We start from the raw sequence: 67,558 nt of genomic DNA on the forward strand, positions 1-67,558 counted from the left end.
TTATTTAAAGTATTTATTAACTTTTATTGTGTCAGTTTTGATTTCAGTAGATATTCATGATCTCGGATTTTCCTAAATAATCATATTTATTTGAATTTTTTTTATTTTTTTTTATTTGAATGAAGCTTTAATGTTTCCACCTTTTATTCTCCTCAGTTACATGATAAGTAAATATGTGGTTTAAAATTGATTAGTAAAGACATTTCTAACTATTCATCATTTCTATTAACTAAGGCCCAAATCCTGCAGTCCTTATTCAGTCAAAAATCTCATGGACTTCAATGGGAGTTTTTCTTAAGTAAGAACTTCAGGATTTAGTCCTTACTGGCTATCAGCCACTTGCCTCTTTCCGTTTTTTGGCTCCAAAAGGTTACATGTTCCCGTGTATTACGGTTTTCACTCTCACTTTTGATTGTTTCATTGTACCTTTCCTTTTGCAATAGTCTCTGAAGTTTTGTTCTTTAGGTGAAAGATATGTGTATTTATTTTGACAGATGTATTAATATCTATCTCATCATGTTAATGCACACCCAGCTGTTTTTGCATGTACTGTAACTGCTCTTTTGCCACCTGGTTATTGCTTTGAATTGTTAGTAAGGCATAGCAGGCAGGGCATTGTGCACATATGCAAATTAAACATTTTCTTTTTCTGAATTCCAAACATTCTTGTTTGCTGCTGTTTTATTTTTATCTCAGAATTGTGGGAAAGTGGAATATAACTCACTTCCCCCCTCTTGCTATGGCGTCATTTTTACAAACTCGGGGGAGGTAGGGATAGAACATAAAAATCCAGGGCACAATCAGGCAAAGTTCCTTCCACTTTTATTGCTGGAGAGCACTATGACTTATTGCACCTCATCTTTTGCTTATTTATGCTGGTTTGAAACTTATATTGACTTCATTGGAGTTAAAATTGATTTAGACTGGAATCAGTGCAGAGGATTGAACCTGTTTCCTAGATAACTAGAGGAGCTAAGATAGCATGGTGAAGCATCTGATGTAAATACCTAGATAAGAGAGATGACATGGATTAGCTAGAACTAGCTGTTCAAGTCATTCTTCTCTCTACCTGGAAGAAGTTTCACAGGTTTGAGCTGCACAATTTCAAATGTGAAAGTACACCCTTCCCCTTGCGCATCATAAACAATGTAATGCCCATGTGCAAAGCTACCAAAAATTGAATTTCTCCTCTCCACGTTACCAGTTCCAAAACTGGTAAGATTCCCTTCTCAAAGCAAACCATATTAACATGAGATATTAGTTCAGCCTAATAACATCCTCATATAATTACTATCCTCAAGTCCATACTTTAAACAAGAATGAAAATCTTGTTTTAATCCTGTTAAAAGAAATTCACGTGTTATTCACAGCGACACATTTAAATACAGACTCTGCCTCAAACCTGGACATTATGGACATTCTAGGCATAGGTAGATCATAAGTATATGTCAGCGTTTCCAACTCTCATGATTTTAATCACAAGCATCACTCGATTGGGTGTTTTTCTTAGAGCTTGAGCTCCTGGAGTTCAGGTAATGCTGTGAGAATCTCCATTGGGTTTTTGTTTTTGTTTTTTGTTTTTTTTTTAAAAAGTTTCCAGCCTTCAGAATTGCGGAGGAAAAACTTGAAACTATGACCCATAAAGGCTCAAAACCCAGACAGCAAATAATATAATCCCCAAATTCATTATTCTTTCCAATCGCATGATTTTTTTGGAGCCCCACTTATGATTTTTGAATGTTTGGTGTTATATTGATGTCATAAAGGAGAGTAAAATGCTTCCAATTCTGAACATACTGGGATGGTTTACCAAGCACAGGTACGAGGAACTTCTCGGGCAAAGTGATCCCGTCCTGCAGAAGAATCAGGAGGGAGAAAAATACATCACACAAAACTCTGCCCTGTCACTTTCAGCCTTACAGAGTGGGGAGTGCAGTGGCCTTGTAAGCCCCCTACAGCTCACTGCTGAGTCTCCTGGTTGTGGAGCACAGAAGTCACAGAAGGGTATTATGTAAGGATAAGGCCTTTGTCTGCAGCCATATTGTAAGGCCTAAAGCCGAAGGCTTTCGTCTGCAGCCAGATTAAAAGAGCAGCCGAGCAGCAGCCATTAGCTGAGAGCAGGAAGTCACATCCTCACATTCCATCTAAATTACATTAAAACAATGTAATATCAGGCTGTTAGGAAGGAGACCCCTTCCTAATGGCTCCCACTATCACCAGATAAAGAAACAGATCTTAAGATGTGTCATAAATATAAAGGGAAGGGTAAACACCTTTAAATCCCTCCTGGCCAGAGGAAAAACCCTTTCACCTGTAAAGGGTTAAGAAGCTAGGATAACCTCGCTGGCACCTGACCAAAATGACCAATGAGGAGACAAGATACTTTCAAAGCTGGAGGGGGGAGAAACAAAGGTTCTCTCAGTCTGTGTGTTGCTTTTGCTGAGACCAGAGCAGGAATGCAGGTCAGAACTCCTGTAAAGGGCTAATAAGCAATCTAGTTAGATATGTGTTAGATTCTGTTTTGTTTAAATGGCTGATAAAATGAGCTGTGCTGAATGGAATGTATATTCCTGTTTTTGTGTCTTTTTGTAAGTTAAGGTTTTGCCTAGAGGGATTCTCTATGTTTTGAATCTGATTACCCTGTAAGGTATTTACCATCCTGATTTTACAGAGATGATTCTTTTACTTCAATTGAAATTCTTCTTTTAAGAACCTGATTGCTTTTTCATTGTTCTTAAGATCTAAGGCTTTGGGTCTGTGTTCACCTATGCAAATTGGTGAGGATTTTTATCAAGCCTTCCCCAGGAAAGGGGGTGTAGGGTTTGGGAGGATTTTGGGGAGAAAGACGTTTCCAAGTGCGCTCTTGCCCTGTTATATATTTTTAGACGCTTGGTGGTGGCAGCAATAAAGTCCAAGGGCAAAAGGTAAAATAGTTTGTACCTTGGGGAAGTTTTAACCTAAGCTGGTAAAAATAAGCTTAGGGGGTTTTTCATGCAGGTCCCCACATCTGTACCCTCGAGTTCAGAGTGGAGAAGGAACTTTGACAAGATGGTTGAAGAAAACTTAGTTTGATAGCATTCTGTCTGGCAAGAAATCACTTATCAATAGTTGTGATTGTGAAATCCTCATTTCTTTATTGTTTTGTCATTATGATCCCCACTTCCCTATTGTTTGTCCGTATGGTCTCTGTCTGGTTCTTTAATTGTTTCTGTCTGTTACCTAATTAATTTTGCTAGGTGTAAATTAATTAAGGTGGTGGGCTAGGATTGGTTAGAGAATTGTTACATTGTGTTAGGATTGGTTAGTAAAATTTTAGTATAATGAGTGGTTAAGGTACAGCCAAAAAGGATTCAATTTTCACTATATCAACTGGGGTCCAAAAGGAAGTTCTTTGGGACCCAACTCCAGGACATAGCCCCAAAGATCAGAGCTGCCAGACCTCAACACTCTGCCAATGATACTGTGCAGAAACTGGGGTCCCCCGGGCCCAGATGGACCTGATCCTGACTGGCCATCAAGAAAAGTTCATCTGTCTTATTGGGAGTGGTGAGCACTGTATGTGTAGCGTGTGGAGTCTGGTTTTGGTGATTGTTAATAACTAGAGGTTATGTAGTATATTACTGTGTAAAGCTCTTTCACTGGTAAAAGGTCCTGCACACCTGCAGAAGTAGTATACACCCGGAGCCCTACATATTGGGAAAGGGTGTGGGTACTTAAATTGACCAGGTTAGTTACACCCTGAGCCCTAAGAATTGTGTATGGGTGGCCCTGAGTCCTACGAATTGGGTAAGGGTAGGTGCTTTTCGCCTGGAGCCCTACGATTTAGGAAAATGTGGGGGTGCCCTATTTTGTGAAGGTAACAATTACAGCTGCTTGATGCAGTATTTCTGCTAACAGAGATTACTTAGTGGAAACTCAGTGGATCACAGGGCAACATGCTGAGGAGAGGGGCTTCTCTCCAGCGCCCTTCATTCTTGCTCCTTCTATGCCCCTCTTCCTGTTGTGGAGAGCCAGACAGGCAGAGGTAAAACACTACTTCCAAAGATGTTTGGTGGCCTCCTGTGACAATAGTAAAGAGTCACAGAAAGAGTCTTTCTTTACCACTGAACAATTAATTTTATTAGAGTAAGGAAAATAGTATTATAAATCAATCTCACACACACACACGCACACACAGAGAGCTTCACTGAGAGGCTTCTGTCTTGTCTCTTCCCAACCTCCTCCAGCCTGGCTTTAAAGACTTAAAGGAAAAATACATATACAACTCTCTCCCTTGCGCTGCCTTTCCTGTATAATCATTATTCAGAATTAACAGTTAATAACAAATTATAGCTCCATGAACACACCATCATCTTTATTCCTCCAGGTCTGGATATCCTCTGTCCTTGAGGAGACTTTTGTGCCATAGATTTTCTTGAATTGTCATCTCCAAAAGACAGTTTAGAGTCCGCCTCAACAGGATTCTTTCTCATCACTGAAGTTGTGATGTGAGTGCCATGGCTACTAGTGTCATGGCTACACAGTGCTGGCCGTGTGAGGATCTGGTGGTTGGCAAGTATTGTATCATCTCAGTTTTACAGATGGGAAAACTGAGGCACAGAGAAGAAAAGTGACCTGACCACAGACACACAATAAATCAGTGGCTGAGCCAGGATTTGAACCCAGAGCTCCTGACTCAGTTATGTGAGCTAACTACAAATCCATCCAGCTTCCCTTCACTATATTAGATTAATTTCTTTAGCAGGTTATAAAGGTTTCTACTATCTGCATTTGAAAAGTCAGCATGTTCACAGATTGACAGATTCCGAATCCAGAAGGGACCAATGTGATTATCTGTTTTGCCCTCCTGTACAACACATGCTATAACAGGGGTGCTCAAACTTCAGCGTGACCCCCCTTTTGACAATAAAACTACTTCACGACCTCAGGAAGGGGGACAGATGCCTGAGCCCGCCCAAGCCCCGCTGCCCTGGGTGGCCAAAGCCCAAGCCTCACCGTTCTGGGCATGGGGGGCCAAAGCTGAAGCTCAAGGGCTTCAGCCCCGGGCAGGGGGCCTGCAACCTGAGCCCTGCCGCCCAGGACTGAAGCTCTCGGGCTTTGGCTTTGGCCCTGGGCAGCGTAGCTCGGGCTTCGGCCCTGGGCCCCAGCAAGTCTAAGCCAGCCCTGGTGACCCCATTCAAAGGGGATCGCAACCCACACAGTTTGAGAACCACTGTGCTATAGATTTCAGAGTAACAGCCGTGTTAGTCTGTATTTGTAAAAAGAAAAGGAGTACTTGTGGCACCTTAGAGACTAACCAGTTTATTTGAGCATGAGCTTTCGTGAGCTACAGCTCACTTCATCGGATGCATAGCATATCGTGGAAACTGCAGAAGACATTATATACACACAGAGACCATGAAACAAAACTTCCTCCCACCCCACTCTCCTGCTGGTAACAGCTTATCTAAAGTGATCATCAAGTAGAGCCATTTCCAGCACAAATCCAGGTTTTCTCACCCTTCCCCCCCCTCCCCCCCCCACACATACAAACTCACTCTCCTGCTGGTAATAGCCCATCCCTCTTTGAAACCTCTCTTTATAATGCGCATGATAATCAAGGTGGGTCATTTCCAGCACTAATCCAGGTTTTCTCACCCCCCACCCACCACCCCCACACCCCCCCTTCCAAAAACCACTATAGAATTATGTGCTATATATGTGCTATAGAATTTCCCCAAAATAATTCCTATAGCAGATCTTATAGAAAAACATCCTAACTTGACTTAAATATTGTCAGTGATGAAGACGCCACCATGATCCTTGCTAAATTGTCCCCGTGGTTACTTATCCTCACAGTTGAAAATGTGCACCAGTTTTTTTCCAGTCTGAATTTGTCTAGCTTCAGCTTCCAGGCACTGGATCATATTATATCTTTCTCTGCTAGATATTTGTTCCCCATGTAGGTACTTAAAAACTGCAATCAAATCACCCCTTAACTTCTTTGTTACACTAAACAGATTGAGCTCCTTGAGTCTATCATTAGAAGGCATGTTTTCTAATCCTTCAATAATTCTCAGTGTTTCTTCTATGAACCCTCTCCAATTTATCAACATCCTTCTTGAATTGTGGGCACCAGAACTCGCCACAGTTCTCCAGCAGCAGCCAGACCTGTGCCAAATACAGAGGTAAAATAACTTACTTACTTCTACTCAAGATGCCCGTTTGTGCATCCAAGGATTGCACTGGCCCTTTTGGCCACAGCACTGTTCATGTTCATGTTCAGATGATTATCCATCACAATCCCTTATTCTTCTTTAGAGTCTCTCCTTCCCAGGATAGAGTCCCCCATCATGTAAGTATGGCCTATAGTCTTTGTTCTTAGATTTATACTTTTACATTTAGCCATATTAAAACACCTATTATTTGCTCACATCCAGCTTACCGAGAGCTCCAGCTGACACTGTATCAGTCATCTGTCCTCTTCATTATTTACCACTCCCCTAAATTTTGTGTTACCTACAAACTTTATCAGTGATTATTTGATGTTTTCTTAGAGCTCATTAATAAAAATGTTAAATAGTGTACAGCCAAGAACCGCTTCTTGCAGGACCCCACTAGAAACACATCTCCTTGATGACAATTCCTGATTTACAGTTACATTTTGAAACCTACCAGTGAGCCAGTTTTTAATCCATGTAATGTGTGCCATATTAATCTTATATTGTTCTAGTTTTTTTAATCCAAATGCATGCAGTATCAAGTCAAATGACTTACAGAAGTCTATTTCAACAACCCTATTACATTTATCAACCAAACTTGTACTTTCATCTATTTTCCATAAACTCACGTTGATTGTCATTAATTGTATTACCCTCCTTTAAATCTTTATTTATCAAGTCCTATATCATCCAACCCCTTATCTTGCCCAGAATTGATGTCAGGATGAAAGGCTATAATTATCCAGGTCATCCCATTTACCATTTTAAAATACTGGCATGACATTAGCTTTCTTCCAGTCTTCTGGAATTTTGCCAGTTTCTAAGACTTATTGATATTCATCATTAACGGTCCAGTGAGCTCCTCCTCCAGCTCTTTTAAAACTCTGAGGTAAATAGCTTTAAGCAATAAACAGTGAGAGAACGTCAGACCTGTGTGAGATGGAGGTAAATTTGGCTCCTAAAATGAATGACACGCCACAAAATCAGGAGCTATTATTTGGTTTGCTTTGCAATAATATTTTCTACAATCTTTTTCACTTTCCAGAATGTCACATATAAACCAAAATCGGTTGAGAAAGCAACTAAGCCTAGATGTTTGTCAAATCTTTACAGTGTAGAAAAAAAATTGAAAGATGTGCCAGATTGTTTTGTTTAAAAGTACTTGGGTGTTAAAAAACGATTTGATTTTCAAGCTTTTTTCCCCCTTTTAACCATTAATTGAATCCACTGCTGAGGAGCTGAATTGTTTTAAGTATCTTTCTCACTCTCTCTCCCTCTCTTTGTTTAAAGTGTCCATTATTTATTTAACACACATATTCTATATTTTTACTTTGTTGCAAGAAAATGACTACTAAATGCACTGTAAACTTATATAGACTTGCCAGTACCATGAAATCTCCCTCTAAGTTATCTGCAAGCCTACATTTTAAATCCTACTTTGTGAGAAGGCAGAAAGATTTAGTTGACATAAACTGTGTGAAATACTCAACTTGAGACAAAAAAGTAGTTGAAATCAGTCTTTATTTGAGTCTGAGGTGCTTGTGCAAACATGATGAGCTTTGTTAGAACTCAGGGTACATCCCCTAGAGGCTGGACCTGAAACTTTTGGCACTAGCTGGATACCTAGGCGGGGGGGGGGGGGGAATACAAAGGTAGGGAGTTGTATATGGGATTTCCAGTGTAGAACTAGACTAGCTGGGAATGGTCACATGGAATTTATTCTGGTTGCCTGACTGGCTGAGCCTATCCTGTGTGCACAGGAGGGGCAGCAGAAGTCATTTTTAATGTCTGTTCCTAGAGGAAGAGGCTGCATTTTGTGTGCTTTCTCTAAGTCAGGCACTTAAAGTTCAGATCCACAAAGCTATTTAGGTACTTAACTCCCAGAGATAGGCGGAGCTGGGGAGGTGGCATGGGAGGGCAGCCCTGTTGGCCTGACTGGAGCTGTCCTCCCAAATATAGAAGTCAAACTATGTCTATGCCCCCACATTTAGATGCCTACGTCCCACTTTTAGACTCCACTGAGATGCACAAAACTCCCACTCAACTACAGGCACCCAAACTCACTTGGCACCTAAGTTTTTGCAGTAAAAGTTCCCTTCACGCCTAAGTTTCTGCCTCTGGGCATGCACTCTGCTGCCTTACTCTAGGTGTCCAAACACCTATCTCCTGCCTAAGCCCAAGAGCAATCCACACACTAGAGGAAGACAGATGTTCATCTGCCTAACTCACATATCGGTCTCTGAGCCAGCCCAGGGCCCATTCAAAATCTGGCTGGAGGAATAAGTAGGTCTCACCTTATAATTTTTAACTCCGTGGTTAATGTCCTCACCTGCACTGTGGGAGACCCAGGTTCAATGCCCCCTCTGCCTGATGGGGAGAAAGGATTTGAGCAGAAGTCTCCCCCGTCTCAGGAGAGTATTCTAATCACTGAGCTATGGGATAGTCTGATGTGGATAGCTCCCTCAGTCTCTATTGCCAAAGTTGTTCCAATTTGGCTCAATAACTAAAGTGTCCCTAGAGCAGAGGAACTGGATCCTGGGCCACCCATTTAGGAACCCTACTAACCAGGCTACAGTGTCATTCTCCTCCTTCTTCTGCCCAATGACTCGTTATTTATCCAAAATGGAACAGCTTCAACAGGAGAGATTGAGGGAGGCCCACATCAGAACATCTTATAACTCAGTGGTTACAGCACTTTCCTGAGAGGTGGGGGAGACACATGTTCAAATCTTTTCTCTGCAGGCAGAGGGGGTAATTGACTCTGGATCTCCCATATCCCAGATGAGTACCCTAACCACTGGGCTAAAAGTTATCATGTGGGTGTGTGATGGAGTGTGCACAGGACTAGACGGGGTTAAAGTGGTCATGTCGGCCTATTAGCTCCACAGGCTGCAGCTGGTGGAAGGGGTGGGGACAGGGAATTGATTGCAAACAGGTTCAGCTGTGCAGGAACAGGCAGGGCCTATAAAGCCAGGAAGCTGGCACTATACGGCAGCTACTGCTAGGAAAGGGCAGTTAATCCCTAGGAAGAGGAAGGAGTGTTTGGAGGCTGCAGGTACAGGCACAAACTTTTGTCAACACTGGTGGGTGCTCGCACCCCCCGGCCCCTATTGGATCCCTTTCCAAGTCCCTGCCCCAGCCCTGCCTCCTCCCCCAAGCGTGCAACATTCCCCCTCCTCCCCAGGCTTGCAGCATGAAACAGCTATTTCGCGGAGCAAGTGCTGGGAGGGAGGGGGAAGAAGCAGGACCCAGCGGCACGCTCAGGGGAGGAGGCGGAGGTGAGCTGGGGTGGGGAGCTGCCGGTGGGTGCAGAGCACCCACCAATTTTTCCCCGTGGGTGCTCCAGCCCTGGAGCACCTATGGCTGCAGGGATGTGGAGGCTGTAGTCACTCTGTGGGAGGAGGGTATAGAGATGGTACACCCAGAGCAAGGAGGGGAACCAGGATTTGTAGGAAGCAGTTCAGGGAAGGAGCAGTGCGGGTTGGGAGAAGAAAGCCCAGAACTGCTGGGTGGAGTGTCCCTGGACTGGAACCCTGAGTAGTGAACAGGTCTGGGTTCCCCTACCAGCTACCGAGAGTGTGGCATAGACCAGACATGGGGCAGTGAATTGGAAGACAGCCTGGGTCACTGTGGGAACGACAGAGAATTTGGAGAACTGTACCCGGAAGAGGGAAAACACTGATTGACCTAGGCAGTGGGCTGAATCACGAAGAGGACACTGTGGTCCCTGGGACAAGAGAGGAGCTGCAGACCTGAGAGAGACATTGTGACTGTGTGCAACTATGAGAAGGGGTGTTGACCTTGAGAGCTAATCCCCAGAGTGACCAGGAGGAGACACCAGACAAGCGGTGAGTGGAGCTTCCCCATGACAGTTTTATGTGGAATGAGGCAGACACCGAACTTATTCTCCCAAGAAATGACACAGCCACCTAACTCCAGAAGAGGGGTTCCTGGTTGTGGATGGCTAAGCAGAGGTGCATTCTTCATAAGAGGGGAGGGGCTTAAGACACTCCTCTCCATTGTCTCTCCCCATGCATTGTATAGCGAGCTTAGGCACCTAACTCAAGTTTTCTGGATTGCAGTGTTGTTCCTTTGATTTCCTAGGCAAGTAAAAGTTAGGAGTGTTGCAACACTCATGTCCCTTTGTGGATCTGGGCCTCAGACACCAAGGTGATCGAGCATGGTCTAATGCGTATATAGTCAGAGGCAAAGTATTTTCTCTGCTTGCTCATGGAGGCTTGTAGTCCCCTGAGCTACTCTCCTTTGGAGTTCCTTCAGTTATATAGCCTGGAAACTGGTTTGTTTTTCTATTCCAGGCCCCACATAAGCCTCACAATAATACTACTACTTATTCCATTCCCGTTCTTAAATAAGCTGCATATTTTTACTATTTCCAAGGGAGCAGCTCTCTGAGAAAGATCTTTGATCTCTTCTGTTCTTGCCTCAGAGGCCTACTCTGATCATACAAGCTGGTTCTCAGTGTTTGTGTAGAGCTCCTTTCACTGCAGCAAAGAGCACAGGTGTAGAGTTCCACCTGCATGGATCAGCTTGCAGAATCTGGGCCTTGGTGTCTGTGAAACGTGCACTTGTGTAGGCCACTACCCTTTTATGTACCCTCATGTTTGCAGCCTGAGAGCTGATTTTATTGTAATGTTTATCATTCTAAATCAGCCTCACGTTATCGTTGTTCTGTTCTACAGGGGAAACAGTCACCCCTGAGAAACATCAAATATTGGAGAAATAAAACTGTTCTTAGGGTGAATAGTTAAGAGAAGAGCAGTGGCCTGGTAGAATGCTGGCCTCCCACAGAAATGCTAAGCCTTTATGCATAAAGAACAGCACTGTAATCCTTCTCAGGATGGGGATATTGCTTTTTTCTAGCAAAGCCGTGATCTTCATTTGGAAAGATCCACTCTCAGTACACCCCTTCTTCAGAGAAGATGGCCAATGACCTGAAACATTAACAACATTCACATTTTCTATCTAAGTTTTAATCTGACAATTTTACTAAAGCTTCAAGAGCAAAACTTTAGGGGTATGAAGTGAAATGACAAAATTGTCACCCCTTTCAAGGACTTGAGTTGACACCAGCCTACTTCCACCTCTGTACCTTGCTTCCCTTATTAAAACAATGATACTGTAATACTCCAGTGCTAATGGTTTATAACATAACTTACAGTAGCATGGCTGGCTTTTTAGACAATCACTATAACGTGTACAGTATTTTTAGTTAGAAGGGTTTGGATGCTCCTGATTCGCCACAGGGAGTACAGGTCAACTCCATTTTTAGGAAAAGCCATTCTCCACCCGTTTTTTATTGTTTGTCTAATGTATAACTAATGGAATTGAGGTCTCCAGTCACTACAGCAATATATCTAATAATGTGATGATTACTGGTCTCTCAATACTGTCATAATTCCTTTGGTTACTAATAAATTCTCTCTTGTGAAGGTTTGACTTTATAGAGCTTTACTTTTAAGCAAACAAGCCAATTAGAAAGGCCTTCCCATAAAAAATGAACAACCTGATTCACTAGCCATACTGGTACCTTTTCTGTTCCGCAGGGCAAATGGCAATGTTTTCATGGTGCACACACTATGGCTAAATGGTGATTGAACTCCCTGTACAGGCACAGATGGCATTTAGTCTCCAATTTAACAAAGGACTTAAGCATGTGCTTAACTAAGGGCTAGTCTACACTGGCAGTGCTTTAACATGGCTTGTGTGGTTGCGTCAGAGCGCTGGGAGAGAGCTCCCACCTCCATGAGGAGCGCAGCTGGGAGCGCTGTCTAAGCTGGTGCTTTACAGCGCTGAAACTTGTAGCGCTCGGTGGGGGGTGAGGAGGGGGGTGTGGCTTTTTTGTTTTCTTTTTTTCCCCACACCTCCTGAGCAAGAAAGTTCCAGCACTGTAAATTGCCAATGTAGACAAGCCCCAAGTATGTGCTTAAGGCCATTCCTATTCAGTGTTCAGCAAAGCTCTTAAGCACATGCTTAAGTCCTGTTGACTTAACGTTAAGGTTCATCATGTGCTTAAGTGCTTTGCTGAATAGAGATGGACTTAGTCACACGTTTAAGTCCTTTGCTTAATCAGGGTCTTACTATGTGGTGCTTGCATTATGAGCCCAAACGTGACCGAATGAGTACAGCCGCAGCAAAAGGGCTGAGACCACCTGAAACACTAAAATTGAAGAATCGAGTTCTCGGGGCCAAAGATAAAGTAAAGGCCCAAGACTTCTGCACAATAGTAATCTAGCTCTTGCTGGATATGGAAGAGAGGAGTGTTGTAGTAATTATGGTGTGTTTGCCATCTAAATTAATGCAACAGGAGCCTGCTGTTCCTCTCCTTTGCTGGTTTCTGTCAAAGCAGATATGGGCTCAGTGGCCATCCTTTACAGGTCCAGTGACCCCACTCCATGTGGCCAGATAGCTTATCTGGGGTGTGCACAAGGGAATAGCGGGTCTCTGCATCCAGCACATGAACATTTTTCAAAATTTCCTATGAAAAATTAAAGGTGTTTTTGACCAGCTCCATAATTAATACAAGCTGCTATAAAAATTAGTACAAACATTGAAAGTTGCTAGCGAGTTTATGCTAATTCCAAGGGAAGTATCTGGAGTTCCTTACTTTCCTGACACTGTGGCAGATGGTGCTAATTAACCTCTTATTCATTTCCAATAGTCATAGGTAAATCACAGGCTGGAGATATGTCCTTCACCAGTGGTTACTAACAGTGCCTCATCTTTTATATGCCATATGTCGCTGGACTCCTCTGCCTAAGGAAGAGATAATTCAAGGAAAGGGGGGGGGGTGACTGCAAACAAGGAACAGGCACAGAAGACCTCTGTAGATTCTTTCCTTTCTTCTTAAGGTTACCTGGGCCCATTTCTCTGCGCTGGCCAAGTTCCACTCACAGCAGGACTAAGGTTGGGTGGAGGTGGCTTATGCTATCCCTGTGCTTTCTCTAGGCAATGCCAGGTTGCCTGTAGCCCTAAGGGACTGTTCTGGCAATTAGAAACATTCAGAGCCCAGCAGGGGTCCAGTCGTGCCCCCCTGTTCTTTGGCCATAACCCTACTTCTAGAGCTGTAAGGAAGGGGTGACAGAGTTGCTACACTGGTTCCATTTCACCAATGATCTTCACTGGAGTTGGGGATTCCCCGGTGGTTGGATATACGCTAGTGGAGCAGCACAAAGGACCCTTATCACAATTAAGAATCAGGCCTCTTATTTTCTTACAATATTGTAATCTCTGGTGGCTCAGCCAATTAAAGAAAATGTTGATTTCATAAATGTAAGAAGGGAGCAGCATTGCCTCATTCTTGTTATACCTTCAAGGGCACAGTTGTGTGAACAAATGTTTCAGTATCACTAAATGAAATAGGATTGGCCAGTGGAGTAATTATGTTCCCCTTCCCCCACCATCCCTTCCTCCTCATATGACCTGGAATCCTGGCAGTTACTTACTTTCTGCTTCTGGGCTCACTGGCCAGCAAGAGGTGTCTAACTTCAGCTTCAAGGTCAGTTTAACTAACTCTTCTTGCGTTTTTGTTCTCTACAAACAGTGGCATTTAAAATGGGGAGGCTTATTAAAAATGAATTCAAAGCACCATGCATGATGGTGTAATTTGAATATAATTTACTAATTTGCATAACTACTCAGACAGCAATGACAGCAAACTGTGTCAGCCCACTATGCAGCTGCTTCAAATGGTGACACTTAAGTAGCACTTTAAATAAACAAAAATAAAATCTGGCAGAATCATGATAACATTTCTACAGTCACCCTGCAGAGAAACCACCTTAAATTGTCTGTAAATGTCTGGAGTTAGCTAGAAATGTTGTCTTTATTTACACATTAGATACAAGTTTTCTTGCTATATGGTGCAGCAGACCAGCTTCTTAGAGGTGATCAATATCCACAACTCACTGGCTTGCGTGGAAGTGTATGGGACTCAACACCTCTCCAGAAAAGACCCCATGGGCCTGATCTTCTGTTGGTCACCCTCAGTGGAACTATGCCAGTTTATACCAATGAGCATCTATCACAGAATGGTGTGGGGTTTTTTTGGACTGTTCAACATTCTTTACCATCTTTCCCCTTCTCCTTCTTTCAGTGTAAGCTGATTTTTGAATTCCTTTAAAAAGATTAGATTTTATACAGGTTCATGGATCAATGGAGTTATGGAGAGAGAGAAATGCAATCCTGGCCTCTTCATTCATGATGATGCATATTAAAGTTAAAAGCAAAATTATAAATACGGTTATTGATTTCTGGAGACTTGTTTTAAACCAACTCTGTCTGAAAGGTTAACCAGCCCATTAATGTGAATGGGAAAAATTCCCAATAACTTCAGTTGGCTTTGGATCAGGCTTTGTATGACGCAAGTGAAATGTTATCAGGTAACAGAATTTTGTTCTTTTTGAATCCCATTTTTTTATCACTTATGAGGGTCTATTTACTGCAATAGCATCATTATCAAGAACAGCTGGTTAACAGTTTGAGTTCCATGTATGTAGCTACATCATGATTATATTATCGGAACAAGCATAGCTTGAGTAATGTCACATTTTAGCTTTCTAAAGACTGAAAGGTCACGCATGGCCACATACTGACATTTTATTCAAATCTGCTCTATTGTTTGCTATTTAAAATATGAATATATACATTATCTGTGTGAACTTTTAGCTATGGCTCTGTGATGCCTTTCAAATGTCAGTCAGGATCACATGGTGTGGTAGTTAATACCAGCTGTGACTGGGCTCCAATATTTAATCTAGTTCTATTTCTAGAAACATCACTTTTCCTGTCTGCAGCCCTTCTAGTTTTATCTCCTTTGGAAAAAACACGTGCTTCCTAATATAAACTATAAATATAAGAGAACCAGAAATTTGTCCTCAGCTACATTAATACCTGACTAAGAAAATAGTGCTTATAAATGACTTCTTCTTTAGCAATTAACTCTCTAGCTTCTTTAGTCCTCTAAAGAGAACTCAGTTTATTTTTTTGGGGGGGGGGGTCAATTAGTAGTGACTGCAAGATACTTCCGCTTAAAGGGTAAAGTGGCTTGTACTTTTAGAATCACAATTTGAATCTCCTTTGAAATTTTCAGAGGCATGAATATAATGGTTTCACCCCCCTGCAGATCACAAACTCACTGTCCATAATCTGACACCTTTAGAATAGACTGAAAGAGCCTGCTGCTAAAAAGTCAACTGTCCTGGAAAACCCTGCCAAAAAAGAAGGTGATCGCTATAGGTCAGCTGTGAAACTGCTGATGAAAGTAACATGGGGAATTTTTGCATGTGTGGATTCCTACAGACTTTGAAAACTGTAAATCAGATCTTTTACAAATGTATATAAACATTAATATTAGAGATGGACCCAAACTATAAAACCTAATCTTTGGAGAAGTTCAGATCTTTGAGCTTTAAAAGAGTGTCTCCATATTTATACCTGTGTAAATGAGAGCAGGGTTTGTCTTAAGGCCTTTAAGTAAACATTCTTCTCCTTCATAATAGTCCTAAATGCAGCTAACCATGTCACGTCCTCTCTAAATGTAATGAAGAATCCTTGGAGCTGGTTCCTAATGGGTACTACCAGAACTTCTTCAGTGGCTTCAGTAATTTGTCAAAATGGGATCTGATCATTTAACATTGTATGCAGTACAGCTGATTTTTCTAGTATTCAAATAACATTTTTAAAAAAAATATGGAGTCCAGAAGTTGAGCAAAGCTCCTTCAGGAGAGACTACAGAAAAGCTGTAACCTCAAAGCTCATGGTCTTCTAGGTAGCTGCTGTCAATTCCCTGGGGGTTTCAGGTTATCCCCTGGTTAAGAATCATTGCTCTAGAAAAAGTAGTTCCAAATTGGCTCTGAGGTTTGATTACCCTTGTCTTGTGTGAAGGGATAGTGTAATGGAAGAATAGTGACAACTGCATTTAGTTTTGAAGAAAGCTGTGAAATGTATGTACAGACTCAAAACTCTATGCTATGTTTAAGCAGTATGGCTCCATTGCACTGTTACACTTATTCCCACACAATTAACTACTTTGTGGTGGAAAAAGCTGTTCAATATACGTTTACTCTACAACTCATTGTATATTGTGGATCATTGATCAAAGACTGAAGAACCCTCCTGCAAGAAGTGTACCTAGCAACAGTTGCTCTGCTGGGTGCTCTTCTAATCTACAGCAGAGACTGATACTACTTTTGCCTTCAAGTGTTACCACAAGTGAAAATGACCTTGGGAGTTATGTCTAGTCCTGAAGGTGTTTTTGTGCCAGTGGCAAATCTCACTCTCCAGACTCTTGAGTGTATTCCTGACTGTGCCAGTGGCCCAGGAGCTTGGGTAAGTCTCAGTCTTTCTGAGTCAAGTCCTGTGGTGATATAAAAGGCTTGCTCAAGGGCATCAGCCAATGTAGCCATCTCTGCTACAGATTTTAGAGTTATCCCACAGGCAACTTTTTACATTGATCCCATTGCTCAAGAACATTTCTTGAATATATGCACTGACCATCAATTGATCATAATTTTCAACTCCTTTTCCTTGTACCTATATTCTTATTAGGTCACATCTTATAAACAGTCCCTTTATGACTCATGCCAGCACTCCTTTTAAGATTTCTAAATTTCACCCTACACATTTCAGGAGTAATTTGGAACCTTTGTTAAACAGCTTTCTTAAATTCAGAATATATCAAAGCTTCCCAAATTGGCTTTCATGAAATACATTCTGAGCTTTACCAGACAGTTTTGCAATCAGTGTGGGGACTCTTTCCTCAGGAATCTTATGAATTTCACCTAGCTTTTCAAAAGTGGTGAAGTACTCTCTTCAGTGCAATCTCTCTTTGTATGCAGGACACACCTTGTCCCACCTGAGGGTTCCTTGAGTGGAGGGAGATGTTGGTGAGTTTGGGATCTTTCCATGTTTTTCTAACCGTTACAGGTTGTAGTTCCTCTCCTCCTCCTCAGCCTCTGTTTCTCAGTTCCATGGCTCGCTTATGGGCTTCAGCTTCCTGTTCCTTCAGCTCCATGGCTCTCTTATGGGTGACTTCTTCAGCTTCCCATGCAGCAGCTGCTTCTTTCAGTCTCATTTCTGGCTGCCACATCTGATACTGGTATTTGCACTCTTTTCTGCTGCCTCCAATCTGGCCAGCTCTAACTTTGCAGTTGTGTCACGGCCGCTCATTTTTATGCTGTATTATTTCTGTTTCCCTCACCTGAAATAAGTTGACTGTCTCCAGCCACCACATGAGACTCACTTAAAATCACTGTACCAAGACTCCAAGTGAAAACTGCACTTAAAATAACAAATTGTGCATATATCCAGCTCACTGTGCCGATGTGACCTTACCCAGGGTATAATCTGGACTGTTTGAACAGCTGTGGCCCTTCAATTCTCCAACCTGGAGGGGGAGGTGCCTTTTATACTGCTTCGCTGTGAGAGCAACCACTCCTGGTCTGCTCGCTCTCAGCCTCCCTCTTGTAAACGACTCCCAGCTATAATGCATGAGTGCTTAGGCTAGCCACTCTTGAGTTACACTGCAGACCAACACCAGCAAATTCTCAGTCCCAGACTTTCCCCCAGAAATGTGCATCTTGTACTGCCCAGCCCTCTCTTGGACAATACAAGCTGACATAAAGCCTGTCATTTTATTAACAGGATTTGTGCATATATTTTTTTATTATCTCAAATAGTTTGCCAAACACTTCAATTCCAACACACACTGGTTTAGATAAAACAAGTTTATTTAACTACAGAAAGATAAAGTGATTACAAGTAATGAGGCATAAAAGTTAGAATTGGTTACAAGAAAATAAAAGGTTTCAGAGTAGCAGCCATGTTAGTCTGTATCGGCAAAAAGAAAAGGAGGACTTGTGGCACCTTAGAGACTAACAAATTTATTTGAGCATAAGCTTTCATGAGCTACAGCTCACTTCATCGGATGCATTGATAAATAAAAGTAAATGCAACTAATAACTAACTAAATGAGAAGTGAATTCAAAGCAAAAGTCTCTCACCACATGCTTCAGCAGTCCTACTGGTTGAATTCCTTTCAGACAGGATCCCTCCCTCAGTCCAAAGCTGTTTCTTTGTTTCTGAGGTATTGTAGTGGCTGGGGGTAGAGAGAAAGGAAGGAAAACATGGGGCATGTATTCCCCATTATATTTTTTTCCTTTTCTTTGAGAATCATCTCCAGCTGGGATTCAGGAGATAGAAAGTCTGTGGGGATGGGAATTTCCAGCTGTTTCTTTGAGAAGATGTAAATTTTTTTGCTCACACCCTCTTTCCTGTCAAAGAATGGCCCTTAACCAGGCAATGGTCCATTTGATTTTGTTGACCCCTAGCTGAGGCATCAGTTGGCCTTTTGTCTGAGGAACTGGTTTGTGGCTGCTTTTCTAAAGTTGGAACATGTCTCAGTAATGTCATACGGTAAAATTTTATAACTTTACATAAAATGTTGCCACACATTTTACCAGGACAATAATGCTCAGCAAATTATGAGTTTTCAAATTATACTTCAAAAAGTATACTTTATACAAAATCTATCATAGTCTTGTAAAAGAGGTGAACCTAGGGCTATAGACTGTCATGGTAATATATATATTTGGTGCTTTAAAAGGCTAATTTAACAAAGCTGAAACAGTTATGAGACAAATCAACAAGAGAATTTAAACAGAAAAAAAAATTAACAAATGGGAACTGTTCAAGAACATCTTACTAAATGCTCAAAAAGCAAAAATCCTACAATCAAGAAAGAAGACTTCCCTTTAAAAAAAAAATAAAATAAAAGCCTGGCTTGGAGGGGAAATGAAAGCATCTGTCTTTTTAATAATAAATGTAGAAAAAGGAAATTGATAGCACCAAATAAAAATTAGAAGCTAGGAATTGTAGGAAATTGATAAGGATAGCAAAAGGCCACACTGAGATATTTATAGCCAGCAGAGTTAAAGACGACAAAGAAATTTCTTAAGTAAATTAGGAACAAAAGGAACCCTAACAATTGTATTGGTCCATTATTAGATGGAAATGGTAGAACTGTCAATAATAAGGCAGAAAAGTTTAATAAATATTTCTGTCTGAATTTGGGCCAGATTTATTTAAGTTTTGGAACTCTGGGAAGTTCCAGAAGAAATGACTCTTCAGTGTAGAAGACACAGTGTAACACAATCCAAATGGATAAAAACTGAAGCTAGATAAATTCAAACTACAAATAAGGTGTAAATAGTTAGCAGTGCAGGTAATTAACCATTGGAATAACTCACCAAGGGGTTGTAGTGGATTCTCCATCCCTGAAAACATTTATGTTAAGATTGGATGTTTTTTCTAAAAGCTATGCTCTAGCTCAACCACAGCTATTGAACCTGAAGCAGGAATTAATTCAGGGAAGTCCTATTGACTGTGTTATGCAGAAGGATCAGATTAGATGATCACAATTGTCCCTTCTGGCCATAAAATCTAAGGAAAAACATATGCTTCCTCTCCTCTTTAGTTACAGTCCACCAAACTCTTAGACCTCCATGAAAAAACAGCTCCTTTACCACTGAGAGTATGGGGAAGGGCCATACTGTTGGAAAAAGACCTACACCTGCCCAGTTTCCTGATAATCTAATGAGCACAGATGAACTGCATCAGCTTGATCATCTGATGGGACACCTTGCCTGATTGGCCGAGGAAGCTAACAGGCTCGCTCGTAAGCCCAGCAGCAGTTCACTGGTTTAGATATAAAGTTATATCTATATGACCAACAGATAATATAGTGAAAAATTACAAACTCTTAAATGGGATATTTGATGACCAGCTGAATTAACTTACTTAAAACTATTTCTGGAACATCCTGGGAAGTGGATAAGGAAATGGTGATAACGCTGTACAGAGTGCTCATTAGACCAATTATTGAGTATGAATGCCAGGTATTTGGACTGGCAGGAAACAGAAAGCTGAGAAAACTAGACTATATCCAAGCACAGGCATTGCGTATTGTATGTGGTACCTTCATTCCTATATGTCTGTGTGTACTACTAATAGGAGCAGGTGAAATGCCTATCAGAATGAGGCTCCTAGACTAACCTTTTGGGCCAAAGTATGAGGTAATAGTAAAGATGACAATCTGATTTTAGGGAATTAAGTGGAAGCCAGGTAGGACAAAAAAATCAAAATTCTCAATGTAAGTAGGGTACAGAAGGGGATAAAGGATCTTAATAAAAAGAAAGGATTGAAAGAGACCAAAATCTATAGCTCTGGGAAAATACTCTTATCACTGGAAACCATCCACTCTGAGATAGACATGGAATTGCATAATGAAATAACTAAAAGGAGAAGACTGATAAATGTATAAGATATAGCAAATAAATATCTTTGTGATAAGTGGGAACACTACTGCCAAATATGGCTTCAAAGAGAAAGGAGCAGGAAGAGTGGGAACAGCTTTCTGCATGCCTTCACTTGGACTCAAGAAAGCCATAAGGCAATAACTAACTTTTGTATCCATCTTTAGGCTGAGGTAGCAGGAATTATGCTAGCACTAAACTGGGCTTTAGATGTGTGAACAGCTGCTGTGTCCATCCTGTCTGACTCCTTATTAGAGCTGCAGGCAAATTACAGTGGTAAATCTGATAGCTGAAATAATATTCTTAATAAAATATTACTGCTAACAACTAAACTGGTGCCATTGGATATAACCATAGTGATAGTATGGATCCTGGTACATGTAGGGATAGCAGGAAATGAATTGGCAGACAAACAGGTCAAAAGTGCTATTAATCATGAGCAAACTGACCTAGGAATCCCCTGAAGCAAATTAGAATTTACACATCTAATAAAAAATGAGCTATAGAAGGAATGGCAAGAACTGTGGACAACTGAAACACAGAGGAAAAAATTCTGAGAAGCATGCCCACTAGCTGACAATGTTGATATAATCCAAGGCACTGAGAGGAAGAACGAAGTGGCTTTATTTAGAATTCTAACAAAATTGTGGATTAAATAGTAATTTATTCCTAATTAACATGCACAAAGGTGGATTATGTGTAACATGTAAAGTCCAGGAAACAATAGTTCATATCCTTTGGGATTATAAAAGTGTACTACGAAACAAGGTGTTTAAATAGAAAACTCAGAGGCCTTGAAGTAACAAATTTTTCCTTACAACATCTGTTGAGAATACAAGGAAAATGGGGCCCAGTAAAAAAATCTCTTCTGCTGTTCTTTAAGAATAGTGGGAAAGGTGCAAGACTGTAAGTCATGAACAAGACCAAGTACAGTGCATGGCAGTCATAGACTCAGGAAGCAAGTCTGCTATGCCACAAAACTGAAGAAGGTCACTGATTATTCAAACCATTTGTCATGGCTGTAATAGCTCCTGTGTCTGCTTGTTCCTAGCCTTGCTGCTGCCTTGTTTCCTCCCTGCTCCTGTCTCAGACTTAACCCTGGCTCTGCCTTGCCTAGCTCCAGGTAGCCTGGCTCTGACCTTGACTCCTATTCTTGATTTCTGACCTCCACTGTGGCCCTTGGAATCTGGCTTCTGACTCTGAGCTCAAGCTCTGACCCTCAGCTCTGGTATCTGACTCTGTCACTGATCCTACACTCGGTGTTTGATGCCTGGTCTAACCAGTAGGCCTGATTATCCACATCCTGGCCCCTGACATAGACCAATCTTCCCTGACAATTTTGCACTCTCTGGATTTCAATGAAACCAAAGATCTTGGTTATATACAGTGAAATGTACAAAAATGTACCGTGAAATATACAAAAAGTGAAGTCCCTGCAAAGAGAGATGAGTTAGGTTCTACAGGAAAATCTGCCTTACAGCATGGTGTTTCTGATCAAGAGATTTCTAAAGAATAAGGGACATTCTAACTAGCCTGCTGAATGTAATGATTACCATTTCAACTAAATGGTGATCCTATTGCAATACAAATAATAATGTCATTTATAATTAATATATGAATTGTACAGATGATACACCTGCACAATATTTGCAGATTCAGTGTGTGCTGCAGTATCATATGCATTTATATTCTGAAACAACAACAAGACAGAGTCAAGGGGCAGTACACAGGTAGAGTAAGAGCAAGACCCCTACGAAGACAACAGCACCAAAAAGGAAGATACTCTGATAAAGGAGCAGACCTTTGTTTACATTCTAGCAGGAAAACAATCCCCCTTAGCACAAAACGTGGCTTCCAAGAGGAGCATTTTGGTCTCTTGATCAATGTTATAGACCTGCCCAACCTAGTAGATCCTGGCAACAGGGGAAGACTGCTCAGCTGCATGAACGTGTTAGGGAGGGACAAGATAACTCTGACCAGACAGGCAGTAGCGGCTGAAGCTGTGGCTGTTCGTGTGTCATCTAGCTAGATGTATTGTATGTGAGGGAGGGGTCTCCCACACTTTTTACAGAGTGAGAGAGAGAGGGTTAGCCCGCAGTGCATCAATCTTCCCAACAGCAGGTTATTGCATTTTCTAAACCCTATTGCCATTCCTTCCTTAGTGTTTGTGCTACAGCCACTCTGATATTTCAAACACAAAGTCTCTTCACCTGTTCTCCATGCTTCACAGCTTTGCTCTTTTTAGATAGATGCTTTGTCTGCAGGCCCTTCCTTTTCCATGTCCTTTCCTTAAGCATTTATTCTTCCTTCTATTGCCAGGGTGTCCACTTTACACAAAGCATAGCATCTGTCCACCTGAATCGGGTCTATCTGTTAGCTGATGATCCAAATTATACTCAGCAGCACAGTTTGCTGTTTATTGGCCAAAGCCTGTGAGGTGTTTAGCAATCCTGGGTGGAGGATGCTCAGCTCATCACAAGATTAGGTGCTACCATATCTGATAATGTCGTAAGGTTCATGAGACAAGAAGAAATGCATTGAAATAGGAGTTAAAGAACTATCAACTGTTACCAACTTTAGAAAGTACAGTACATGCTAGTTGGAGTTTTTTGAAGATATTACAGAAGTGAATAACTTCAAACATACGTCACAATCACACAATTCCCGTCTAGTGCCTAAGTCCTCAACTGATTTTGTATGTGTAGCTCAGAGCATAAGAATGGCCATAGTGGGTCAGACCAATGGTCCATCTAGCCCAGGAGCTTGTGTTCCAACAGTGGCCAATGCCAAATACTTCAGAGGGAATGAACAGAACCAGGCAATTATCGAGTGATCCGTCCCCTGTCATCCTGTCCCAGCATCTGGCAGTCAGAAGCTTATGTATACCCAGAGCATGGGATTGCAACCCTGACCATCTTGGCTAATAGCCAATGATGGACCGATCCTCCATAAACTTATCTAATTCCTTTTTGAACCCAGTTATAGTTTTGGCCTTCACAGCATCTCCTGGCAATGAGTTTCACAAGCTCACTGTGTGTTGTGTGCAGACACTCTTTTTTGGTTTGTTTTAAACCTGCTGCCAAATAATTTCATTGGAAGACCCCCCCCCCCGAGTCTTGTGTTATATGAAGGCATAAATAACACTTCTTTATTCACTTTCTCCACACAATTTATAATTTTATAGTCTTCTATCATATCCCCCCCACCCCTGGTTACTTGTCTCTTTTCCAGGATGAATAGTCCATCTTTTTAATCCCTCCTCATATGGAAGCTGTTCCACACCCCTAATCATTTTTGTTGCCCTTCTCTGTATTATTTCCGTATCTTTTTTGAGATGGGGTGACCAGAACTGCATGCAGTATTCAAGATGTGGGTGCATGAGGGATTTATATCATGGCATTTTATCATCTGTCCCTTTCCTAACGGTTCCTAACATTCTGTTAGCTTTTTTGACTGACGCTGAACATTGAGTGGATGTTTTCAGAGAACTATCTGCAATGACTTCAAGAGCTCTTTCTTGAGTAATAACAGCTAATTCAGAACCCATCATTTTGTATGTGAAGTTGGGATTATGTTTTCCAATGTGCATTACTTTGCATTTATCAACATTGAATTTCATCTGCCATTTTGTCGCCCAGTCACCCAATTTTGTGAAAGTCCTTTGTAATTCTTTGCAGTCTGCTTAGGACTTAACTATCTTGAGTAATTTGGTATCATCTGCAAACTTTTCCACCTCACTGTACATCCCTTTTTCTAGATCATTTATAAATATGTTGAACAGCACTGGTCCCAGAACAAACCCCTGGGGGGACACCACTATTTACCTCTCTCCATTCTGAAAACTGACCATTTATTCCTACCCTTTGTTTCTGTCTTTTAACCAGTTAATGATTCGTAACCATGATTGCTGATTTTGTTTAAGAGCCTTTGGTGAGGGACCTTGTCAAAGGCTTTCTGAAAGTCCAAGTACACTATATCCATTGGATCACCCTATCTACATGATTCTTGACCCCCTTAAAGAATTCTAATAGATTGGTGAGGCACAATTTCCCTTCACAAAAGTCATGTTGACTCGTCCCCAACAAATCATGTTCATCTATGTGTCTGATAATTCTCTTCTTTACTATAGTTTTCAATTAATTTGCCTGGTACTGAAGTTAGGTTTACCTAACTTATCCTGTAATTGCCAGGATCGCCTCTGGAGCCTTTTTTAAAAAAGTGGTGTCACATTAGCTATCATCCAATCATGTGGTACAGAAGCTGATTTAAACAATAGGTTACAAACCGCAGTTAGTAGTTCTGCAATTTCATATCTGAGTTCCTTCAGAACTCTTGGGTGAATACCATCTGGTCCTGGTGACTTATTACTGTTTAATTTATCAATTTGTTCCAAACTTCTTCTATTGACACCTCGGTCTGGGATAGTTCCTCAGATTTGTCACCCAAAAAGAATGGCACAATGTGGGAATCTCCCTCGCATTCTCTGTAGTAAAGCCCAATTCAAAGAATTCATTTAGCTTCTCTTCAATGGTCTTTCTTCCATGAGCGCTCCTTTAGCACCTCGATAGTCCAGGGGCCCCACGGATCGTTTAGCAGGCTTCCTGCTTCTCATGAACTTTTAATAAAAACTGCTGTTAGTTGTTGTGCCTTTTGCTACTTTAAATTCTTTTTTGGTCTGCCTAATAATACTTTTACACTTGACATGCCAGAGTTTATGCTTCTTTCTATTTTCCTCACTAGGATTTGACTTCCAATTTTTACAGGATGCCTTTCTGTCTCTAACTGCCTCATTTATTCTCTTTAGCCATGGTAGTATTTTTTTTTTTTTTTGGTCCTCTTACTCTCTATATTTATTTTTTAATTTGTGGGATAATTTTAGTTTGTGCCTCTATTATGGTGTTTTTAGACAGTTTCTATGAGCTGGCACGCATTTCACTCTTCTGACTGTTCCTTTTAATTTCCATTTAACTAGCTTCCTTATTTTTGTGTAGTTCCCTTTCTTGAAGTTAAATGTTACAGTGGCGGGCGTCTTTAGTATTTTCCACCCTCGCACAAAGATGTTAAATCTAATTACATATGGTCATTATTACCAAGCGGTTCAGCTATAGAACACATTGTGATTGGTTTGCAGATATAAACCACAACGTTAGTAATGTCCTAATACTGCAAATAGTGACTTTCTTAATGGAATGGTGTTATTATTTGTTGTGCACGCTACATCTCTGGAAAGGGCTTCAAGGTGAAAAAATATGCAGTCAATCAATTGCTCCTGGAACAAAGCATAGGACTTCTGTGTCACATCCTATTAATATAAGGAATTGATGGAATGTGAAAACAGCTATCAACATAGTGCATCCTTGCCAGCAGAAATCATGTGAGATAGCTAAATATGATGGCCTGCCTAATGTCATTACCATTATCTGTTACTGGTGGAATAACTGTAGCCAACACAGACAATACCCTGGTTATTCTTGAAGGACTCATATTATATTATTGTGTCTCCTTCTATCCTCTACACATACAAGGCACATCACTCCTCCAGTCTGATCAAATACACCGAATGTATTTGTCCGTTGCTGAAGTGACAGCACAGGACACAGAAGTCAGAAGCATCCCCCAGAACTCTCAGTCCCCAGGTTAGGAGATGACTTCGGTGTGCTTTAAATGCCTGATCCAACACCACTTGGAATCAGCAGAAATACTCCCATTGATTTCAGTGGGCTTTGGATCAGGCTTTTAGTTTCTAGGACAGGGTGTGAGTCATCTGCCCGCTCATCAGTGAAGAGAGACTGACAATATTTGTAAAATGGGGATATTATTAATGCCATCGCTCACAAAACTGTTGTGAAAATAAATTCATTGCTTGTCAGTTATTTAGTTACAACAATAGTGAGTTCCACAGAGAAGCCCATGAGGAAATTAATATTTCCATATTCAATGCAGAGTTTGGATGGTGTGTTGTAACTAAGGCATACGGCCACATGCTGAATGATGAGGACAGAAAGGAGTAGAAAAAACCCACTGTATCATAAACTGCTTATTTGATTCTAATTTATGATAAAACATTCTACCACTGACAAGATTTTTTTCCTTCTGACATGCATTAAGGACCAGTTCTGCAAAGCATACTCACGCAAATAAACTCTTTGACTTTAGTGGGACCATTGAAAAATTGCTCATGTGAGTAAGAGTTGCGGGATCAAGCCAACAGGGAAAGTTCTGACACATGGGCATTTTCTTAATCAATATGTATTTTTAATAGTTTAAATAATGTGAACTCTGTAACATTTTCTATGGCACGATTTCAGGGTAATCTAAGATCATCAGAATCAGTTCCTTATGGCTGATCATGTCAAAATCAGAGGGGTAGCCGTGTTAGTCTGGATCTGTAAAAGTGGCAAAGAGTCCTTTGGCACCTTATAGACTAACAGACGTATTGGAGCATAAGCTTTCAGATGCATCCGACAAAGTGGGTATTCACCCACAAAAGCTTATGCTCCAATATGTCTGTTAGTCTGTAAGGTGCCACAGGACTCTTGGCTGCTTTTACATGTCAAAATGATGCTCTTTAAATGTGGTCTTTTCCCAGTACTCTGTTTTTGGACAAATTTTTACCATTGAGCAAAGAAGAAAATATTGAATCCTCTTTCAGTCGATATATCAGAGTTTCTCTCCTTCGAAGTGACAAAACCCTATTTTATATCATGCGTGTACTCAGGAAGTAGAGGAGACAGCTAAGACTTTTATTAGTTTTAAAATGCCCTTTGATACTGCCAAGTGTGCATCAGTATAGAATATTGGAAAGTTGGTGTCAAACTATTTGATCTAGACACAGGACATAAGACAAATCTGCCTTCAAACCTGTAAAGAAGTATGCAAGAATCATGCAAACTCAAAAACAAAACACAAGGGCATGAAAATCTATCAAACAGATTCAAACCCAATGAAAAGGCAGACATACTAGGTCATAATCATCATTAGACATGAATGGAAAGGGAAGTGCGGTACTTGACCATGATCTGATTAACCCCAGGGCTTCAAGATGGTGTTCAGAAATGAAAGCATTGTTTTCACTGAACAGATATCAAATGTTCTGAGGTGTCTTGCTAACCTCTTTAAATCCCTGAAATAAAAAAGGATTAAGGAATGATTAAACAGAAGAAATATATCCTTGAGAACACTGAAAAGGGTAACTGAAGGATTGCACACTGGGAAGATTCATGATTGATTATTGTCCTTCCACGCCTAACTTCATGTTTTCTTACAACCTACTCCATAGGTATTGAACACCCTTCCAAGCCAGATTTATCAGACCTCCATCCACCTAAACTCTTGGGGTGAAATCCTGTCCTCATGTAAATCAGTGGAAGTTTTGCCATGCCTGGATTTCACTCTCCAACCTTCTCTGAGGCCCACAATCACAAACAAAACAAATCAAATCCATTCAAAAATATTATTAAAGTTATTTCCCTCTTCTGAGTCCCCTAGCACATACCATGTTCTCTATCTGCCTTTTAGATTGCCAGCACTCTGGTACTGTAGCTGTACCGCTCTGAACACTTTGAGACACAATTAGTAATAATCGACTCTGTGTGAGCTCCTAAAAATATTTTGAGATTAATTAAACTTGGGCCTGATTCTCATTTACACCTAGGCTATGCTCCTGCAGTGGAAGGGGACCTTGAAGTGGATGCAGATTACACTTGCACTCACTTTAAGGCTCCTTTATGCTGTTAGATCAGTGAAAATGCAAATGAGAATCAAGCTCCTTTTCTTGAAGATGTAAAAGACTTCATTTCTTGAGAGGCAGCAGACTCTGGAGGAACTAGATCAAGTCTGACAGTCAGGAACTCCTGGGCTCTAATGTGGGTTCTGCTGTGGACTCACTGTGTGGCCTTAGTCACTCTACCTTTTTTCTCCATTGGTAAAGTGGAGCTAAGAGTATCTACATATCTACCTCCAATGTGTAGTGTGACTTTAGATCTTTGCAGCACTTTGGAAAATACAAGTGCTAAGTATTATTATTGATGATGACCCAATGTATTAAAAATGTATTAGCCTTAGACCCAGTCTTGCACTCATTTATATTAATGGCAAAATGTTCCTTGACTTCAGTGGGCAATTTATTTGGCAGAAATAACTTGTTCTTGCCAATAGACGTTAATTAAATTCCTATCTATTAAGAATTCTCTGGTAGCCAGTTATTTCCAAGTGCATTTTAATGAGGAAATCAGGTGGGAAAGAAGCACAATTTTTACTGGACTGCTTAAAAATATCCTTATGCAGAAGTAAGAATTTGTTGTGTAAATACAGAAACCTTCTGGGGTGTCTTAAGGAGGTTGGTATCAAGGATCTGATCTGTGAGCCGTTTAAATAACTGGGATTCATTTTATCCTAATTTATCCACAGGACTATTTTTACAAAACGCAAGGTAACTCACAGAATCACAGGATAAGAGAAATTTAAGCATCACTTACAAGTCCGCTTTATTTCTTGCAATTCCCTATGTACCTCCACGAACAAAAAATCTCTGTAAATAACTCTGGAGATCAAATGAGAGAGAGGTGAGGGTGAGAAAAATTCCCAGTTGTATCCTTCATAGGATAAAAGACTTATCAGATCTCAGCTCACTGGGGACTTCAGATTTATATAATTATTTATACAGTGCACCTAAGTGTGCTAGGCATTTATAGCCCTGGGTCTTTGCAGAGAATATGGCTGTCATGTGGAGTTATTTTCTATATGTCTATATTTTCACTTCTCATGAACATATGGTGGATTAAAGTCTATCAAAAATTTCCTGTGCATCTATCACTAAAAGTAATGACAGAAGCCCCAGTCCTTGGATCTGGCTAAGCTGTGCTTGGCTTAGTACATGTGGGGATAGGGAGATTTCGGCAATCTATGATTTCCTTTGATCCCTGTTTCAGTTAGAACAGCCTCAAGGGACTCACCAGCTGGCCAGTTAAGACAGGTGTAAGGTTGCTTTATGCCACCAGTGCAATGCAAAGCAGCCCTAATGTGGCCAAGGATCCAGCCAGGAGATTTGGGGGATTTATTTGGCAGTGTTTAAATAAAACTATGAAGGATGTTTGCGGATTTTATCAGATGAATGTCTGTCCCTGTCAAAAAAAACTTCTCTGACTAGTTGTAAATGATTTTGGGAGAAGTGATTTTAACTCAATTGCTTCCGGCATCCTGTTGTATTTTGAAATCTGCATTACGGACCCAGTGTGCAGGCCCTTACAGTACTTATTTGGGCAATTCTTATTTCCTTGAGTAGTCCCATTGATTTCTGTGGGAATATTTATCTGAGTAAGGGATTGCAAGGTCAGGCTTTAATATTTTTTTCCGAAAGCAGGCACTTGTTTTTGTGTGTCGCTACGATACCGGTTACAGGCAATGCCTGTCTTATATTGTGTATCATTCATCCATCACAAGAGACTATAAAGCTCCATTTATGCAGTGTTACATAAATGGTAATAATTAATAATATTTCAAACAGAATCTAAACCTCCTTGATATTTCAGTCTCATTTTCGGGTACACATTATTTGCAATGTTTTGTCTGCTATGTCTAACTTTGACATTATAACCTTTCCATGTGTCATGAACAGATATCACCATGTAACTATATTACTGCTATGAAGCAAGCTAAAGAATTGAATTATGACCCTAAAAGCCTCAAAACAGTTAATATAAATATGAGAGATGGGTGGGTTTAGAATGTTGTGTTCAATATTGCACTGAACAGATCCAATGATTTTTCAAGTCTATCAAAGGTTTATGTACAGAAATAGAGTAAATGCTAACAATCCTTCCTCTAGGCAGTACTGCAATACACATAAATAATAATTAATAATTGCCTTTTTTATTGAATTACTGTATGTTCCAGTTGTGAGAGTGAGCATTTATTTGGCATGTTCAGCATATTTGAACTTTAAGTTCAAATAGCCATCAAGTATGGTTTCATATAGGGTTATTTTGCCTTCTAGAAGCCTTAACATAGAAGAAGAATGACTAGCACATTTTCTCGTCTCCTGGCTGGCCGCAAAACTGCTGTGCTCTTTGCAACAGTTAGCACAGGGGCCTTAACCACCGGATACCTATTGAATCATCAGAATGTGAGAGCAGGATCCCATGAAAGACGAAAACTCTTTCCTCCAAGGTAAGTCATTTGGATTAAACCTTCCACGGAGCACCCAGCCGAAGTAGCTGCTGATGCTCTCTGTGGGACTAAGAGAGAAGGAATTGTCCCCCAGTAAACTGCAGAGCAGCTACAGAAGTCACCGTGGCCCAAATGTGGCACCTATGCATGTGGGAAGGGAGGAGCTGAGGAAGGGAAGATCCTTGTAAGTTCAAAATCTGAGACCAGGATCTCTCACTAGTAACCCTGGTTTTAGATAGATTCAAAATAGCATGAACAATAGTTTTCAAAACCAGGAAGTGTAGACGTGTGAAAATGTAAAAAACAAAACCACGCACACACAGATTGTCAAACCTCAAATAAAGTTCAGTTTTGGTTCACGTTTCAGGCAAAGGTTCAGGATGGTCCTCATTAACTTATCAGTCATCTAATTCCTAGGATTCAGAGTGGTCGCTGGAGTCTGTTTTGGGGTTTTTTTTTTGTAGTATTGCCACTTTACAGTCCTCAAAGTGGCAATACTACAAAAAAAAACCTTCAAAAACAGACTCCAGCGAGAGGCTGCTGAATTGGAATTAATTTGCAAACTGGACACCATTAACTTAGGCTTGAATAGAGACTGGGAGTGGATGGGTCATTACACAAAGTAAAACTATTTCCCCATGCTTATTTTTCCCCCCTACGGTTACTCACACCTTCTTGTCAGCTGTTGGAAATGGGCCATTCTGATTATCACTACAAAAGGTTATTTTTCTCCTGTTGATAACAGCTCACTTTAACTGATCACTCTCGTTATAGTGGGTATGGCAACACCCATTTTTTTCATGTTCTCTGTGTGTGTGTGTGTGTATCTTCCTACTGTATTTTCCACTGCATTCATCCGATGAAGTGGGTTTTAGCCCACGAAACCTTATGCTCAAATAAATTTGTTAGTCTCTAAGGTGCCACAAGTCCTCCTCGTTGTTTTTGCTAATTTCCAGGAGTAACTGTTTGCTCAGCCAACTATCTGTGTAGACTCTACTGGAGGGAAGTTTTTTATATTTTTATGCACAAATGATAAGGTGTTGGCCATGGTAGATACATGGAAGAGACACAACTGCTCTGCCTGAAATATTCCGACAGCAGCTATAAACTGATTGACTGAGCATAGAAGCTAAATACATCCCTGATCGGACTAGGTTGACCTCACTAGACTTGTATTAGCTTGAATTTGGTCCTATTTTTGAAAAATGACAATATGGGCCAGTTTGTGATCCCCTTATTCATACTGAATAGTACCATATTTCACAAATAGGCCCACTGAGGTTGCTGAGATTCCTGTTAGAGCAAGGTGCTACTAAACCAGGATAAAGATGTCACAATCTGACCCATTTAAAAGTATTACCAATGCTTTATCAAAGGACGTAGCACATCTTCACAGAGCCATAACTAGGGCATTTTTTCAGGTGGGGCAAGTAAACATATTTGCACCCACTACGTTTTTTCCCCACTTCATTTCTCTGCCCCATTTTCCCACCCCTATGGCTTTGTGCCCTGGGCAGCTGCCCAGCTCACCCTGCCCTGGTTACGGCCCTGCCACTTCACATGCTAAGAGCTGAAGATTTCTTTACTGATGGATTATAATACTATACAGCTTTCTTTAAATAATAAGATAATTAAAACAACTCAGAACTAGTATAAAAGGGCTAGATTTTCTGCAGGTATAAATCAGAATAGCTCCACAGATGTCCACAGAGTGACACTTTTTACACTAGCTGGGGATCTGGTCCATTAACTTTACTTGTACTTCAAGTTTTATCAAAAGCGTAACCAAATGAATTCCGTACATTGTTCGTTTTCCTCCTATCTGTGCTAGTGCTTCCCACTTCCATTGTAAATATCTTTATGTACTGCTAATGTAACTGGCACCAGTGCAGACTGGGGGTGGTGTTGATAAGAGCTTGTATGCTTTTGTTTCCTTTCTACATTTTAATGCCATGCATGTATCAAGCACCAGGCGTGCTTTTAAACTCTCTGCTATTTACCTCAAGCTTCCTGATCCACTGCAGAGAATAATATCCATCAATGCGTGGTAGAATGACACAACTTTAGTTTAAGAGAGGGAAACAAGCAGACCAAGTAAGCACTCTTTCTGTCCCCTCTCCTTCTGATATGTTCGTAACCTGGCAGAAAGGACCAAGAATTACAGTTTACCATGTTAAATGCATTTGTCTTTTTCACCCCTCAGTGCAGACTATCCTGATCTCCGCAAACATAACAACTGCATGGCTGAATGTCTCTCACCAGCAATATATGCTAAATTAAGGGACAAGATGACTCCAAATGGTTATACCCTGGACCAGTGTATCCAAACTGGCGTTGACAATCCTGGCCATCCTTTCATTAAAACTGTGGGCATGGTCGCTGGTGATGAAGAATCTTATGAGGTGAAACATTTTTATTACACTGTAATGGTTAGTTTGTACATTATACTTCATGAGCGCTTGTTAGGACAACACAGATCTTTCATGAGAAGTGCACTTTTAAGGTAAATAGCACACCAGAGTGTGTATAAACCACAAACCATATGGGTAATACTGGTGTTTTCTCAACAGGAGGTACAATGAATAGGAAACATCATTAAAAGAGCCATCTATAATGTTATCAAGGGTAATGAAGTGTGGGCTCACAGGAACAATATTTTATTTGCTTGCAAAAGCTACACTCCCTCCTGCTGTTAAATTCAGTTTGTGGCAAGACTGTGGAAACATGTCACCAAATTGAAATGATGTGGAAATTATACTGTAAAAAAACAAACATGGTAGAAGTGAGAAGAAATTTTCTTCTGAAATATGTGAGATGCTTGACAGCTAGACACTAGGCCTTTAGGGGCATGACAAGTACCAAAGATAGAAACATAGGATTAGGCTATTTTAATTCTGAAATAAGAAGTTTGAGACCTGGAAAAAACTGGCTCATTGTTATAACACTTTTCCAGATATTTAACATTAAAGTCAATGGGCCCCTGCCTGTATTACGCTAGAATTTTTATTATTCGTTCTCTTAATAGTAACAGCCAACATCCCAAATACTGGGATGCTAAGGATGGGGTTATGATACAGGTGACTCTGTTTCATCGGGCTTGGAGCTGTGACTGAGCCTCTTCTGTGGAAAGTGTAGATATCGTCTTCAGTACTCAGTCATCAATATGCATACACATAAGACCAAAACCTATACAAAAACCGCTTCAGTCCATCCAGCCAAACTAAAAAACTACAACAGAGCTCTAATTCTCCACTCAGAGGAGATGGGGTGGGGCCGGGCAGGAGAAACTAATTGCAGCTAAAGTTAACCACCTTAGAGCTCAGTGCTCAGGTATTATCAGCCTTACAATTCTCAGGGGAAGGATGGGAGCCAAGTCTATTGACCATTATTTCTCTCCTCTTTTCCCAACATTCCTCTACTAGCCCCCCTCCCTAAATCCTTCCTCTGCCCCATCCTGTTTAAACTGCTGATCTCATTCACCTACTGTTTTGAAATAAGGTGAATATTCTATCAAAGCACTACAAGTTAGAGAGGCAATGGAGTCTAATGGATAGGGCCCTGGATTGGACTGGATCTCAAGACACCTGGGTTCTATTCCTGGCTCTGCCACAGACCTGCTTTGAAAATCACTTTTTGCCTCAGTTTCACCATGCACCCTTTGTCTGATTTTATTTAAATTGTAAACTCTTTGAAGCAGGGATTCTCTCTAACACAGACATACTATGTTGCTTAAGACTCCAGTCTTCACCGGAACCACTATGTGCTACTGTAATACAATCAAATAGTAATAATAATAATAATTAATAATAACTGATTATACCAGTTTTAGACTAGCAGAATTCTGCTGATTTCAGGAGAGTTCTGATTTATTCTAGTTTAAGAGAAAGGAGAATCAGGCCCCATGTATCAGGCCCCATGTATCCTCTGATGATCTCTGGAGAGCAATTTTGCTCCAAAACCTCAAGATGGCTATCAGAGCAGTTAGAATCAAGAAGAAACATGAGTATACAATTATGAGATGTTAGATGAGAGTGTAACACACATCCCTAGAAGGATCAGCATCACTGGAGACTGAACCCAGGATCTCTGGATCACAAAGCATGAGCATCTCCTGGCTGAGCTAAAAGACCCTTTCTTGTCAGCACACCAGCTTTAGCAGACTCATCAGCCTCTCTGTGGTCCAGCCACTGCAGTCGGACAGAGATCCACGCTGTGTAACCATGGATTACAAGAGGTAAGGAAAATGGTGTTGAAAATACTCAATGCTGGATTAATACGCCTTTAACTCCACAGGTATTTGCTGAGATTTTTGACCCAGTTATTAAAGTGAGACACAATGGCTATGACCCTTATGTAATGAAGCATCACACTGACCTGGATGCATCCAAGGTAGGATCAAATTTTGAATCCTTAATCCTTCAGCTTCCTATCATGGAATGATATTCTATTTCATAGTTCAAAAAATGTTCCCAGCGCCAAAGAAAATGAGTGTAGGGATAACAAAGCTGTGATGTCACAATGACTGCACTTATCAATGCTTTATTCCCCCTTCCCAAGCAACTTTTTATGTAAAACATGGCACATGTAGAAAAGGATGAGACTGGATTAAGTGATGCCTGATTCTGTCCCCTGTCCCTCTTATGCAAGGCCCTGTGTAATAGGTGGCACATTACATGAACCTCCCCTTCCTTAATGTCCAGGCAGAACAGCATCCCTTCTATTATTTATTTAAATCTTAAACCCAATTTATTTGTAGGCTGATCCCAAATTTTACAATTTCAATGTGCTAAAGATTTTAGTTCTGGCCAGAGTAAATGAATTTTAGAACTGGAGGTATGGTGGCTGGGTAGGGGACAATTGTAGCTTTTGGCACCTGAAGAGTCAGGGGAAGTGGTTTCAAGTGTTTTGGTAAATAGGAGTCCGTTCTGAGGGTTTTGGTCAGGAGCTGGCATGTATTCCTCTCCCGCCCATATACACTTTGGGCATGGGCAGAGGTGACTTTAAATGTCTTCCTGGAAGCACGGCTGCTGCTGGGCTTCAGCCTGGGCTTGCTGCTGTTGTTATCGCTCGTTCATAATTTGCAAAAAGACCTATTGAGCTAACTCTGCTGGTTTTTCTGTTGTTCCACCAGTCATTTTGGGACCTCTTCCATTTTTCTCTGCGCATACAGTGTTCAATGCCACCCTGACAACACATGTAAGCAGGTAGCATTCCCACCCTGTTCCAAACAGAAAGCTGCATGGTGCTGAGCACCTCTATTTGGTTCTATATCGGTTTTTATACTACACTTACCACTGTAGTGTCTGACTGCTACTTTGACCCCAATCTAGCAAAGCGCTATGGGATTATTCTTACTTAAGTTAAGCATGTACTTAAGTGTTTTGCTGGATCAGGATCAGAGGTACTGTGCACTTTGCAGGATGGAGCCCAGAGTGCACGCACACACTAAATATGATCTAAATTTACCCACTTCCCTGGGATTTCCTTTATTGTTATCTTAGTTAACAAGAAATATAAGCATCACCTTGGGCTTGGCTGTTTCTAAGCAACTTCTGCCCTTGTCCCTAGTTCTCTGTCTTTCAGGGAGCTATTGAAACAATGTGATATATCTGGCTTGGAGTTAAGAGGACCCACCTGGTCTATTGCCACAGTGAGTCAGCAAAAGCACTCTGGATCTCCATGCATAGTGCTAGAACCTGACACCCTGATGCATCTGTCTGTTGCATTTCTGAGAACCCAATATTAGTTGTAATCATTTGGCTGAAGAGAACATATGAAGGGACATTCTTTACATAGAAAGGCAAATTTTAAACTTACTATATGTAAAATGGGGCACTATGTGTAGATTTTCATTTCTTTCATTAGATTACCCAAGGTCAGTTTGATGAGCGCTATGTCCTATCATCACGTGTACGTACTGGTCGCAGTATCCGGGGTCTCAGCCTTCCCCCTGCCTGCTCCAGGGCAGAGAGAAGAGAAGTAGAAAATGTTGTGGTCACTGCTTTGGCTGGGCTCAAAGGAGACCTTGCTGGAAAGTATTATAGCCTGACCAATATGTCTGAGAAGGATCAACAGCAGCTTATTGATGTAAGTACAAATTCCAATCTGGAGTCTTAGAAGATTTTCATTAATGTATATCATTTAATCACATTTATTTTTATTGCTGTCTTTCTCTCTCATGCATACTTTCCTGCTTACGTAATGAAGATACTTAGTTATAACAGTATTCCTGTAGTTAATGGTCAGTATGAATTTCTATTATAAATCCCAATTGTTTTGGCTAAAATATTGGCTTGGGCTAAAACTTTACACACACAGGTTGTATTCCAGGAGTGAATTTTTGCATCAAATTAAAATTATATAAATATGGCTACAGTCACCACGTTGGTCAATGGTAGCTGAAATCTGGGACCTTGTGGGTCAGTTTCCAGTTTGGAGCAGAAATTAGTACAGAATCAGTATTTTTTAGTGCTATTTGTTTATTTACAAAATGTCCACTAGTCCTGTTTTCCTGAACTGTGATAGGCACAAACACCATGCAGGCAACATAAGTCCCAATCCTACAATCACTAAAACATGTGATTTAAGGATTTGCATGGAGGAAGCATAAAGATTTTGGTCATGGATTTTTGTCATATCAACATGTTGCTGTATTCAGATGATTTGAGATATAAAGGTTTGCAAGTGCATTACTGGCATAACAGATAATAAGAATGTATTGGGTAAACTATTTTAAAAATCCACAAGATAATCAATAATATTTTGAAGTCCTTAAATATGCATTTTTGTGAGCCCCAAACAATGATTATATCCTATCAGCTGTATTTAAAGAACATTAGTCCATAAAATAATAACCAAAATTAAAGTATTAATTAAAGTAAAATTAATGTAACTACCATTAATGCTGCTACTTGGTATCACATTCAGATTCAGTCCAAAGGAATTGTTAAATCAGCACAAAACTGAAAGAATGGGTTAAGAGTTTATTTCATAGAACCATAGAAATAAGGGCTGGAAGGGACTTCAAGGGGTTATCTAGTCTATCTCCCTGTGCTGGGGCAGAGTTAAGTATCCCTAGACCATCCCTGAGAGGTGTTTGTCTAACCATTCTTAAAAACTTCCTATAACAGGGATTCAACCTCCCTAGGTAACCTGTTCCAGTGTTCAACTATATAGCTAGAAAGTTTTTGCTAATATCCACCTAAATTTCCCTTGCTGCAAGCTAAACTGATTTCTTCTGTTCAGCAGCTCCCTGGGGAAGGATCATTTCTTCTGTTAACTTAAGCATAGAAGGGAATGGTAGTAGAGAAAAGCATTTCATCCATAACTGATTCATGCTAGTTCCATCTGTCTGCTGGTACCTACAGGGGAAACTGGTACTGGGTACAGGTTGCACTAGGAGAGAGAAGGGGAAAACACAACAGGAGCAGAAGTGTACAGTTCTTCTGGTCTAATGGAAACGCAGTTTCATCATTCATGTAATAGGTATGATCAAGAAATGACTGTACTAAGGCCATGAATATACTAAGGCCCTGCTCCTGCAATGTAAGATAAACAGACGGACTCTGCACCTTCCTGGGTTCACTTTTAGTTCAGTGGGCCTCCATGCTGGCACCAGCAGGAGTCCAACAGGTACAGGGGCCTAAAATCCGAAATGGAGAAAAGAGTAAAGCTTACTCCCCTGTCTACATCATCTTATTTATACTGGACATCCTTCCTCCTCACCCTGCATCAGACCCTAGATACGTCATTTAAAAAAAAAATTGACATAATGGTCATTGAGGCTATGAGAGCTAAATACATTCCCTTGTTCATAACCTTCCCGCACGAATGTGAAAAATCAAATGCTTAATTGTTGGGGCGGGGAGACGGGAGAGAGGAGCAGGTCAGTGAGAAGAATCAGTTGAATGAGATTAGGTCTTTCAGCATGATACATCCCAAACTGTGCTGCCTAGTGCTACAGGTGTTCAAGCAGAAATAGAATCTCCCTTTGAGAAAAAGAATGAATTGGTGGTACCAAAAGGTACCAAACCATACACTATTTTAATTTCTCCCATGAAATCCTACTCAAAAGAAATTGCTAAAACAATACGCTCAAGATATTTTATTTGCAGGACTGCCACTAGACATTTTGCCACCCTTAGGCCCGCACTCTGAAAACTCTCTGTACATTATGGTTTGCAGTAATGTACATTAACACAGTGCTGGTCAGGCCTCAGCTGGAGTACTGTATCCAATTTTGGTCACCAATGTATAGAAAGGCTGTGGAGAAACTGGGAAGGATCCAGAGGCGAGTGACAAAGATGATCAAAGGCTGAAGGAACTAGGTATGTTTAGAGGACATGACACCAGTCTTCAGATACTTGAAAGGCTGCCATAAAAAAGATGGAGAAAATTGTTTTCTCTTGCCACAGGGGGCAGGACAACACGCAAACTTGGTTCAAACTCCAGCATAGCAGATTGAGATTAAATCTCAGGAAAAACTTCCTAAGTGTAAAAACCGTAGGACAATGGAACAGACTGCCTAGGGAGGCTGTGGAAGCTCCTTCCTCCTTCCAGATTTTCAAAAGGAGGCTGGATAGTCATCTGTCTTGGATGGTTTAGACCACCATTTCTCAAATCCGGCCATCAGCAGATTTTTTTATGGCCATGACAACCGCCAAAGCATGGGCGGAGATTGGGGGGGACGGGCAAAGCATCTGTACCTCCTTGCAGAGCCCAGCCATTGCTCCTCAATAGCTCTTATCAAGGGCAGCGAGATGCACCACGTTGGTGTTTGTTCTGGTGGCACCAGCAATGATCAGTGCCCTGCACTGTGTACCCTCCTTGGGGGCTCTGGACAGTGCCTCTGGAGACACAGGGGGCCGGTATGCGCGGTGCCAGAAGAGGCTTATCACTGGAGGCGGCTGTGTTTGGCTGCCAGAGCGCTCCCCTGCTCCCACCAAGCCAGGGCATGGGGAACTTGGGACTCCACAGGTAACTGGTAAGTTCCTAACCCACCTTCCCCAAGGCGGGCTCTCGGTGAAGGGCTGCAGAAGGCAGAGACAGAGGCAGCTTTGTCAGAGCGGCCACCAACAAGAGCTGGTTGCTGCACTCTGAGACCACCAAAAAAAAAAAATTGTTTAGACACACCAAATCCTCCATCTTGGCAGGGGGTTACACCAGATGACCCTTGCAGTTCTATGATTTTAACTCCCTGTGGGATGTCTTCCCTATTTTTTGTGGTGGTACCCACCCTGCATTCCCAGGAGACTGACCTCACATTAAGTAGTAAGGGCCATTGTCTGGCTTCTTGGAAAAGGTGTGTGCTCTTTTAAAGCCTAGCCAAGGAGTGACTTTCTACTGCAGACTAGATCAGTGTGAAGACGCTGACCCATCTCTCCCCCCCAACCAGGGGACCAGAAGAGAGGGGGGGACTGCAGGAAAAGCCCTCTTTTACCTGGACGAGGTGGAGCAGCACCCACCCTCCCAGCCATGGAAGTGGGTTTTGTCAGGATGTGCTATAGGCATTATGCTAATTGCTCCTTTCTTGGGGGGCTGGGAAGGAATTTTTCCCTCACTGCCGGATTGGCCAAGGTGAAGTGTGGGGGGGCTTCACCTTCCCCACAGAGGGTTTGGGGGTGCTTAGTTGGGCAAACATGAAACAGGAGTTAAGCTATGATGTCGCAACACATCATGTAAACATGGGGCAGGTACTCTGAACGGAAGGAATACAGTGATTAGATAAAATGGACTGATAAGGAGTTTACAGAAGTATTCTTTAAAGGAGCGAAAACGGGGGTTTCGGGACTCCTATGACTAGTACAGCCGGGAGCCAACCCCTCACCCTTTATAGCCCACCTTAACCCTCATTTGGTGAGGTCCCAGCCGCAAGTTGGCTGGGGACCAGGATGGGTAAAGGGGAGGGCTGACAGAAGCCCCCTGGATATATGTTGAAATGATTATAAAATACCTGCACTGTGCACGTTTATCTGCCGGGTACTCCCAGACATTTAAGAATAATGTTGTGGCCTAATTAAACCACGTCCAGTTTTTCCTGTCCTTCTTCCAGCATAGCCAGACAACTCTCCTTTATCACGCCTAGCCAAAAATTAGCAGCAGTGAGAACTGGTAGTCACCAAGCCTCCGTCTCCAGAAACACATCTGAGTAAAATGTTTTCTATCTGCAGTCGAGGAACTTCAGCTTTATGCAACTTATTTGTATACCAATGACTTTCTTGGCAGTGTTAAATGTTCAGAACAGCATTACTTCCCTGAATTCAGTTGCTTCTTTCTCTCTTTATCTCCCTCCCTCTTTTTCTCTCTCTCACACATTTTGGCTTTCAGGACCATTTCCTCTTTGATAAGCCAGTGTCCCCTTTGCTAACATGTGCTGGGATGGCACGTGACTGGCCTGATGCCAGAGGAATCTGGTATGGCATGTGAAGTGTGGAAGTTTGTATCATGTGCAAGTGATTTCATTACCTCTCGCCTTGCTTGTCCTAACACTGCAGCTGCCATTCCCTGATACTGACTACATACTTAGCTACCTTTAAAAAATGTTTTCTTTATTAATTGTTCAAGGAAATATAGAAATAAATAATACAACAAACAAGGCTTTCCATTAATGCAACTGTCATGATCATCAGCCACAACACAAGGGAATATAAATAAGACTATTGCTTTAGTCTTTTAGCTTCTGTTTTCTTTTTTATAAATAAAAATTCAGCACAAAAGAAGGGCCAGCGAATGACCATAAAAGACAAGTTATAAATGTAATCTAAAAAGCATGAATGAGCTACCTTAAATCACATGTATGAGACCTCAACATTGCGTCTTTTCCCCTCATTTTGTTGCTGATGTAATATTTTTTCTATCAGAACTGTGATTAAGCTTTCCTTCACACATGCAGAATAAACTGAAGGAGTGTTACATTTCCATTTTTTATCATTACATGTTCTGCTACTTAATGAACACACCAACACCCATCATTTCTTGGAATTAGTTGGAAGATGCAATTCATACACTTTTAGTGAGGCAGATCTTTGTGTGGAAAAACCTTTGCATGTATTGCTCCACTCCAAATGTTTTTGTAAATTGTGTCAAGAAAAAATTATGTGGGACAGATTAGATTATGTTTGACAGCATCTCCAGCATTTACTGTGAATATAGCCAAACCAACTTTATGTAGGCCCCATCCAAAGCCTACCTGAATCCCACAGGAGTTTTCAGTTTCAATGGGCTTTGGATTAGGCTCCTGGTGCCCAGAACAAAACCTTAAACAGGTTTTACTAGAAGAATTATAAGGATAACAAATGGGTACGTAGATTTTATGAATTGAACAGAACACGTGCAAATAATGCATGTAGCCCCAGTGCATCACCTGAATAAACCAGATCTGTGTTTGCACATTTTGCATGTGAAATATAACTTGCTGTAACTGGAAAGTGACACTATGAGCTGGAATTTTAAAACTTGGTCTCTCTTATTGCATCACAATTTGTAGATGCAAAGAATTGTGGGCAAAGTTATATGTTAGGACAATTTAGCCTCAGAATGAAATCCTGGCCCCACTGAAGTCAATGGCAAAACTCTCATTGACTTCAGTGGGCTCAGGATTTCACCTTATGGGTGGGAGTTTCAAAAGCGCTCAACATTATCCTCACTACTCTCCCTATGGTCAATTATACAAGTTCCATTTAATTCAGTGGGAGCTGAGTTAGGTCAACACTGATCCCTTTTGAAAATCCCATCCTAAATGGCAGATGGTGACTGCAAAGCAGGTACTTGGATATTTAAGTATGTCTGCTTTCACCCACAAATAACTGTCAGGACACATTTGCACCCGCAATTATTTGCATCAGCAAATTTCAAGTACAAAAAAGGAGGCCCAACTAAAGCCAGGCTAAAAGTCAGGCCCTCTATGGGCTTTAAATCTTAGCCCTACTGTGCTTTTCTCCCGATGTATTATTCAGACTGTTTGTATGAACAAGTCTCAACCTATTGGTCACAATTTATCTGATTCAGGAAGACTAATCCAAAGGCAGAGAACGTGAAGAAAAGCAAACAATAGTGATCCCAGTTCCTACTTGTCACTTTAAAAGCATGACCATAACTTATCAATTTGAAGCAAAAGTGGATACCTTATCTCCAGGCACTTTATCTTGAAAGATAAGTCAGCATCTTTATTAATGTACTTTCTTGAAGCAACATTTAGCTGCCTTCTCCCAATGGATAATTTGATTTATATGCCAGTCGTGTGTTACCAAGTGATATAAAAGGAACTAGGATTTGATTTAGAAGAGAATACAGTTAAATAGGGTCAGGTTGCCAGGCCCCAGGCAGCGTGTAAACATCAGATTTTCTCACTTCAGAAAGCTCTAAAATCAACGAATAACTTCCCCAATGATTAAAGATGCAGAACTCTGCTTCTCCAGTTCCTGGTTCCCCTAGCTGTGTGTTTCTACGGATATGTTCTTGTTAGAAGACAAAGTGTACTTTCTAGTGCAGCATCAATACAACACCAGTGTAATCAATAAACAGTGCTGTTATCATTGTGACCTAAGGAACCTGAAGGATTATGTTACTATTGGTTAGAGGAATGAAACTGAGAAAGGCCTCAATAGCTCTTATTCTTAGCCCCGTCACTCTGATATTATCTTGCAGCACTTGTCCTGTGCACAGTCACAAGCTAGGAAAGGAAGGAATTGAAATTAAACTGAGAATGATGAGAATTATTTCTGACGGCTTATCCCATTCTTTAAAGACACAATTTTCTTCTCTCAAATAGGCATAACCATGACAAAACATTTCTTATCTGGATTAATGAAGAAGACCATACCAGAGTGATTTCCATGGAAAAAAGTGGCAATATGAAAAGGGTGTTTGAAAGATTTTGCCGTGGTTTAAAAGAGGTAACAACTCAGGCAGTTTGAGTTTTAATTTTTATTATTCCTGTTTGTTAGTCATTAAAGTAGTGTCACCACTCATTGATATGGTTAATACTGAATTCCCTTTCACTGTTTTTAGCAACAAAATTTAAAAAAATCAATCCAAATTATACCCCACTTGAAAAGCAACAGTAACAAGGAAGTAAAGACACTGTGTTTTCATATTGTTAGCCAAAATGTAGGGACAATCAAACCCTAACAGTGCCAGAAGTTTTACAAAATCTAAAATCAACTGAAATTTTTCTCTTTTACTAATTTCAATGGCAATAGTTATTTATAAACAAATATGCATTGCCTTGCAGTGTTTTTCACCCAACCTATAGCACTGAGAACCTGAAAATGAAATTTGTTAGAAAAATTAAACCGACGTCCTTCAATTGATGAGAGAAATATAATAAAGGAAAACAGCCAAAACAGTGAAAAATAGATTGGATTTGTAAAATTCTTTCAAATTCTGACACAAGGAAAGATGATATATGTTGGTTTAAAATTACACACCAAAATCTGAGATTTTTAGGACAGCAAAGTCTTGTTAAATACAAAAATTGCAACCTTAGGCGCTGGGCTTGGGATAAATCTATTTAGGCTTTTTATTTCAAGTTTGCCAAAAACATATAAATATGAAGAAAAAAATCCATGTTAAAATTCTGTGAAGGTTATAACATACATCCAGTTGAGCGAGGCAATCCAGCTAAGACTGTAGGCTGGATCTGGTCCCTGATGTAGCCCATTGTGCTGCTCTGGCAGTGAGAAAGGGCCATCAAAGCTGCCTTAACTGAGCAGGTGAGGATTCCACCCTGCATCTTGTAGCAAGGGCATAAAGTGCATGCTAGGGGTGTGGCCAAGGGGACAGGACGTTCCAGAACACTGCTGCACTCCAGCTGATCCATAGATGGTGCAACTCTTGCTTGTGGGCTAATACCAATTGATGTACTGGGGACTGGCTTGAAACATAGAGGATCAAGCCAACACAAAAGTGACTTACAGATGCCTTTATGCCCCTCCTCTTCTCTAGAACGGTGTGGGCCCCAGCATCTGGTCCATGTTCTTCTCAGAGGCATTTATGACACTGTACTGTGTTGTACAAGGAGGTAGTGCAATGCAATTCTTCGAGCCAGGGACTAGGAGTCATGGCTCCTGGATTTTATTCCCAGCTCTACCGTTGACTCTGTAATTATAACTCCTAGAGTCAGTGGATATGAACTCCTGTCATTTGACACAGGCAGAAATCTTTTGTAACTCTGACACATGGCATATGAGTGAAGCCAGGAAATAAAGACTCGTCTCTTACTAGCAGTCCTGGTGTTATTACAGACTCCCTAGGTGACCTTGGGGAAGTCCTTTAACCTCTCTCTCTGTCAGTTAACTTATCGGCAAAACGAGGATACTTAGTTACCTTCCAGGGGTTTGGTGAGCCTTGAATAATTAATGGGCCTGATTCTCCTCTCACATCAGAATTGCACTGAAACTGCATTGAATTCAATGGAGTTACTCATGATTTGCACTAGTAGTGTTAGCAGTATTGTCAAACTCAAGGATTCAAAATTCAAGTGCCAGGACTTGAAAATCATGAATTTTTTAAAAATAATAAATTTTGGGTCCTTTTATTAGCTCTCTGGTGTTTGACCCTTTAGGGTTCATGATTTACAGCTCTTCTCCACCATCACAAAAGCTAGAAACTTACTTTGATTTCAAATGAAAGTTGAGATTCTTGTGTAATTACCTGACTCCACAATTTAGGCTTTCAGAAAAATATCAAATATCCCAAGATTTGCAATAAAATCACAAGATGACAACACTGTGTATGTGACAGGAGAATGTTTATAAAGTTCACTGAGGATATTGGATGAAAGGTGCTGGATACATGCAAAGATTTATACCTCAACCATAGTTTCATTTGCACATAATCTTGTGTGTTTTATATACTTAATGGGCCAAACTCTGCCTTCACTTACACCTATGCAACTCCATTGACATCAGTGGATTTTTGTGGGTATAACTGAGGGCAGAAATTGGCACTGTGGGTTTAATAGTCAAATTCATGAAAGACAGCAAGAATTTCAGATGTCAGCAACATTGTCATAAGATGAGACATTCGTATGCAGCAGTTTTCTGGTTTTTTTACCTGCAGGTTGAACAATTAATTAAAGAACGGGGCTGGGAGTTCATGTGGAATGAACGCTTAGGATATGTTCTGACCTGTCCTTCCAACCTGGGAACAGGATTACGTGCAGGAGTTCATGTTAAACTTCCAAAACTCAGCAAGGTACGTAAGCCATTAAAACGGCTGTGATGTAAATCAGGTCTTCATCTGACTCAAAAAGGAACAAATGAAAAAAGAACAATTCACAGTGTTAATGTACTTAATATTATGTGTAACTATGAGGCCCCCGGGACAATCTGTGACAAATTGTGCATATTTTTATCCATCAAATTACTGTATTTGTTATGTGAATGAATCTATTCACCCAGGCACTCAGGCACCCCAGCCACTCAGGCAGCCTGTATACCAAAGGCAGTGGAAAATATCCATCCCTGCAAGTCTTCCTGGAGAAACTACTGAAGTAACTGATAACAGTATTTCCAGGAGTCAATACAATATTATATATAATATCAGTATATCCATAAAGCCTGTAAATAAATAAATGTCTCTTGTGCTAGGATCCCAGGTTTTCAAAGATTCTGGAGAATCTGAGGCTGCAGAAACGTGGCACTGGTGGTGTGGACACAGCAGCTGTGGCAGATGTGTACGATATCTCCAACCTGGACCGCATGGGCCGATCAGAGGTAATACGACTTTTCTAGTTTTAAACTCAATGAAGCAGATCCTCAGCTTGTGCAAATGGTCATAGACTCATGGGAGTCAATTAACTTCAGTGGAACCATTTACTTCAATGAAGCTATGACCATTTACGGCTACCACTCTGAAACCTGTTACTCACATGTGTAAATGTTTGCATCACTGACCCCTAAGTCAATCAAAATATACGAGACCATGAAAAAGGTCCAAGTATACAAGAATGAAAAGCATATTACAAGATGCTATACATATATGTGTAAGGAGCTATATAACATTTTGAAACGTTTGTGTGCTTTTTGCTAATTTTTCATTAATACAAATATTTATATTGCATAGTTCATTTACATAGGGTTTTAAAAACATGGCTTAAGCCTTTAATCCCTTATTCATGTGAAGATTTCAACTGGTCAATGAGGCTATGTGTGAGTAAGGACTAATCACGTGAGTAAGGATTTGAAAGACGAAGCCTATATCTCAGACCTATTTCTACCCTGAAAAGCTTTCAATGTAAATAAGACATGGCAAACACACACAAGAGGATAGAAATGTTTTATTATAGAATATATATTTTTCAGTACATAATAAAATAGATTTCATTATGTGATAAACCTGTTTGCAGAACTAAGTTATGTCCCCAATGGCGCAACATAAAGTTGTTTGGGGTTTTTTTGTTTCAGTTACTGGTCAATGCAAACTTAATACGAAATTATTTTCATCCTCACAGCTGCAAAATCAGACCTCTGATTTCCCAACACAGCTGGTCTGTAAAGACAATAAAACAAACTGCTAAGCTACTGAAATGCTTTACAGTAAAAAACAAATCCCTTCAAAATCCATTATTGTCCCAATAAAGAGACACTGGGATTTAGCTTGGGTAATCAGTTTTAACAAACCAGTTATTAAAGATTGCTAATGAACCATTTCATGAAGATTTTTTTAAAAATAAGTTACACAGTTTGCTACCTACTCTAAAGTTCATAACACCAGGGGAGCTGGTACTGTCATGCCACAGGGTTTGGTAAAACTCTCCCCTCTCAGACTCACCTTGTCTTTTTTTTTTTATTATTCTTTAATAGTTTTTAAAGAGACTACACAAACGCATCTGTTGCTTACTGTATGGAATTGGAGGTTCTGCTGCTGCTTTTGGGACAAGACACTGGGTCTGATTCTGATCCCACTTACAGCAGTGTGACTCAGGAGTAACCCCACTGAATTCAATGGAGTTATGCCTGGTGTAAAACCAGTATGAGTTTAGAATCAGGCCTACTGCCAGAGAAATGTGGATTACGGGCTTGATATTACAGTTGCTATAAAGGCAAAACTCCCTTTAGAGTCAATGGGAGTTTTTTTCTGCATAAGAGCAGTTGGTCACTTGTTGTGGTAGCATCAGAACAGCTCATTGGCAACTGCAAGGACTTTCCATTCTGAAATCATGCAATAAAAGGATGACCATAAAGTAGTCTGGTCCTATTCTGACAGCTGATAAGAGGAAGTGTGAAACACTCCTTTCCATTCCGAATTTGAAAGATGTTTCATTACTACACCCACAAGACAACAGCCCAACAGCCATTTTGCTCACTTCAATATTTGATGATACTGAAAGAACAGTCTAATGATTTTGCAAATCCATGACATCTACAGTCTATCCTTAATATTTTTCTCTTATGAGGTTGAAGGAGCTGAAGACTCTCACAAAAGAATCCTTCTGATAGGGATGAAACCAACACTTTGTATTAAGGGTCCAGTGAAAACCTGTAATATGTAATTGAGAATAATAGTCTTCCCATAGATTTTCTTGTTCATCCTATAGCAGTCTATAGAAGGGCTACGGTTCTTTATCTATAGGCTGGTTCAAAAAGCCTATAGATGGGCTATCATTTTCCATTGAATTCTATAGAAATTTTCCATCAAGGGAGTGGGGGAAGGTGCAGCACCCTAGCAGAGGTGGATGGATGGAGGCATTAAAACTGTGAAAGGTATGCCTTCTGGGTAATGCTCCGAGTATGCTGGGAAGTGTGTAGCCAGAACTCCTCCAACACAGACATCCTGACATTGGAGCCATGCCGCTACTTAGATATGCCCTGTTTGGAGCTACTAGCTCTGTTGGCACATAACAACATAACACCGTAACTCACATAACGTAACATAAATATTTTGGGTATTTTTTCCTATCTAAGGTGGAGCTTGTCCAGATAGTTGTTGATGGGGTCAATTATCTGATTGACTGTGAGAAGAAGCTGGAAAAAGGTCAAGACATCAAGGTACCACCACCTTTGCCCCAGTTTGGAAGGAAGTGAGCTTGTTACAGATGATTAATAATTGATGTGAAATATGTCTGTTGTTCTGACAGAAAATTATTTCTGTATATCTCAGGGTATAAATAAAATACTGAGAACTTGTGAAATAAAACATTACCTGATGTCTTACAGATTGTCTGTCTGTTTTTTAGTAGCTGGTTGGGTTGGCAACAGTTAACATTCAGAAACTGACACTGTAAGTAACATAGTAATGACCAATAAGTAGATTTTAATGATTGATAGATATGAAAATGCTCACGTCATTTTCTAACATTATCATCCAAGTCTCCTATGATTATGTATCACTTAGTATATGAAATATCTTTGCTACTAGTTCTACTTGGTATTATATACTAACAGGGAAAGTCAGGAAATCCTGCACAATGAAATAAACAGCCTAGAAAGTTTACCAGAGATTAAAAAGATTATGGATGATCTCATGCTGTTCTTCCATTACTGTGAACTTCTCATCCCCCTGCTGATCATATGTAAATGGAGCTTCCATTGTTTTTGATTCTTTTTTCCCTCCTGTCTGGGAGAAAAAACCTATTTCTCCCTTTGTCCCCAGACTTCAAAGCATATTATCTGTGAGTATTCATATTTCCTCAGAAAGCATTAATACATGCATTTCACAATATTAATCACCAGTGTGACATTATCTTTCATAAAAGACCTTACTTGATACACATTTATAATACAGTAATATACATAATTGGTTGATTCAGTAATTTATTATTTGAGGTACAGACCCCTGCAAGAGGCTGCCTCCTGCACTTCCAAGGTTGATGGCTTTGTTTACCTTTTATGTAAATGTACCTTCATAGTCTTTGCCTGGCAAACTACAATACATCCTTTGTCTAAGGCAGACAGTGCTTATGCATTGCTTGCCAAACACAATTCTAGCACATATCTATAACTCTTTGTACACCCCATGTATACATTATGCTAGCATACTAATGCCCACTGAGTTATTTGTTTTCCAATGTTACCTTACTTGACATTTTTTAGATACAGATTAAGAAAACAGTGTGTACACTGACCTGTTCTTGAAAATCTCCAATGTTGAGGCTTCCACAACCTCCCTTTGAAGCCTATTCCACTGCTTAACTATCATGATAGTTAGAAAGTTTTTCCTAATATCTGACCCAAAACTCCCTTGCTGCACATTAAGCCAATTACTTCTTGTCCAACCTTCAGCGGACATGGAGAACAATGAGGCACTTCCTCTTTATAACAGCTCTTAACATATTTGAAGATTATCAGATCTCCCTCAGTCTTCTTTTCTCAGAACTAGACATGCTCAGTTTTTTTTAACCTTTCCTCATAGACCAAGTTTTCTAGACTTTTTTAGTCATTTTGTTCTCTTCGGGACTCCTTCCAATTTGTTCACATGTTTCTTAAAGTGTGCTGCCCAGAACTAGACACAGTCCACTGGCTGAGGCCTCACCAATGCCAAATAGAGTGGAACAGTTATCTATTATGTCTTACATATGACACTCCTGTTAATGCTATAACCTAGTGTTTTCATAACTAGTGTAAAGAGGAAGGGGAAGAGGGAGCAGCCTTATCAGGTGCCTCTTTAAGGAGAATCTCTTTGTATCAAACCTATAAACCAACACTTTGTCAGGTGCGGCCATGTGCATACAGTTGATGTATCTTCTAAATGTTGATTTGAAGTTAAACAGTCAAATCCATTATTAGAGAAGTTGCAACTGATTCCACTTATCACATGTCACATCTAGAGTCATCCATTGATCTAACCGGATCTGGCTTAACAGACAGCATAAAGTGCTCATGTAACTATCTACCAAACAAGACTAATATATGTCTGAATAAAAATGATAATTTTCTATGGAAATATTACCAAAAAAGTAGCAAATAACAAGGGAACTGAATTACTGCTAATATTTATATATGGAATTAATTTACTAATATAATTTGTTGGAATTTAATTTAAGATGTAGCAAAATACTTAATACTTGTCTTCCTACTAATTCATCCTATAGCTGCTTAAGACTTAATTGGAAATTTAAAGTCTTTGAACAGCAATTTTTTTCTCCAAAGATGCTTGATGACATGACAGCTATTGAAGTGCATTAGGTACAGAACAAAAATCCTATTAATTCTCATGTTCTAAAGAGCACAAATAAATATACAATCATCTATTGTACATGCATGTTGCAGCTGTTTGTCACTTTGTTTTAATCTACTTACAAGAAAATAAGTTAGTCAGCATATAAAAAGATTGGATTCCTAATGGAGGAACATTAAGAACTGAACAATAAGCAGTTCTAATAATGCTATCAGACAAGTAGGTTGTGTTTAAATTTTAATCATTTAACAGTTTTCCAGTAATTTCCAAGAGACAAGAATTACGAATACTCACAGATAGTGTGCTTTAAAGTCTGTTACCAAAGGGTGATGAAAATTTTCTTATGAATGAGAGTGCATAAATTGACATTGATTATTATTGTTTTGTTTTATGAAATGATACAACTGTATACAGGATTTCTATCTTTCTGGCTTTTTTTAAACTTTCTTCTTGAACCAAATTCTCTTCTTAATTTCACAGGTGCATCTCAGTTGACTTCAGTGGGGTTGCACCTGAGTGAGGGGAAAATTTGAGCCTTGATTTTTTTGCAATCATTAATGGATTAATTTTTTAAATGCTTCTGAAAGGCTAAATATACCTGTGCGTTCCTGGTATTTTTTTAAAATATCCAGTCTTCCACCTTATTACTGGACTTCTATTGCAGGAACTTTCCTCCTCTAAGCCAAAGCCCATTTCATGTCCAAATAGTAATGAAGCCAGTGGAATTTACTGATATCAGAGGTACTAAGAAAAGATGCATGTCCTGTCTACTACTTGGAATTTGGTAATGACATGCAGAAGTTAGAGGCACTTTGACTCTATTTAAGGAGCATGGTGGAAGGTGTCTTTCTTTTCTTAATGAACAGGAGTCCCGGATAAGGGTCATGCTAACATGGTTCTGTTTTTATGAGTGAACCCTGTCTTTTCTATTTATTTGAGCATAAGCTTTCGTGAGCTACAGCTCACGAAAGCTGTAGCTCACGAAAGCTTATGCTCAAATAAATTGGTTAGTCTCTAAGGTGCCACAAGTACTCCTTTTCTTTTTGCAAATACAGACTAACATGGCTGTTACTCTGAAACCTGTCTTTTCTATGGAGCTCTTCTTTACTGCTTAAAATGCTTAAGAACTCTAGCCATGCGGCTGCTATTTCTGCTTGATGCTTTACACATTTGTTTTCTCTTCATACTCTGAGACAGAGTAGCCTTATTCTAAACACTGCTGGTACCAGAATGGAAAGAACCCAGCCATCCAACTGATGTGTCAGTGGTTGGCAATGCAATAATCCATTTTTGTGTGAGTGCTTTGTACATCATCATTTGTAAAACTTAAAATTATTCTGCTGCAATCTGTGGTCTCCATCAAGACTCTGAATGAAGTTTAGTGCATTCCAATTATTTTTTAGCCTTTCCTTGAATGTTTCTGGAAAAGGAAAAATAATGTCTCCCAGTAAGGAGATGAAGATCACTGAATGGATAATTAGGCACATTTCTCTTGCTATCATGTGAATTTTTTGTCTAATATCCTATATCATCTCTTACGCTGTATCTTCCAGTGTTCCATTTGATTCACAGTTCTCAAAGAAAGGGGCATGTTTACTACATAATGAAGCTAGTCAAAGGATATGTTTATACTGCAGTAAAACACCTGCAGCTGGCACAGGTCTGCTAGTTTGAGCTGTAGGGCTATAAAATTGCAGGGTAGATATTTGGGTGGACTGGAGCCCGAGGTCTGGGACCTTCCCCCGTTGCAGGAGCACAGAGTCCAGGCTCCAGCCTCAGCCCAAATGTCTACACTGCAGTTTTATAGACCCCAAGACCAAGCTACATGAGCCCGGGTCAGCTGACCCAGGCCAACCGTGCGTGTTTTATTGCAGTGTAAACATATCCCCAATATCTAAAAGGTCTAACCTTAGGCTAATCCTTACATGCCTCAATTCAGCAAAGTACTTAAGCACATGCCTAACTTTAAGCACGTGAGTAGTCCCAGTAAGATACTTAAGCATTTACATAGTCCCACTGAAATCAAAATTAAAACTGAGCACGTGCTTAAGCAACTTGATGAATCAGAGCCATAGGCAGTGTAGCCTAGTAGACTGAGGGCAAAACTGGAGTGCGGAACAGTTGACTTCTATTCCTACTGCTGTCATTCTTTTGCTTGTGTCGCCTTGGGCAAAATAATCTAAAAAAATATTTATACTTTGAAATGAATTACAGAGTATGTAATCATTTGCCACTTACAGATAAATAGCAGCAAACCAACATACCTTTCAACTATGGAAATAAATAACTTTGTAGAGAAGTCTTCAAAACACTGTAGGGGTATGTATAAATGTAAGCAAAAATTGTCATTACTTATTCCTTTCTCTCCCCAGGCTTAAATAAAATTATAACTACCAGATAAACATCATCCTGACACTGTGGCATGTAAGATTACCCAAAGATCATAAACACAAAAATGAACAAAGATACCATCAATCACACTCAAGTACCAATGAACTCTCTAGCACTTCCTCCTCTTTAGCAGACAAACCTTTTTAAAAGATATTCCTGATCACAATCAAGGTCACTTGTCAACCTCTCTGCATCTCAGTTTCTCGAGCTATAGTATGGGGATACTACTTCCCTGCCATTCACAGGTATTGTGAAGATTAATATGTTTATATCTGTAGAGTGATTTGAAAAATTAAAAGGACTTAATCAATGCTGTCTTTTATTATGAGTTTGGGTGCGTCTTAGACACAACCAAAGCAAGGTAAGCAACCATGTGTGGACACAATTCTGGGGAGTGCTTCAGTCCAGCAATGCTTCGCAGTGAACAAGCTAGTCCTAGTCACCACTCTGGTTCTGCTGGTGAAGGAAGAGAAATTTTCCTGCCCAATAAATTGCTCTCTGTTGGCAAGACTGGAGGGGCCAGCCTGAAAATTTAGGGGAGCCCTGTGGTGATTTGGGTCCTTGCAAACAGCCTTGACATTGTATGGTATACACCGTTTCCACATTGCAGAGAACAAAACAGAGCAGGGTGAGACCTAGCTGTGTCCATTTACTCAAACTGGTGTGGTTGAGACCACATCAGATTTTTTCAGTTTTAAAATGAAAGCCTGAGACTCCCAGTATTTTTCCTGGCTTATTAAAAATGAAAATTAAATGCCACTCATTGATTTTTGTTGATATTTTTTACCTGTAGTATATGCATTCTAATTGCTTCTATATCTGTGTTAGTTCTTACTGGCAATAACAAATTATTTAATAGCAAAATCAATTTATTCTTTCTGCAGAGGAGTAAAGCCCTATAAATGGGGGGAAATACAGCAAGACAATTGCATTGGAAAAAACATATATTAAAGTTAGCCAGTAATAAAGATATATTTTTCTTCTTTTTTAACATTAGAAATTCAGGACCTGTCTACCCAGCAAGGTTTACAGTAACTCTAACATCTTAAAACCTCTAACAATAGGAATTCCACAACCTCCCTAGGTTACTTGTTCCAGTGCTTAATTATCCTTCTCATTGGAAGTGTTTTGCAAATATCCAAACGATATAGCCTTGCTGCAAACTAAGCTGATTTCTTCTTCTCCTACCCTCAGTGGACATGGAGAACAATTGATAGCCATTCTCTTTATAACAACCTTTTGCTTATTTAAAGACGTATCGTGTCCCTCCTCAGCTTTCTCTTCTCTAGACAAATCATGCCCTGTTCTTTCAACATCTCCTCAGAGGTCATATTTTCCAAACCTCTTATCATTTTTGTTGCTCTCCTCTGGGCTCTTTCCAATTTGTCCACATCTTTATTAAAGTGTGGTGCCCAGATCTGGACATCATATTCAGCTGAGGCCTCACCAGTGCTGAGTCGAGTTGTACAATTACTTCTTCTGTCCTACATTCAACACTCCTGTTAATACATCCCAGAATATTTACCTCTCTTTTTTTTTGCAACCACCTCACACTACTGACTCGTTCAATTTATGATTCACTATAGTTCCCACATCTTTTTCTGTAGTATTACTGCCTAGTCAGTTATTCCCCATTTTCTAGTTGTGTGTTTTATTTTCCTTCCTAAGGCTACATCGACACTCTAAGTTAGGGCTGTGAGTCCCGTGCTTCTGTACACATACTGGTATCTGATCCCATTGAGCTAACATGAATACAAAAAGCAATGTAACTGCAGTGACACAAGTAGCAGCAGTGGAGGCACGGCTGAGCCATGCTAGACAAAGCCTAAGTGTAGTACCTTGCACTTCTCTTTACTGAATCTGATTTTATTGATTTCTGACCAAGTCTCCAATTTAACAAGAGTATTTTGAATTCTAAACCTGACCTCCCAAGTGCTTGCAGCCCCTCTGAGCTTGGTGCCATTTGCAAATTTTCTAAAGTATACTCTCTCCTCCATCATACAAGTGACTAATGGAAATATGGAATAGTACTGGACCCAGGACCTACGTCTGAAGGATATGTCCTCCCAGTTTGACAGCAAACCATTGCTAACTATTCTTGGAGGGCCATTTTTCAATCGGTCATGCACCCACCATATAGTAATTTAATCTAGATCAGTGGTTCTCAAACTTCATTGCACCGTGACCCCCTTCTGACAACAAAAATTACTACATGATCCCAGGAGCGGGGACCGAAGCCAGAGCCTGCCCAGGCCCCACCGCCCCCTGGTAGGGGGGGCCAAAGCTGCCCAAGGGCTTCTGCTCTAGGTGGGGCACATGTAACCTTAGCCCCCCTGCCCAGGGTTGAAGCCCTCGGTCGGGCTTGGGCTTTGGCCCCGGCCCCGGGCAGTGTGGGGCTCAGGCTTCAGCATTGTCCCTGGGCCCCAGCAAGTCTAACACCAGCCTTGGCAACCCCATTAAAATGGGGTCGCAACCCACTTTGGAGTCCCGACCCACAGTTTGAGAACCCCTGATTTAGATCACATTTCACTAATTTTCTCATGAGAATGTCATGTGGGACTGTATCTCAAACCTTACTAAAGTCAAGATATATCATATCTACTGCTTCCACCCATCCAATAGGCTAGTTACTCTGTCAAAGAGGGAAATTAGATTGCTTTGGCATATTTGCTTTTGACAAATCCATGTGAGCTATTACTTATCCTATTATCCTCTACGTGCTTGCAAATTTATTGTTTAATAATTTGCTCTAGTATCTTCCTGGATTATCAGGGCACATTGATTTAAATCAACGTGATTTAAATCACGAATGTTAATCAAGCAGGAAACTTTGATTTAAATCATCAGTTTTAATTGCATTTTGCATTTTCATTTTTTAGTTATTTTCCTAAACAAGGTTGATTCTCATTGGTTGCTAACAATTAACGCATGTTGATTTGCAACCAAATATAGCTTTTAAATCAAATGTGGTGCTTCTTTTTGCTAATCAGGAAGATACAATATATCTATGCACATTTGTTAAACCAGTTATATGGTTTAATTTACATTTATTCATATTCTTATTTTTTACAATTTTTTATGATGTAAGAAAATGTAGAATGATGCATTTCTTATTAGACTATTAATTTTTACTTGTGATTTGTGTCAACCTCTATTCAATGGAAATTCAAATTTAATCAAAAATGCATAAAAACAGAATTTTAATTTTTTGTATTAAATAAAACTACTTTAAATGTGTTGGATACATAAGAAAAAAGTTTATCAGAATGTTTGTAACATTTAAAACTAAGTGATTTATAGTTAGTGAATTCAACTAATTGTTTCTGATCACCATGTCCTTCAAGATTTTAGAACTAGTAAATCTTATCCTCTCACACCTACTTTTTATCATCAATTGGAAGAGAAAAACAAGCTTTTCTGCTTTTTCTACTCCCAACTGGTTTAATTAGTCATTGAACTGAACTAGCTGAATAAACTGAAATGAAGGAAATATTCTCTCTGCACCTTCAGAAAAGGCCACTGATGTCAAAAGCTTGTTTAGCATTTCAACAAACTATGGTCCCAGGTGCTCAGCCAGGTCAGTGGTTTGATTTTGTTTAAAACTTGGAAGCAAATATGTGCTGCTTAACATATTTTGTATTTAATTTAAATAATTTTAATTGATGATAAGTTTAGGCCTTAACGTGGGTTGGCAATTTCAAAGTTAATTTTAAATAGGTGTATTTTTAAAAATAAACCTACACTTAATTTAAATGAAAACAATCGATTTATGTATTTAAATGATCGATTTTATCCTTCCTTATTGAAGATCCCAGGGTCTTTCTTTCCCCCTTTTGAAAGATAGGTATTATATTTGGCCTTCTCCAGTCCTCTGGGATGTCACCTGTCCTCCATGAGTTCTTGAATAATCACTAATGTTCTTAGATTTTCTCTACTAACTCCTTAAGTACTCTGGGGTGACTTTCAACAGGCCCTACCAATTTGAACACATTTAACTTATCTGAATATACTTTAACCTGTTCTTTCCCTATTCTGGCATGAGTTCTTTCCCCCTGGTTAATATTAATTGTGTTAAGTATCTTGCCATAATTAAACTTTGTAGTGAAGAGAGAAGCAAAAAAGGCATTCAACACTTTGCCTCCTCTGTTATTTGCTTTCCTTCTCTCAAGTAATGGACCTACACTTTCCTTCGTCATCCTCTTATATATACACTTCTAATATGTTTATGGAACCACTTTTTATTGCCGTTTTTGTCCCTAGCTAGTTGTAACTCATTTTATGCCTTAGCCTTTCTGAGTTTGTCACTACATGTATAATAAACCTGTTGCCCCTGAAGCTCTAAATTGTTGCCTTTAAGGGTGACCACATAAAGGAGAATATGTGTATTTGATTATGTCTTGAAAATTTGTTTCTAGAGCTGCACCCTGTAATTTTTCTGCTGCAGTATTTGAATCAGGCTGTTTTTATGGGGGAGGAAGTAGGGGGCACCTACTCCCACCACTTCCCCTGCAGTCCCAGAAACAGGTCGGGTATGATCTGGGAGCACTCTAAGAGCTTGTCTACATGGGAAAACCACTAGTATAAGCTAAGCTGATATAGTTATACCAATATAGCTTCCTGTGTGGACCCTCTTTTATTCTTAGCCCTGGTCTACACTAGGACTTTAGGTCGAATTTAGCAGCGTTAAATCGATGTAAACCCGTACCTGTCCACACGATGAAGCCATTTATTTCGACTTAAAGGGCTCTTAAAATCGATTTCCTTACTCCACCCCTGACAAGTGGATTAGCGCTTAAATCGGCCTTGCCAGGTCGAATTTGGGGTACTGTGGACACAATTCGACGGTATTGGCCTCCGGGAGCTATCCCAGAGTGCTCCATTTTGACCGCTCTGGACAGCACTCTCAACTCAGATGCACTGGCCAGGTAGACAGGAAAAGAACCGCGAACTTTTGAATCTCATTTCCTGTTTGGCCAGCGTGGCAAGCTGCAGGTGACCATGCAGAGCTCATCAGCAGAGGTGACCATGATGGAGTCTCAGAATCGCAAAAGAGCTCCAGCATGGACCGAACGGGAGGTACGGGATCTGATCGCTGTATGGGGAGAGGAATCCGTGCTATCAGAACTCCGTTCCAGTTTTCGAAATGCCAAAACCTTTGTCAAAATCTCCCAGGGCATGAAGGACAGAGGCCATAACAGGGACCCGAAGCAGTGCCGCGTGAAACTGAAGGAGCTGAGGCAAGCCTACCAGAAAACCAGAGAGGCGAACGGCCGCTCCGGGTCAGAGCCCCAAACATGCCGCTTCTATGATGAGCTGCATGCCATTTTAGGGGGTTCAGCCACCACTACCCCAGCCGTGTTGTTTGACTCCTTCAATGGAGATGGAGGCAATACGGAAGCAGGTTTTGGGGACGAAGAAGATGATGATGATGAGGAGGTTGTAGATAGCTCACAGCAAGCAAGCGGAGAAACCGGTTTTCCCGACAGCCAGGAACTGTTTCTCACCCTGGAGCTGGAGCCAGTACCCCCCGAACCCACCCAAGGCTGCCTCCTGGACCCAGCAGGCGGAGAAGGGACCTCCGGTGAGTGTACCTTTTAAAATACTATACATGGTGTAAAAGCAAGCATGTGAAAGGATTACTCTGCCCTGGCATTCGCGGCTCTCCTGGATATACTCCCAAAGCCTTTGCAAAAGGTTTCTGGGGAGGGCAGACTTATTGCGTCCTTCATGGTAGGACACTTTACCATTCCAGGCCAGTAACACGTACTCGGGAATCATTGTACAACAAAGCATTGCAGTGTATGTTTGCTGGTGTTCAAGCAACATCCGTTCTTTATCTCTCTGTGTTATCCTCAGGAGAGTGAGATATAATCCATGGTCACCTGGTTGAAATAGGGTGCTTTTCTTCAGGGGACACTCAGAGGAGCCCATTCCTGCTGGGCTGTTTGCCTGCGGCTGAACAGAAATGTTCCCCGCTGTTAGCCATAGGGAGGGGGGAGGGTTGAGGGGGTAGCCACGCGGTGGGGGGAGGCAAAATGCGACCTTGTAACGAAAGCACATGTGCTATGTATGTAATGTTAACAGCAAGGTTTACCCTGAAAGAGCGTAGCCAGTGTTTTATAAAATGTGTCTTTTTAAATACCGCTGTCCCTTTTTTTTTCTCCACCAGCTGCATGTGTTTCAATGATCACAGGATCTTCTCCTTCCCAGAGGCTAGTGAAGATTAGAAAGAAAAAAAAACGCACTCGAGATGAAATGTTCTCCGAGCTGATGCTGTCCTCCCACACTGACAGAGCACAGACGAATGCGTGGAGGCAAATAATGTCAGACTGCAGGAAAGCACAAAATGACCGGGAGGAGAGGTGGCGGGCTGAAGAGAGTAAGTGGCGGGCTGAAGAGAGGGCTGAAGCTCGAATGTGGCGGCAGCGTGATGAGAGGAGGCAGGATTCAATGCTGAGGCTGCTGGAGGACCAAACCAGTATGCTCCAGTGTACGGTTGAGCTGCAGCAAAGGCAGCTGGAGAACAGACTGCCACTACAGCCCCTGTGTAACCAACCGCCCTCCTCCCCAAGTTCCATAGCCTCCACACCCAGACGCCCAAGAACGCGGTGGGGGGGCCTCCGGCCAACCAGCCGCTCCACCACAGAGGATTGCCCAAAAAAAAGAAGGCTGGCATTCAATAAATTTTAAAGTTGTAAACTTTTAAAGTGCTGTGTGGCATTTTCCTTCCCTCCTCCACCACCCCTCCTGGGCTACCTTGGTAGTCATCCCCCTGTTTGTGTGATGAATGAATGAAGAATGCATGAATGTGAAGCAACAATGACTTTATTGCCTCTGCAAGCGGTGATCGAAGGGAGGAGGAGAGGGTGGTTAGCTTACAGGGAAGTAGAGTGAACCAAGGGGCGGGGGGTTTCATCAAGGAGAAACAAACAGAACTTTCACAACGTAGCCTGGCCAGTCATGAAACTGGTTTTCAAAGCCTCTCTGATGCGTACCGCGCCCTCCTGTGCTCTTCTAACCGCCCTGGTGTCTGGCTGCGCGTAACCAGCAGCCAGGCAATTTGCCTCAACCTCCCACCCCGCCATAAACGTCTCCCCCTTACTCTCACAGATATTGTGGAGCACACAGCAAGCAGTAATAACAGTGGGAATATTGGTTTCGCTGAGGTCTAAGCGAGTCAGTAAACTGCGCCAGCGCGCCTTTAAACGTCCAAATGCACATTCTACCACCATTCTGCACTTGCTCAGCCTGTAGCTGAACAGCTCCTGACTACTGTCCAGGCTGCCTGTGTATGGCTTCATGAGCCATGGCATTAAGGGGTAGGCTGGGTCCCCAAGGATACATATAGGCATTTCAACATCCCCAACAGTTATTTTCTGGTCTGGGAATAAAGTCCCTTCTTGCAGCTTTTGAAACAGACCAGAGTTCCTGAAGATGCGAGCGTCATGTACCTTTCCCGGCCATCCCACGGTGATGTTGGTGAAACGTCCCTTGTGATCCACCAGAGCTTGCAGCACTATTGAAAAGTACCCCTTGCGGTTTATGTACTCGCCAGCTTGGTGCTCCGGTGCCAAGATAGGGATATGGGTTCCATCTATGGCCCCACCACAGTTAGGGAATCCCATTGCAGCAAAGCCATCCACTATGACCTGCACATTTCCCAGGGTCATTACCCTTGATATCAGCAGATCTTTGATTGCGTGGGCTACTTGCATCACAGCAGCCCCAACAGTAGATTTGCCCACTCCAAATTGATTCCCAACTGACCGGTAGCTGTCTGGCGTTGCAAGCTTCCACAGGGCTATCGCCACTCGCTTCTCAACTGTGAGGGCTGCTCTCATCTTGGTATTCATGCGCTTCAGGGCAGGGGAAAGCAAGTCACAGAGTTCCATGAAAGTGCCCTTACGCATGCGAAAGTTTCGCAGCCACTGGGAATCGTCCCAGACCTGCAACACTATGCGGTCCCACCAGTCTGTGCTTGTTTCCCGAGCCCAGAACTGGCGTTCCACAGCTTGAACCTGCCCCATTAGCACCATGATGCATGCATTGGCAGGGCCCATGCTTTCAGAGAAATCTGTGTCCATGTCCTGATCACTCACGTGACCGCGCTGACGTCGCCTCCTCGCCCGGTAGCGCTTTGCCAGGTTCTGGTGCTGCATATACTGCTGGATAATGCGTGTGGTGTTTAATGTGCTCCTAATTGCCAAAGTGAGCTGAGCGGACTCCATGCTTGCCTTGGTATGGCGTCCGCACAGAAAAAAGACGCGGAATGATTGTCTGGCGTTGCTCTGACGGAGGGAGGGGCGACTGACGACACGGCTTACAGGGTTGGCTTCAGGGAGCTAAAATCCACAAAGGGGGTGGCTTTAAATCAAGGAGTAGTTCAGGCAGGAATTCATGAAGGGTTCCAATAAGAAATGGTGCACCTAAGTTACTGTTCTTATTGGAACAAGGAGGTTAGCCTGGCCTCTGATTGATACATGGCTAGATTTAGCTCGCTGCACCTTCTCTGTGAGTGACTGCAGTGTGACCTAGAGGAATGAGTCCCCTAGACAGGGGAAGAGGCAAATGAGTACAAAACAAATCTGGTCTATTTCTTGTTTTGATCCACTCCATCTATCTTTTACATCTTTGGCTGGCAGCAGACGGTGCAGAAGGACTGCATGCCATCCACATCTCATGGCTGCTCGGCAGAAGATGGTACAGTACGACTGCTAGCCATCCTCATCTCTTGCCTGCCTGGCAGAAGATGGTGCAATACGATTGCTAGCCATCCTCATCTCTTGCCTGCCTGGCAGAAGATGGTACAATACGATTGCTAGCCATCGTCATCTCTTGCCTGCCCGGCAGAAGACGGTACAATACGACTGCTAGCAATCCGTATTGCCTGCCTGATCACCATAAGACGGTTCAATAGGACTGACTGCAGGACTAAAGAGAATGACCTGGTCAAGTCACCAAAAATTTAGTCCCTGCGCCCATGTCTGCCCAGGCGCTCCCAGCCGATGTGGCCAGGAGCACCTCGGACACGACGAGGACGGGTAACAGTCATACTGCACCGTCTGCTGCCAGAAGGCAATGGGTTGCTGCTACTGTGTAGCAATGCAGTACCGCGTCTGCCAGCACCCAGGAGACATACGGTGACGGTTACCCGAGCGGGCTCCATGCTTGCGGTGGTATGGCGTCCGCACAGGTAACTCAGGAAAAAAGGCGCGAAACGACTGTCTGCCCTTGCCTTCACGGAGGGAGGGAGGGAGGGAACGGGGGCCGGACAATATGTACCCAGAACCACCCGCGACAATGTTTTAGCCCAATCCGAGTGCTCCATTGTGACTGCTCTGGACAGCACTCTCAACTCAGATGCACGATTGTTTGCCGTTGCTCTGACGCAGGGAGGGGCGACTGACGACACGGCTTACAGGGTTGACTTCACGGAGGGTTCCAATAAGAAATGGTGCACCTAAGTTATTGTTCTTATTGGAACAAGGAGATTAGCCTGGCCTCTGATTGATACATGGCTAGATTTAGCTCGCTGCACCTTCTCTGTGAGTGACTGCAGTGTGACCTAGAGGAATGAGTCCCCTAGACAGGAGAGGAGGCAAATGAGTACAAAACAAATCTGGTCTATTTCTTGTTTTGATCCACTCCATCTATCTTTTATATCTTTGGCTGGCAGCAGACGGTGCAGAAGGACATATTGCCTACCTGCTCACCATAAGACGGTTCAATAGGACTGACTGCCAGACTTAAGAGAATGACCTGGTCAAGTCACCAAAAATTTAGTCCCTGCGCCCATGTCTGCCCAGGCGCTCCCAGCCGACGTGGCCAGGAGCACCTCGGACATGACGAGGACGGCTACCAGTCGTATTGTACCGTCTGCTGCCACAAGGCAAGGGGTTGCTGCTACTGTGTAGCAATGCAGAACCGCGTCTGCCAGCACCCAGGAGACATATGGTGACGGTTACCTGAGCGGGCTCCATGCTTGCGGTGGTATGGCGTCCGCACAGGTAACTCAGGAAAAAAGGCGCGAAACGATTGTCTGCCCTTGCTTTCACGGAGGGAGGGAGGGAGGGAAGGGGGGGACTGACGATATGTACCCAGAACCACCCGCGACAATGTTTCAGCCCCATCAGGCATTGGGATCTCAACCCAGAATTCCAATGGGCAGCGGAGACTGCGGGAACTGTGGGATAGCTACCCACAGTGCAACGCTCCGGAAGTCGACTCTAGTCTCGGTACTGTGGAAGCACTCCGCCGAGTTAATGCACTTAATGCACTTCTGTGGGGACACACACACTCGAATATATAAAACCGATTTCTAAAAAACCGACTTCTATAAATTCGACCTTATTCCGTAGTGTAGACATATCCTAAGAGTGCCTTTTTCAGTTTGGCTTATGTTGCTTTGAAAGGAGTTTTAGCTAAACCAAAAAAGGCACTTATTTCTAAAACGGTCCCATGTAGATAAATAAGCCTAAAAGCTGCTCAGCAGCTCCCCTACCGACTGACTGCTCATCACAGGGGAGGAAGATGAGAGTAGCATTGGTTACTCCATTATTGTCTTACCTGTTGGTGTGTGGGAACCCCAAGGAGAGCAAGATAGGAACTTGGCTGGCTCTGCCTCACTGCCTGCAGTTAGGGGAGCTGCTAGAAAAGGACAACACCCCTTCTCCAGACAGCCACCCCAGGCAGCCCAGAGTAGAAAAGGAGAAGTTGAGAACCAACAGACAGTTATGGCTCCATGATCCTCTGCCTCAGACCGGGTACAAGCAGCTGGTCTAGGGGCTGGTCTAATTTGCACAGTGGCTAGCAACAGTCTGCTAGGGACCATACAACACTGGAGGATAGCTCTCCACCTCCAACATACTCCCTGTGCCATAGGCTGCTTGCAGGGAAGTACAGGAAATGGCTATGCCAAGTCTGTGCCCACTGAAAATTTTCTCACATCAGGAAATCTAAGACGGGGGATTTGCAAGTGATTTCTGCTCCCATTGCACTGCTTGAGTAGTGAAAAGGGAGCAAAACAATGTTGATTGTGGCCCCCTGAGCTTCTTGAAATAGCGTTTGGCCATTAGACTGAAAAGGTTAGACACTACTCCACTAATGTTCAATTAACACTCAGGAGAAAGAATGTCTTTGTTAAAGATTCAATGGCCTGCTCCCAGTAAAGGTCTGAGAACTCACAATATTAATCTCCTGAGACTATCTCCACTGCCAAGAAATCCTCCAGCAAAACCAGGGAACATTAAACTAGACATCTGTAATAGTACTGAAGTAAAAAAACAAGCAGAAAAATAAAAACCTTTGAAAAAAAAACCAGGCAGGTCTTTTTAGAAGCCCTGAAAGAAGCAATAATAATGCATAAACCCAACTTAAAAAAATTATTTGCAGGTCATCTTCATGAGCCAAATTCTCAGTAAGGGAAGTCCAAGATCTATACACAAACGCAGCCTATGGCTCCCACCCTGCAGTTCTGTGGATTACTCATGTGTGTAAAGTTAAGCACTCTCCAGATTTGCACATGCAATTACTGTAACCATGCACACAAATGGATAGTTATGTTTTTAATTACTAATTATTATTATTTCATTATTATTTATTTGTATTATGGTAGTACCTAGAGCTCCCAGTCGTGGGTCACGCCCTCACTGTGCAAGGCATTGTACAAACACAAAACAAAAACATTGTCCCTGCTATGTTTACAATCTAAATATGAGAGACAAGTGGAATCAGCAAAGACAGACAGACAGACAAGGAAACAATGAAAAGATACTGGTTAGAATGATAGGCAGCGATCATAGCACCCCAACCATTATGTAATCATTTAACCTCATAGCCATCTAACTGGCCACTTGTGCATGTAGTTGTGAATTTTACACAAGCAGTGAAGGTAACTACATGCAGTTTTGAAAGGACACCTTACACACCACTCACTAAAACCTGGTCTACATTAGAAAGTTGTACTGGAAAAATGTCCTTTTTTTTTTTTTTTTTTTTGGACACAGCCTGGTTGACATCTAATTTTGTCTGCTCCTGACAACAACTTCTACTTTTGCCAGCATAATTATTCCCCCTTTCGAAGTAATGTAAGCCCCCCCCCACTGGTATAGTTGTGGTGCACAGTCCTCACAATGCAAAATTTCCTTTAAAAGGGGGCTATCTGGTGGCTTTTTTGAACTCCACTGTGCACCACAGTGACTGGAAGTTTGGCCCACAACGATGTAGAAAAACAACTTTAAAAAATCTCATTGGCCACAGTACAGGACCAACTAGTGGCCAATTACATGGCACCTACTATATGGAAAACTCTATGCCCATCTCTATTGTGAACAGATCGGCTTAAAAGATTCTCCCCAGCTGGTGAACTATGACTTTCTCCACTGCTACAACCAATGGCCTTCAACCTGTGTTACCAACTGTGGAAAATATTTGAAAATTTTTAAAGTAACAAGGGTTGAAAACTCCAAATATTCGCCTGCTACTGCAGAAAATGAGCTGGCTATTTCCACCAGGGTCTGACTACATGATACCTGTACAGAAGCTGAGACTGAACAACAGGGGATGGATCACCTGAAAATTGCCCTGTTATGTTCATTCCCTCTGAAGCATCTGGCACCAGCCTTGTGAGAAGGCAGGATACTGGGCTAGATGGACCATTGTTCTGACCCAGTATGGCCAGTTTTATCTTACGTTAGAGGAACTGGAACAAGCAGGATTAGAAGCACCAGCCACACTCTAGGCATTAATACTGCAGGGAACAAGTTGGGGGTCATTTCTACCAGATTCTCACCATTAGAAGATGGCCTTTTTCCTTCTACCATATATATTACTTTTATGCGGGGGTATTCCTCTTGTTCCTTTTCTAGGTCTAGATTCTCTGGGAATCTCCTGCAGTAAGGTCTATTATAAAGAAGCACTTCTATTTTAAGGAAGAGTCAATTGGAAAATATACCCAGTCAAATATAACCTTTCATTTAAAACTGTAAATAGCCCACATCTGTTCCAGCAGTTCACTCTACTTTCAAAGGAGAACTACAGTTGCATACTCCCTCTACTGGTACATCTGCTTCAATAGCACAATACAAACTGTTCAGTAACTAAAACAGAAAACTTACAGGGTGCAATACTCTTATCTGACAAGAAGTGAAGATCAAATTGAAATAAGTTGAGACACACAGAACAAACATAAGCTGTTTTGTGGAATTTTTAAGAAGCACAAGATTTCTAAAAAGAAAAGGAGTACTTTCGGCACCTTAGAGACTAACAAATTTATTTGAGCATAAGCTTTTGTGAGCGACAGCTCACTTCATCGAATGCATTCAGTGGAAAATACAGTGGGGAGATTTATATACATTGAGAACATGAAACAATGGGTGTTACCATACAACACTGTAACGAGAGTGATCACTTAAGGTGAGCTATTACCAGCAGGAGAGCTGGGGGGAAAAACCTTTTGTAGTGATAATCAAGGTGGGCCATTTCCAGCAGTTGACAAGAACATCTGAGGAACTGTGGGGGGTAGGGGTGGGGGAATAAACATGGGGAAATAGTTTTACTTTGTGTAATGACCCATCCGTTCCCAGTCTTTATTCAAGCCTAAGTTAATTGTATCCAGTTTGCAAATTAATTCCAATTCAGCAGTTTCTCGTTGGAGTCTATTTTTGAAGTTTTTTTGTTGAAGAATTGCTATTTTTAGGTCTGTAATCGAGTGACCAAAGAGATTGAAGTGTTCTCCGACTGGTTTTTGAATGTTATAATTCTTGACATCTGATTTGTGTCCATTTATTCTTTTACGCAGAGACTGTCCAGTTTGACCAATGTACATGGCAGAAGGGCATTGCTGGCACATGATGGCATATATCACATCGGTAGATGTGCAGGTGAACGAGCTTCTGAGAGTCTGGCTGATGTGATTAGGCCCTATGATGGTGTCCCCTGAATAGATATGTGGACACAGTTGGCAACGGGCTTTGTTGCAAGGATAGGTTCCTGGGTTAGTGGTTCTGTTGTGTGGTGTGTGGTTGCTGGTGAGTATTTGCTTCAGGTTGGGGGGCTGTCTGTAAGCGAGGACTGGCCTGTCTCCCAAGATCGGTGAGAGTGATGGGTCGTCCTTCAGGATAGGTTGTAGATCCTTGATGATGCGTTGGAGAGGTTTTAGTTGGGGGCTGAAGGTGATGGCTAGTGGCGTTCTGTTATTTTCTTTGTTGGGCCTGTCCTGTAGTAGGTGACTTCTGGGTACTCTTCTGGCTCTCTCAATCTGTTTCTTCACTTCAGCAGGTGGGTATTGTAGTTGTAAGAATGCTTGATAGAGACGTTGTAGGTGTTTGTCTCTGTCTGAGGGGTTGGAGCAAA

At 41.3% G+C, this 67,558-nt stretch overlaps 1 protein-coding gene across 2 annotated transcripts; it reads left to right on the forward strand.

Annotated features, from left to right (window-relative positions):
• Positions 1-13,626: 13,626 nt before the first annotated feature.
• Positions 13,627-48,834, forward strand: CKMT2 (creatine kinase, mitochondrial 2). Of its 2 annotated transcripts, XM_043547416.1 has the most exons (12): positions 13,701-13,716; positions 15,343-15,442; positions 17,057-17,104; positions 30,525-30,697; positions 32,901-33,099; positions 34,991-35,086; positions 36,563-36,784; positions 41,024-41,109; positions 43,467-43,590; positions 45,758-45,892; positions 46,288-46,413; positions 48,604-48,834. In XM_043547416.1, exons 4-12 carry the CDS (start codon positions 30,546-30,548, stop codon positions 48,721-48,723), a joined length of 1,260 nt encoding a protein of 419 aa, XP_043403351.1. In that variant the 5' UTR covers positions 13,701-13,716; positions 15,343-15,442; positions 17,057-17,104; positions 30,525-30,545; the 3' UTR covers positions 48,724-48,834. The 2 variants fall into 2 exon arrangements, with proteins under 2 accessions (XP_007066492.2, XP_043403351.1); XM_007066430.3 differs by lacking the exons at positions 15,343-15,442; positions 17,057-17,104 and having other exon boundaries at positions 13,627-13,716.
• The last annotated feature ends 18,724 nt before the right edge of the window (positions 48,835-67,558 follow it).

This window comes from Chelonia mydas, chromosome 5 (assembly GCF_015237465.2).
Source record: "Chelonia mydas isolate rCheMyd1 chromosome 5, rCheMyd1.pri.v2, whole genome shotgun sequence".
Taxonomy (NCBI): domain Eukaryota; kingdom Metazoa; phylum Chordata; order Testudines; family Cheloniidae; genus Chelonia; species Chelonia mydas.

Excerpts from the sequence above, each read along its gene's own strand:
- CKMT2 (XM_007066430.3), top strand. The coding sequence starts at position 30,546 with ATGACTAGCACATTTTCTCGTCTCCTGGCTGGCCGCAAAACTGCTGTG. Across the intron at positions 33,100-34,990 it reads GTGATGAAGAATCTTATGAG|GTATTTGCTGAGATTTTTGA; the intron begins GTGAAACATTTT and ends TTAACTCCACAG. Across the intron at positions 41,110-43,466 it reads CCTGATGCCAGAGGAATCTG|GCATAACCATGACAAAACAT; the intron begins GTATGGCATGTG and ends TCTCTCAAATAG.